Source organism: Tinamus guttatus, unplaced genomic scaffold (genome assembly GCF_059628265.1).
Source record: "Tinamus guttatus ecotype Peru unplaced genomic scaffold, ASM5962826v1 Tinamus_guttatus_pri_ptg000208l, whole genome shotgun sequence".
Lineage (NCBI taxonomy): Eukaryota > Metazoa > Chordata > Aves > Tinamiformes > Tinamidae > Tinamus > Tinamus guttatus.
This window is the reverse complement of record NW_028288742.1, coordinates 4,899,938-4,972,026: the sequence shown is the minus strand read 5'-3', so window position 1 is coordinate 4,972,026 and position 72,089 is coordinate 4,899,938. Positions and strand designations below refer to the sequence as shown.

The following is a 72,089-nucleotide window of genomic DNA, read 5'->3' as shown; positions in this document are numbered from 1 at the left end:
TGAGACTAATTTTTGAGAACTGCAAGTTGACATACGCGGTCAGCGTGCAGATTAGGATATGTACTGCATGCTCTGGGAAAAGAAAGACTTTCTTCACAGGTCTATGCTTTCACTTTAAAACACCATTTCTTTCACAAAATCTTTTTACAGCCTTTATATCAAACAAGTTCACAAAACACAATGCAACTGACCTTTGTGATATAAATAATTGCTGTCACCCTAATAAAGTTGCAAATACTTGAAAATGCTTTTATTAAATGTCTGATGTTGCATTTAGATTGCATTATTTTAGCATCAATAGAAAATTAGAAAAGACAAAACACTTTAGTTATATTTGTAGTTTTAGCAAATTTTTCAGGTAGTTATTTAAGCACCAAGTGTAGTAGGCCATCTACTCTCCTTGTTTGGAGTCACAGTGGGAATGAAACTCTACTCTCTTCTGGTTTTAGGTCCGTTTTCTTCTCCTACCTCTAACTGACCCTATCTGATCATACAGCTTTATGCTTTCTGCACTAACGTCTCTTCTGACACATCTCTCTCCATCTAATCCAAAATATGAGCTTATCTCCACACCCTTCCCTCTAGTGTTTCTCAGTTTCCACTAACACAAACTATTTCTTAAACCGAAATGCTGGGCAGGGATTCTTCATGCCATGTAAGAAAACTGGAATAGCACCAATGAAAAGGCCTTGAAGTACTGCATCTGGTGGACAATCTGTTCTACTGCTTAATTATTCTGCAAGTCTTCCCTAGCGTTTAACCTAAATTTCCCTCGCTGCAGGTTAAGCCCATAACATTTTGTCTTGATCTCCAATAAACATGAAGAACAATTTGTTTCTGTCCTTTTCACAGCAGTCTTTATGTACTTAAAAACTGGTCTCATGTCTCCCCTCACTTCTGTCTTCCCTAGACTAAACAAACCTCATCCTTTCATTCTCAAATGTCAGGTTTTCTAGACTTTTGATCATCTTTGCTGCTTCCCTCTGGTTCATAGGTTTCTTAAAATGAGCTGCCCAAACCTGAGCAAGGAGTTTTAGATCAGGTCTTGCCCTAGCTAACCAGAAGAATTATGATGCATACTTTGGAGGTTTATCTTACACATTCCTATGCATCCTGTATTATATTCAATGTGATCTACTAAATCTTCTTACCCTTTTGCCCAGAAGGACCATCTAGCTCTTTGTTCCCCTTTCAACTGTGCGAGTAACTGTTTTAGTAGTATACTAATAGAAGTGTACTACTTTATTTCATTTATTTAGCATTTTAATAATATATTTTTTTCTGTCATCAGAACCACTAGTGAAAATTTCAACACTAATCCAGTAAAAGACCTTTTCAAAAACTCGCTTGATACATTCATCTATTTTGACGGAGCAACATTAAAAGCTATTCTGTGGGTACAATTTTCCCACCAATTTTGTATTCATCATATATTATATTTACTTTATTATTGACACCCAGGTTGCTTATATCATCTGAGATCAGATTAAGACAGGCCATTTACTATTACTTCACAAGACGAATTACCCTGTGACAGAGCAAAATTTGATTACTGTGACACGTTCTTCCTAGGTTCTTCCTGGCATTTACTTATTATCTTGCTGTCTACTAATAATTACAAATACATTCTTTAAATACTTCTTTTGATAGTTTTCCAAGAATTTAAGTTTGGTCAAACTACCCTCTTTTTAAAGTGGGCCAAGATGTTTCTATCTCTTTTGAACTGTAGAGATGTAGATACAGCTGCCTTCAGAGAATCTCCCTTGCTCCCCCCGTTACAAGCCATGGCAAGACCAGCACTGGAGATGGTGGCAGACGGGCACAGAAGGACTGAAGTGCTGTCAGATGACTCTGCAACCTGTGTCGAGAACCAAGTGATGCTCCAATAACCTCTTTAGCTCCTGGAGGAGCTTGCAGACCTAAGACTGGGAAAGTAGCATAAACTCTGCATGCTCCACTACACTCCATGCTCTGTGCTACGCTGTACGGTGGTACAAGGCCTGCTGCCCTTGTCTTCACAGAAAATACACTTCACACTCCTGGCATTTCCAGCCACAGCCAAACTTGTATTAATAACCTGGGGGTTCTTCAACTATTCCCCCTTCCCCTCCACTTAGGCAATATCCAAATGCAAGTCATTCTTCCCTGTGTAGCTGCTCAATGTCTCATTTTACGAAGCCCCAGTCAACCTCATGGCACATGGTTGCTCCTTCTCATCACCTCAAAGCACAGGTGCTAAGTTCTTAATGTCTCATCTACCCACCTTTCCTCACCACTCTGATAACATCACTTTGCTTCTTCACATTATTCCCCACAGGAAACGATGCCAGTGAAAAACTGAAAAATGGTTGCAATTAATCAGACCTAGCAGCAATATTCACAAATTCTTTAAAAAGTCTTGACCTGCACATCTCTTATTGATATGGGGAACTTGTGGAAACCTGCAGGCAGCCTGCCTGGACATGCTAGGAATCTGCATGCTCCATGAGATACCTCCCCATTATCCCTGGGCCCATGTTTTCAGGTTCACTATCTGTGTAGACAGTGAATCTGATCTTGCTTCGGTGCTCAGCTTTGGGGCTCTGCCCCACGGCCAGTGTGGAGAGGAGTAATGGGTTCCTGGTGTGGAATTTGAAGGTGCTGCTGTAACCAGTTCTGAAATCTGTGTCTGCAACGATTCAGGCTCGGTTCACTTCAAGTTATTGATGTGAAGGATTGAGTAACTGCTGCAACAAAAAGTCATATAGATTAAGTAAAGAAAAAGACTAGCTATATGTTATGACTTAAAAGGAAACTTTAATGATCACTTTATTTTGTCTCCTTCCCAAATACTTTTCTGCTTTCATGTTTTCCAAATAATAATCCTCTCTTTGATGCAAGAATGTGCTGAATCTCCAAAGATCTTTTTAAAGAGCGTGAGAGAGCAGTTCTTTATTTTTAAATAGGATGCATATATTAAACATCTACACTGTCATCCCCACAGATAGATTAAAGTGAGTTATGCTGGGCAGATAGGTGGGCAATAACATAAGATCTGATATTGACAAAAGAAAAAAAAAAAAGTAAAATCCCCTTTACCACACCCAATCAATTCTAGAAATGCCAACAAAAGAAAAAAGTTGTGGGGAACATTTTGCTTATTTATTGAGTCTCTGGGCACCATAGAAATTTGAGTGACTAATGCAACTTCATTACATACCCACCAAGACCATATACCAAAGTATATGTTTTCAAAGTATCTTTTAGACTTGTCAGTGTAACCTAGGAGAACTTGCTTAGAAACTTGCTGTAAAGATCTAACATTAAATATGGTGTGTATTGCTTTTCTCCAAATCTAACAAAAATTGCTCAGCCACATATTTCCTAATGAACACACTAGAATTCACCTTTCAATGACTTTGTGCCTACAGAGGGATGCACATTTCAATATAAATATAACCCAGAGAGAGTATACTAGAGCTGACTAAGGCCTCTAAGGCCTCGTTCAAACCTTCATAAATCCTTGCAGAGAACAGAATGTTTGTTCTCTGCCTGAAATTATAATCTTGCTTTTCAGTTTTACATCATGTCATAGGGTTTTTCCAGTTCTTTGTGTGTGTGTGTGTGTGTGTTTTGTCTTTGCTTCCAGGCTTTTTAAATTGAAGGCTATGGAAGCCTTCAGCAAGAAACTCAAAATTTTAAATATACGAGAAGGATATTCTTAGTGCATCTAAGCTCTTTGTTGCAAGTATAATATGTTCCCATTGGACTTATTCTTTCATATTTGTGTTGACAGGAAAAAGAAACTGCATCTCCTCATTTGCAGTCTTAGAAGTGCCCAGAAATGCCAGTATTGATACTGAGGGTCCAAAAAGGCTAACAAGGATCTGATGGTTTGCTTGCAAAAGCAAGAAGATCTTTTAGAGTCTCCACTGTTCCACATTAGAAAGCATCTTTACCTGCTGAAAGACTGGAGGACAAGATGTATGGTATACGTGAGTTTACCTCTTGCCGAAATAACTCAACATACCACACTATAAAATCTATTAGGGAATCCTTAGAATGAGGAAAAAAAATCAAATCCAATGGGAAGCTTGTTTATAAACCTCTAAGATTGGAGGAACAGACGAACATAACCTTATTTCAGCCTTTCACGTCAATATGAAATTGCACTCATAAGTAGAGCCTGTGAATGAGCAAGGTTCCTTCAAGAATTTCTCTTCCCATGACTTTGAGAAGAAATCTACACCAACAACTGTTTAATAATAGTAGTTTCATTTTTTAACCTTTTAATCACTTCTGTTGCTCCTTTGTGTTTTAGCAACCTAAAGGAGCAACTAGATAACAGGAATTACAAAGCTAAAAAAAAACACAAATGATTGCAGGGACCCTTCAATTGCTGGTCATCTCAGTTTTAAAATAAGTAGCAAAATTGATTTTGTATCTACTCTTGCCCTTCCCAGGGAAGATCTCTGTCTCAGGCAGTCTTGTGGGTCATGACTCTAATCAGCTCTAACACAACCTGCACCAGAGTATGAACAGCACATATATGTGAATAGGAAAGAAAGGATCTGCAGTAACTTCTGGAAGAGAAAAAGAACCAAGGTCAGGCAAATTGCAGGAAGAGAGACAATACACATGGCAAAGGGGAAGAGAATAAAGGTGAGAGGAAGGAGAAGAAGGGCAAGGAAACCAGATCTGTGAGGGAAAGGTCAGACAAAGACTGCACCTAAAGACATTTGTTTAAGGAACTCAAGTTCTGTGGTTAAGCACTGCAAAATCATGCCTGCATCTTTTATCTACTCACTAAGCCTGTCGAATTGGCAAGAATGGTGGACATGGGAAAAAAAATGGTGAAAAATGCAGAAAAAGGAAAGAGGAGGGAGCAGTGAACAAAGTCAGGAATTTCACGTGACTGTAGCAAAGGACTTGGATCTATTGAAAGCTTTCCTAAGGACTGACCTCAACTCTCTCCACTTGTACTGGTGCAAATAGGATTATACAATCTACCTGTATTACAGGCATGCAGAAGAGCTTAAAATAGTTGGAAGGAAAGTGCTGATGTGTGCCAAATATTATTATTATTAGAGGATATGAGACATTACAGAGAAAACTTATCCTTCTCCATCAGATAGTGTTCCTGGAAATGCTCTGCAGTGGTGTCAAACTCACCAAAAGACTTGCTCTATGCTTCAGCATCTCAATCAATCTATAGAGACTTTATGGTTAAGACACTCCAGTCATTTCTTATCTCTCTGACACTGACTTCTCCTGACAAATTATCAATTTCTCTATGTCTTTGCTCCAGATGCATAGATTAGAAATATTTCTGTTGGGTTCCTATTGTTGCATATTGGGAAGATCAGCCCATTTGGGATGTGCTCGTGCAATTCATGTGAGCAAATGGATCATTAGGTTCTGCAACGTCATCCAAGAAATTAGTGGCACTCAGCGCATCTAGTCTCACACAGTGCTGTACTTGGGAAAAAAAAAATCCCAAGCAACATGTTTGTAAAATAGATAAAATAGACTCTGAACCCTCTGCTCCTGTCCAGCACCTACATTCCCCATTACTGAGACGGATGATATCTACATCTAAAATTTCATGAAAGTGCATTAGAAGTAACCCGGACAGGATTAACACATACCAGAGACTGAAGTAATATGTACAATTATCTGGTTGGAAAAGAAAAAATAAACATAATTATCTGAATAAAACCAGAACCTGCAATACTCAGATAGGAGACATACCAATTTTCATTTGAATGAGTTACCAGTCCAGTGCTTGTATATCTACTTAAGCTGTCAAAACATTACATGCCGTGGAATATATTATATATAGTAGATGGGTCAGACGTAGGCCACTTTCTTCCCACATACAAAATAGGAGATGGCTAAACAGGGCCAGATTTTAAGCTTGTTCATGGCCTCCTATAATCTTATTCTCAACAAGTCATGCAGTAGGATCCAAAAGGGGAACAGAAGGAATCAGGAGGAGTAATTTTTTTTTGTTGTTGTTATTACTGCCTATCAGTCTGATGTTCTCAATGCTTTCCCCTGACAGCAGAGGAAAGCTGCTCTTTAACAGCCTGGCATGAAACTGAGCATATGGCTTAATCATTTGACCATGTCTCACACGCTCCAGATGTTGCCTGAGATTCTCATGCATTTGCTGCACGTTGCTGCAGTCTCCCTGCCCCTCTGCGACTCCCCACGCCAGACGCAGTATATTGGCCTGATCCACAGTGGGCAGATCAGCTGGCTTTTGTACGTGAGGCTACGGAGCAGAGACTAGGACGCCGCCAGGCAGATGCCGACCATGTCTTTTAGCAGATCCCAGCACTGAAAGCAAGAATACAAGATGTACCCCTCTGCTGGACCAGCGGTCCATGCAGACCAGCTCTCTGGTCTCCAAAAGGAGTCCTAGGAAATGCTGTTCAGGGAGGGCATGCACTCTTGGCCAGTCTTCCCTTAGTACTCCTCCCACATCCACAGTCACTGAACAGGCAGTTCCTGCCTATTCTTTTTAGCTTATTGAGCCTGTTTTCCAGGAATTTTTAATTCCTTTCGGAAACTGAATTTTGGAATCCTTCTCTCTGCCTCCAGAAAGTATGGCAATGATTTTCAGAACTTGATTGGCTGCTGTGTAAAGCAGTATATACTTTTACCTATTTTAAGCTCATCTTCTACTGGTTTTAATGAATGATACCTAGTTTTACTACTAAAGGCTTTGGTGAGTTAACAGCTCTGCACTCACTTCCTTGAGGGCCTTCATGATTTTGTACAAACCCACCAGATTCCCTCTGAGCCTTCTGCACTCAAAGCGGAAGATTAAGCCTTTTAAGTCTCTCCTTGTAAGGCAGTAGTGCCATACTCTTGATCATTTTTACTGCCCTCCTCTGCACCCTTCCTAATCTTTTCTAACTATGATCTCCTTGTAACGCAAGGACTAAATTGCACACTGTGCCCAAGATATGAGTTCAAGATTTTGCACATCAGCAAAATGATGCTTTCAGCTTATGCTCTCAGTGCCCCTTCTGGTATTTGACCTTTTTTTTTTTCTTTCTGACAACTGTTGCACCTTAAGCTGATGACTTCAGAGAACTGCGGTGATGACTGCAAGATCTCTTCCCTGAGCTGTAACTATCAATTTCAAGTTCAGCATCCTGTAAGCACAGTTTAGATTATTTTTCCCCAGGCTAAATTACCTCATATTTATTTACACTGCAGCTAATTTGCTACTTTTCTGCCTGCTCGCTCAATTTTCTGAGACTTTTACAGTCTACTGAAGAGGTCACATACCTTCTGCACAGCGACAGCTGGACTGTCAGCTTCTCGGACAATTCTGTTTGTTTATTCAGTTCTTTGGGATCTATCTTTCATGTCAGACTATTCATATCTACAGGGACTTCAGAAACACCAGCCTCCAACCACGTTCATCAGAAGCCCGAACACTGAAAGGTGAAGGAAGTATAATCCACCTCATACTGTACATATAAATAATATGGTGATACAGTAGCAGATAGAAAAATAAATCTCATCCCTAATGCACTCTTTTCAGTATTTCCCCAATACAAGACAAATTAGGCAAAAAAAAAAAAGTAGCAAATAAAGATCTGCAACATGGCAGGGAAGACCTAAAATCTGAATGTAGAGGGAATTTCAGAGACGGGAGATCTATGATGCAGTCTCTAAAAATTGTGTGAGGAACAAGTTAAGGAACTCTTGAATCTAGGAGATAAGAGCCAGTTATTTTGATGGGCTGTGCTTTATCTGCTGCATGAAACTTGGTTTCCCTTTAACTGTGCGCCAGAGTTTTTAGTGAAATGAAAATGCTTCAGAGTAGCAGAACCAGCAGTCCAGAAACAGATGTATTATTGCAAACAATCCTTCAGTTTTCAGTAATGTATTTGAATGACAATTTGGTTTTCTAGTGCTTCTGAATCACCTCAGTAATTCTGACATTATCGGTGCTCACAAAGAATAAAAGCAGACAGCATTTCCTGTCTGCTAAATACTGCCCTTCCAATGTGGAAATTATGAGTTCAGCATCTTAATTGTGTTTGCCTTTAATTAAAAAAAAAATGGCTATACCATAAAAATCAGATCATACATTCTGCCTCGGGTGGCCACTCCTAGCATCCCTCTTCCAGGATAATTTAGTCCATATTCTAAATGAGCAATGCCTACGAAAAATGAGCCAATTCCCCACAGAGCCTGTCTCTGCATGTCAGCAACTTTCCCTTAATCCTTTCTCAGCAGGACTGCCACCTGTTTCCAGGGTGGGGACCTTGAGGCAAGCACTGTCAGATTTTTACAAGGTAACAGTAGCCTAATATTAATTCTTGACAACATATGTGAAGAAGCTGAGGGAGCTGTGATGGATCAGGCTAGGGAACAAAAGATGGATCTTACCAATATGTTTAAACATGTGATGGCAGGCGGAAAAGAAGACAGAGGCAGATTCTTCTTGGTAGTGCCCAGTGAAAGGACAAGAGGCAACATGCACAAACTGAAATGCAGGAAATTCCTTTTAAATGTTTTTTAGGATGCCCAGGCAGGTTGTTTAGTGTTCATCCTTGGAGCTATTCAGAACCTGACTGGGAAAAGCCTTGAGCAACCTGCTTTTGTTGGCCAGAAGGCTGGACCACGCGACATCCAGAGGTCCCTTCCGACCCCAACTACCCGTGTGAACATCCACCCGTTTGAAAATGTTATTATTTTCTTCCTGGCTTTCTTGCGTATCTGCCACAAGGTACACGGGCTCATATGCAACCCCGAAGCACGTGTGTTTGAGCCAGGAGAGGCTTACTCTGAGCCAGCCCAAGAGGAGAGGAGCAAGAAGCTTGAAAGATAATCAGGCACAATTTACATTCGGACACCTGGTACTGTCACATGCTCTAAGTGTCGCTCTCTGCTGAGAAAGGAAAGGCAAAGCCCATACGAACTGGTAGCATAACAATTACAGACCACGATTTAGAAAAGAATTTGCATATGTATTTCCTTATTGATTTTAGTAGACCTTGCTTTAGCCCTCTGCTGAACCGGAGCGAAAATCCACTGGTACGAACAAGCACTTCACCTCTATGGGGTGACTTACTTCATTACACTAATACATTTTAAGAGATTTATTCCTCTCCTGAAGTATGCATTTTTCCCTGGTGTTTTAGGAGAGTCAGTGACAGACATTATGATGTGTTAAGTGAACTGCTAAAGTTTCAAAATAGCTCCAGATAACAAAGAACACTTTTTCTTTAATGTGCTTCAGAGGACTAAAGTAAATATATCTGGAAATTTAAGAGGACCAGCTGAAGTGTTTATGAAGTTGTACATGAGCTATTTGGCTGTAACAACATTTAACTGTAATTTGGTGGCCTTATTCACAACCTTTTTGTCTTTTTTATGACTTGCCTTTTATGGGACTAGGCAATTTACTGTGCTGGACTACTATGGTTTAGATCATCATGCTACAGACTGGAACCCACTTTTGGTTGTTTCACGTGTCAGAGCAATTTCTAAGATACTTCTAGGAATCTTTTCGCACCTGTAGGAGCACAGGAAAGTATCACCCTCATTTACCCGTTTTGAATAACACAAAGATTTTAGGCCAGAAGAAGTTTCTCAGAAGACCCTACTGACTTACAGAGTAACGCAGAGATGTAACCACGGTGCAAAGATTGCTAATAAACATACCAGAGCTTCCTCCTCCCGTAAGATAGTGCTCAAAACAGTTGTCTTTCAGTGTGAGCAAGGTCAGATGGGTTCAGCACCTGTTGTAGCAAAGCGTGGTAACTGCTGAGCGTGTTTTTTTAAAGCAGGTGGTGAACTCCCTCGACACTATTCATATCAGCCGGACAACTGGACAACTGTTTCTCCTCAACAAAAAGCACATGTGATCTTGACACACAGTAGTTCCTGGGGTCTTAAGAAAGCCTGAGGGCGCACTCTGACATGGGCATTTGAAAGCTTGCGCTTTTCAATAGAGTGAGAAGCAGCCCTGAATTCAACTCCTTATTCAAGCTAAACCTGAGCTTTTCAAGGTTTGAAGGTGATTAATTTAAAGGATGCCTCTTGTAGGGATACCCCCTCTGCTTTTCTCTATTTGCCTGTTTTTTTCATCTATCTGGAAACTTAGAGGTGACCTCTCACTTAAACATCTCCAGATGCCCTTGGTCTTCAACATCAGCTACTTCTGAAATCTTTGGCACGCTGACCTCTGTAACACCACTTGGCACATAGCTGTTGTTTTACATAAGATTGTGTCTTGGACATATACATGAGGCTTTTCTGATTTTACACCAGTTCCTCTAAGAAGCAAAAGTGAATTTGTGCCACTTTATGTCTATGATGATTATCTGTGACAGTTGTGTACTAAGTAAGAAGATGTATCTGTTTTCCTTCTGATTTAGGTCTTCTTTCCTCCCAAATTCTAATCATGTTCCCCTTTTCTAGAGAGAAAAAATGCCACTGTGATGTCTCTCAGTGGAAGCTAGTAGTTCACAAGGCTACTTTTTGGGTGATTTTCAGCTACTTGGTTCAATGGACCAAATTCTCACCCTTTCCATTTACAGAGTACCAAATAGTATTGGGAAAAAATGATGGAAAAATCCATGGTATGTTATCATGAAACAACCATATTTTAACTTGCTTTCGAATCATCAAAATACTTAGCATATGTTCACAAGTATGAAATTATAAGAAGTGTGAAGTGCACACCAGTGCATAATAATGTTCACATGTAGGCATGATAAAAATTATAGCTGATAAACTAAAAAAACTAATAAAATAATGGATAAAATTTTAATTTTCTCAGATTTATAAATACAACAAAATATTTCCTATAAACTTTTTTAAATCTTGGTTTTCTTTTGTTAGTCAAGGTATTTTTAGTATTACTGCTACGCTGTTGTATCAAGCTGAGGTGAGGTATGCTTAGGTTTACACCACTGATGATTAATTATCTATTTTTGTAAGAATGATGAAGAATGAAGATGAAGAACAGGGAAATTCTCAAGAAGCTTTTGCTGGGCAAGAACAACAAAGCAGTTGCTCTTGATAGCGCTCACAGCAATGTGGGCTATGCAACCACCGAGGGAAGGCTTTGATTTACTGGACAATTTTCCTTGCCCTCTCACTTTGTACCAGCTGGCACAGACAACTGGCAGATGCAGAAACAACTTGTCTGACTTTGGCCAGAGCTCTCCAAGTTCTGCAAGTGGTGAATCTAATATATTTCATGTGCAAAATAAATGTCTGCTTGCCTTCAGTATTAACACTTGCAGGCTGGAAAAGGTTATTATGCTGCCTGGAAAAAGATATATATATATATATTTATATATGTATATATGTAAAATTTATCTCTCTGTATATATTTTTCTCGGGGCACCATAACAACCTTTTCATAGGTTATACTTGTATATAATATATAAAATATACATACACACACATGCACGCATATATATCTTATATTCTTGCCTATCCTCTTGATTTTTGACATCAGAAAGGGATGTTTTGGAAGGGAGGTAACTTCCCCTTCATGGTATAAATCTAATTATGAATTACTAAGATGTAACAATAGAGGTGAACTGCAAAAGAAAAGTAACGTAGTAGTTGATGTGGTGGACACTGGTAACTTGTCATGCGAGTTATCTTGCTTTGTTTTCCTAGGAAGGTGTTCTCTCAAGCTCTTGGTGCTTTTCACACTCACACTGTGGGTCCCAAACTCATCCTTCTTTTCCTCCATACTGGAGCATGACTGTCGCCCCACCTCCAAAATTTACAGTCAGAACATTCAGCCTCTGGACCCTCTCCTAGTACATGGGCAATTCCCCAGAGTCCTGTCCTGGCTACCAGAGCTCCTCCGTTCAGGTCCACCACCTGCACTCCAGACCTACAGCACCCCATACATAACGGCATCGACGCCAGCAAGAACTCAGGTGCAGAGCACACGTGGGCACCCTCCCTGTGTAGCAAATGCTTTACTTGACTGTAGAAAGGATTACCCTTATATATTACACACAGCATCACACAGGATGGTTGAGGTTGGAAGGGCCCTCTAGAGATCATCTGAAGCAACCCCCCTGCTCCAGCAGGGACACATAGAGTCTGTGGCACAGGGTGGCATCCAGGCAGGTTTTGAAGACCTCCAGAGAAGGTCTTCAAACACAACCTCTCTGGGCAGCCTGTTCCAGGGCTCTGTCACCCTATATATTTCTATAAAGCTAAGTTGACCTAATTTTTTGGGCAGCATTTCTGCCATGAAAATACCTTGGCTGTGGTTGAGTGGGACGGAGCGGCAGAACCATCAGCCCAGACATATGGTCAGTGGATCTTTCTCATGAGAAAAGAAATACCCTCAGTAACAGGCTGTTCTCGTTCTGTCTTTGGTTTTGTTCCATTATAGTGGAATTCGCTGAAGTGCTCCTGAGGGTCTCTGCCAGAGAGCAATCCTAGTTCTCTGAGGAGCTGGACTTGGTCCTTACTCCCATGATAGCTCTGTGCTCCCTCCTTTCTCTCAGAGAAAATATCAATATTTTTCTGATAAGGCCATATTTAGCACTCCTGGGCTTCCTTCTGAGATGAAGTCCAGCTTCCCTCCAAGTCAGAAGATTAATCTTCCCTTTTTTTCTGCTTAAACTATTTTGCATGTTCTATGTCCTTTTTTTTTTTTTTGGTCAATCTTGACAGGATAAAATGCAGGCAAAAACTTTCCTCTCTTTTGAAATTAGTGGCTGAAGGCTCATGAGGGTCAGTTATCTACACACAGAGACTGCTGGTGTGTCACAGATCATGCTAAAACCTGTGAGGCATCCACAAGGCAGGACAGTACAGTGTATCTGAAGCTCCATTACAGCTCAGGTGGTACAAGACACCTCTCTGTAAAATGTTTTCATCCCCGAAAACTGAGCTGCCATCTGGACTCCATCCATCCTCTTTGCAATTGTACTACACAAATGCAGATACTTTTAGGCATGAGATTGCCTTGTCCTGAAAAAATGGGTCCCTCTGTCTTGATTCATGTAAGGGACACTGGGACACTTCTCCAGCTACACATGGGTATGTTGGAGGCACTGCCCTGTGTAAACGTGGGTAGAGATAAGCTCTCAAAACCGCCAGGTTGCTGGTCACTGGGATTTATTCAAGCTGGGTTGTCTAAAGGTACGTTCACAATGTTCCCTCCAACTGCTCTCCCTGGGGTGTCTGAAAATGTGGAGGATTTACAAAGTTGAGAAGAAGTCAGGTCCGCAGCACTGCTTATTTATGAAGCATTGCGTCTGACAAGGGCAGATGAGGGGGTGGAGGAGCTGCGTGCAGTGCTACAGGTGCTGCCCAAAAAACAGCTCTGCTCTGCTGAGACGGCTCTCTCAGCAACTCTCTGTGCCGAGAGCAGCGTAGCCACAGCGTATGTGGAAGAAGCCCAGTTATGGGCGAGCATCTTCCCGCCTCTGGAAAGAGAGCTCCGTGCCAGGAGGCTGCTGCTGCAGACACCACGGCTCTGCTCCCCGGGGTGCTCCGCTCCTGCCAGCGGTGGGGAACGAGTAAAAGAGGCGACCGGGCTCCCTGTGAGGAGAGCTGTCGACCCGAGAGGAAATCACTCCTCTGCTTGCCAGCCTCCTTCCAGCTCCGCAGTCTGAAATTACCCAGCCTGGACTACGTGAAGCCTCCGCTCACTTTCGTCTTGTAATATAACAATTCCACTGCAGCAGTGTTACCCAGTCACAGGTCTCGTGGTTGGCTGGCATTACATATTTCATAGAGTAGTACACTTAGTAGTAGTACACATCACATCAACTGCCCTTAAGCTAAACATTTATGTAAATAGGAGGTACAAAAGCACTTTTGAAAATACCAGGAAAATAATTATTTTGAAAGAAACAGGGAGAATTCTGTCCAAAAACAAAATAACGGGGAAATTAAATACTTGAAACTGAGATCTTTTGCAAATATACAATATCAAGTATTTGTTTTATTATAGTTACATACAAGGTAAATAAAGTAAGCCTCAGTCAGAACCTCAGCCAGTACAAACGTTGAGCGGCAGCAACTGAAGTTCTGGACCAGGCGTATGAGCTCAGGGAAGGCAGAAAACATTTTCCATCTACCAACCTCCCACACAAGTCCTGCTACTCTAACAAGCTAAACCAACAGAGCACCTGGCTCCTCCTGTGTCTCCATCTTATGAGAAACACATTGACTCCAATGGCTGCCTGGAGAGCCAAGAACCACAGTCACCACTGGGGTATCTTCTCTGACATCAGTGAGATCAGAATTTGGCTTTAATTCTCCAAACCACACACAATTTTTACATAGGAACCATGTGAACATTAATCTTGAGTATTAGACTAGTTCTACTGTATTCGGGGAAAATCATGGGCTGATTCTCTTTGTTCAAAGGTTCTCTCAGTGATATCTCAGATGTCTTCGAGTAGAATGCCTTTGCCCACTGATATGAAAGAAAGTGTAATTAGTGTTGCTTCTTTTTCAGAAGACCTTTTGGATGAAGGTCAACCCTTATGACAGTGAATGTCCACAAAAAGAAGAAATGAACCAGACAAGAAGCAAGCTTTGCAAGGCCAAAGTTTCAGGAGATACGCCCGAGATCTTTTTCTCCCCAAATATCTAAATAGGACTCTGGAAAGAGTCAGTATTTCCTAGTGACAGATGAACTCTATTTTGCAGCAGCTCTTAGGGCTGGACATTGGCACCATGTGCTATTATATCCTGGAGAATAACCTAGCCTCTTCTCACTAAAGAACGGAAAATTATTATATACTATTCATTTTGTATATTCTGATTTTGTTTTGATTTTGTCTGCTGAATAGAAACGGGAAGAAAGAGAAAGCTTTTTTTAGTGCACAGAAAGTATAAGTAACGAGGAGATGATGGAAGAGACAATCATATAGGTGCTGACTAGTTAAAGCTTTTTGTTTTTTTCTGTAATCTCAAGTTATTTTTGGCAGACTTTTATTATTTTTGTGAACTGTCTCCTGCACTGTGTCACAATTCTAGTCCACAGTCCAGTTCCTGAATTGATTATTTGACACTTTGTGAGTCTAACAGAGATATTGTCTTCTAAAAGTCAAAATCTTCTTAGTGCCTTGGATTAAGTTGCTACTTCCTTTCAAAAATTCAGGCTAGTTCTCCCAATAAATTAAATTTGAGATGTTCAGCTTAAGAACAGGATGAAAATATGTCTGCTGGATGCCCACGTTTGTACATGTTTGTGCTTGCCTGTGCAAAAGTTGCTAGGTAAAGAAAAAAGAGAAACAAGGCATGTATTACTTTAAAGACTTTCAAGCTCATACAGCCTTCTAGATTGTATTCAATGCTTTAGTTAGATTTCTGTGTTTTTGTTGGAATTCTTCCAGTTTACCCTTAAAGAAATTAGAAACTGGGAAACTTGTAGCATCTCAGAGCCTATCTTCAGTAGCTACTTCCCTAAAGTAACTGGGGTAGGAGCAAGTTTCGCAGTGGGGTGAAGGGAGAAGTTGTAGTTATATAAGATGGATATGAGTTAAGTGTCTGTTCAGCTTTGAGTTCCAGTTCAAGCTAGGGCTATCCTTAATCTCATCACATTCTTACTAGTCGTCACAGCCCTGCAGGGGTGTATGTTGGTCCTTGTCTAGGCACACACTGCATGGAAAGGACATATATATATATATATATGTATGCATATATTTCCTGTAAGTGGCCACAGAGGATCATCCTTCATAACTGATCCCTACTTGCAATACAGCTGTGAGGGCCTGTGCTGTTCCAGAAGTTTGGCCTCTATGTATCTATTGCTGTATTCACTCTTTTTTTAAAAATATATATTTAGTTTTATCTTATTCCTAACCTAGTTCTTTTTATCTCTGCTACATATGCCTCCCTTTTCCTTGCTCATTATAGCCTTCAAATATGTGAGCTTGCTTGTCATCTTCCTCTCTTGTGGCTGAATGGTGAAGCTCTACTTTGTTTTTTTTTTAACTTTCTTTTCATAAGAAAGTTTCTTTAGCCATTAATCATTTTTGTTGTTCCATAGATTGGGAGAGATAATTGCAGGGAGTGCTGAACAAGTTGATTTTTACATAATTACCAAAAAAACAGCTTTCTGGAATATTTCTTGTGCGATAAGCATTGTTTGGAGAGTAGTTTTATATCTTATAAATAATAGACTTTGAATTAACCTTTCTTTTCACTAGTATTTTTAGAGGAAAAAAAAAACAAGAACACTAGTAAAACTGCTAGAAATATTAATGTCATGTTATTTATTTTAGAGCTTTTAAAAACATTTTCATAAATGGCTGACTAATGACAAAAAGATTTAGATCCTGCACTCTGACTTCAGCTTACTCGAACAATCTTATCTAGATTAGCTAATTGATGATTAGCAGGTTTATGAAGTAGGAAAACGTGGATTTTTTTTTCTCATTTTCGGGACAAATCATGCCCAGAACATGTCCTTAGGCATCCCGAAAACTAAAATAGAACAAGAATGTGCTTCTTAATACAAAATATTAATCTAAGTTGGAGTATGCTCACTCTCTGGGGGTTCTGTTCTGATTTCCAGTGATTGCCAAATATCTTTATAGATGACTGATTTGGTGAATGCTCTACCCAGCATTCAGCAGTATGAGCACGAACGCAACGTTGTGCAACATCAGAGAGATGGGATATTGCTGATGAGACATGGACATTAATTGCAAATAAGAAAAAAGATTTTTACCTTGCCATCTGAAGAAAAGAGCATAACTTATCAAAACTGCTGTCCTAAACATGGAGAAACTTCACAAACAAGAGCTCTGATTTTGCTTACATCTGGAACAATCCCCGTTGATGCTTTCTTCAGGTATTTCTTTAAAATTTCAGAAATGGAAAACTGAGAGATTTGAATCATTGAAAATTGTCTATAGAGCGTGGGGCCTGGAGCTCACTAAGGTTCTGCTACACTGGCCACACCACACAAGGCAGTCATTGGAAGAAGACATCGCTAGGTATAGAGCCAAATGTGTTTAAGAGCAGCAGAACCAAAGGCATTTTTTGTGCCTAGCTCAAGAAAATGGTAATATTAAAGAAAGATAGATTACTTTATACTTCAATATTAAGAGACTGCTGGTGGTATCAACAGTTCTAGATTACAGCCAATAAGAAGCAGTATAATTAATGTCTATTTTACAGATCTCCTCTCTGGAATTTATGCAAAATATTAGAAGGTTCTTCACAGATCTGAGATGACATGCTGTTGGGGGCTATATGCAAAAGCCTCTCTTTATGCTTTTGAAACATTAGATAAGATCCTCTGTTACGGTACTGAGAAAGGGAATAGTTTCCATACTTTGCAAATACTATTACAAGACACTGTGACACTGCTTTGCATAGTATTAGATATTAAAAACAAAGCCTCTTTTTTAGCTGAGACAAAGTATATGTTAATTGAAAAAAATATAGATGGCAATTACTGCAACTATAAATTGAACATAAAGGAATCAGAGCTTGCTTTGAATAAACTCAGTGGCAGAAGTCTCAGCAGGAGCTAAGTTATTTCAGCTTAGTAAAATTAGGAGATATAGAAATGTTAAGAAGGTAATATAAAACAACAAAAAGAATTAGTGCTTTATTAAGTTTTAATCTGAAAAAACATTAGACACCTTCAGTTTACATCTCCCATTTTTATTGTTCCAAAGCGTAATGGAAAGGATTTTTTAAAAGATAGTGCAGAAAATGTTACTTCTGCTTAGAAATAATAAAAGTCAACCCTGATAGGGTACGTATGCAAATGAGAACACAGATGCCTTTAACTTTGCTAAATTGTATGGGGAAAAGTTCAAATGAAGAGTGACATAATTTTGGCAATTCTGTGCAAGCTTGCATTACACAGATAAATCTGTCAGACCGGCCGTACCTTCATCAGAAATAATCCTGATAGATAACTGATAAGAAATGGCTATCCAAGGAAAGCTGGAAGAGACCAGATACTGTCATACTGCAGCAAACAAAGAACTGCCTTAGATGTATCACTATCTGAATTCAATAAACTTGGCACCACATTTCTACATGCTGCAGAGGAGCACAGACTACTTTATATGCATGTTATCAGTATATTCCCATTTTAATTTACTCAAAATACCCACGAGGATACCATTTCAGTAAGTGTACAATAAAATACTAATGGCAGGACATTACGGAGTCCCGCAGATTACGGGCTCCATTAATTTCTTTGTGGGATGACAAATGAGAGTCATATGAAGAAACTTCTAAGAACACAAGAGTCGCTCAGACTTCATCCTACTGCTCCTCTTATCAAATATTCAGTGGCTTTTATTATTGTTATATATTTGTAATTCCAATTGTGATTTTAATATTAAACAAAGCACACATTTGTTTGTGGAGCCACTCCCTGTTGACAGAGGAAAAACCTTTCCCCTTTCTGTTGGCAAGACCTGGAATGTCATTTCACAGTTCTGCTATGTTTCTCAGGGGTAAAGAAAAAAAGGTTTAATTTTGGAGCCACATGTATTCCTGGTGCTACCCCAATTGTATGGAAATAGCCATGAGAAAAGAATACAAAAATTAACCTTTACCAACAGCTGTAATATTATACATATGGCAGGTGGTGATTATTTCCAGTTTCTCAGTAAAAGGTCATCTTTTCCTCTTGCCATGCCTTTTTATTCCCCTTATACTCTAAGAGATTTCAATTGCCTGAGGTATACAGAAACCTTGCAGATATGCAGTCAAAGCAGAACAAACCTTCCCAAGTGAATGCACGGCCCTGCACATAGGGCAGTAAATAAGACTGCAGAAAATTTCTCTTGAACACAGCCAGGCTTTCACAGCTCATGCTTTTGTTAAGAAACGTGTTGCTCTTTGTGGACTGAGTCTTTTCAACTCGCTTTGCTGCATGAAAAAAAGCAAACGAACCAAAACAAAACTGGGAAGAGAATTTTCTTACTTGGAAAAAAAACTGGCTGAATTAAAAAAAAAATACTAGAAAGGAATTTGCTCCAACTTTCTCCTCTCACAGTGTATATACAAAGTATTAATCTTCAGACAGGCAAGGGATGATAACTGGTGTGAGTAGGTATGCACTATAATCAACAACGATATAATTCCATTCCGGTTCTAACATTCAAAACTTTGTCCCTTCCAACCATAATCAATCACATCCACGGTTAGAAGATACCATGTTTTTTGTTTTTACTAAAAGGCTATTGACAGATCTTTATATTTGGGGGAAATATTCCACTTTTTTTTTTTTGCTCAGATGTGGTTGTTGACTATTATCTTTTCAATAAGAATGCTACAAAAGGCTTGTTCAGCACATCTCTATCTTCAGACTTGAGACAGAAGGGAACCATCTGCAGAACATAAAGCATCCTTGGCATGACTGTGATCTTACAGGCAGCTGCTCTCCCATCCATGAGACAGGGAGCTGTTTCATTGCCTGTGATTTCCTTTTAAATGATTTGAAGTTACCGAGGTTCATACCAGTGACTGAGGTCAATTTAATATGTAAATAATCTAATTTAGCTTTGATCAGTGTCTGGGTAACTCTGTGGTTTACTAAATAGTCCAGTGGGAAACAAAAACAAACAAACAAACGAAAAGCTGGTTTCATACTTATAAAGAATGAATAACAGTAAGAGATGATTCTCCAAATAATGACTAGATACAAATCCAAATTTAGATGATTTAAATCTACCTTCCTAGTAATGTCAATGCCATTAGTGTAACACAATATGGAGAAGAAAGAGGAGATATGAGCCTGTCTTTTCTTGTAACCCAAATTACAGTTTGGATATTCACACTCAGTTGAGAATCGTTTTCTTTTGTTTGCCATTTTACCGCTTATTTTTTATACATATTATTACTGTGCTTGCACAGCATATGAATTAAGTTCCTTATGACTTAGTTGCAAATGTTGTGACCTCTTACACCTTAAGTACCACATAACGAGTATCACAGGTTTGCACATTTGAAGGATAAATGGGCTAAACACAAGCAAAGCATGAGCATTTGAAAGTGTGGTTCTGCATAACAACAGCAGAAAAGTCTCTGAATGTTTGAACAATCTGTTCATAAGAATGAAATAGGTATGTGTGGGCAGCTGGTTAACAGCTTCATGAAATGGCTACCACATTAAACTGACATGAAATAGTAAAGATTTCCTCCGATAACGTCTGGCTCATGTTGCAACCCACAATTTTTGTGGCCTTATACATTTGTGAATCTGGTGGTCCAGCGATTACTTTCGTATTTTTCTAGCTAAATGCTTTAGTCAGATTTTACACGTTCAGTCTAGCTCAGTGCCTCTTCAAGTCAATGGAGATAGCTGAATATGTGGTGAATATACAGAACCCTTGTAGAGTGCACAAAGTGACAGTCAACAGAATTACAGATCTAAAGCTGATTGCGATGAATGGAAAATTTCTAATATATCTGGTGATGCATTTAAATTGATTCTTAAATGTATTAATGCATGCCAAGGGTCATCTTTGGAGGAACTAACACGGGCATCCAGAATATTAGCTTGGCAGCGGCATGTGTCATGGAAGCAAATGTTACTCTGCTATTTCTGTGATTTACTAATAGTACAGCCTTTTGCAAAAGGGAGACATGAATGAGGAATAACCTTGTCTCTTTCTTCGAGCTTGATGGCTAAAAACAAGAAAGTCTTTTTCTTATTTGCTTTAATTTGGAATTGGTGTTATTTAATGTTGGTTTTTGCCTATGTTCCTCTTCTGTGTTAGAATATCCCTTTTTGTCTAATCTTCTCCCCTTTGTCCCAATGCCTCCATTTCCCTTCTCTTCCTTAGTGTTCACAAACCGTTTTCTTCATTCTCCATTTCTATTTCCTTATGCTTTCAGTGACAACTAATTCAAGTCTCAAGTGAAGAGACTTCCCTTCCTGTTCCTTGTATACAGTGATGTTTGCCTCAGTTTGCCTCCATCTCTACCTCTCAAAAACAGTGGTTATTTTTCCTCAGTTTCCTACTCCTTGCCTGACATCATTTCCATGGCTCTCCTGCTGTTATTTCGTGCTTACCCTTTCCTCTCACCCCATGATCAGACAGTAAGCGTTTTCCCCTATTTTCTATCCTGCCTGCTATTTCTTGCTCTCTCTTCTAGCTCCCCATTCCACCCTTTTTCACAAAGCTGTGTATCTGTCTCATCCTTTTGTCTGTGTGGCTTTTGTTTCCTCTCAGCTCTGGTCCTATCTGCTCTCAAAAGTGGCACATGTGGAGAGCACGATTTTTTTGAAGAGATTATTGCAACTCAATTCTGTGAACAGGCTCCTCTAGTGGGTAAGAAACCTGTTCTAGATGTGGCAGTTTGATTTATTAACTAACAAGAACACAATTATCCTTGTGTTAGAAACCTATTTCCCTGTCCTGAGCAGTAATGTTCCTATGTAATGTTCCACCAACCTAACTTCAATCCTGCAAAGTTTCAGCAACAGAATCTGAACTATATGCAGACTGAAACACTGCAGTAGGTACCCTCACATTTCCTAGCCCTGAATTAAGTTTTTTAATCATTTCCCTTTGATGTGCTACATTTTTGTAACAGATTTCTATGATGAGACCAACTATTATACTCTTAATTATTCTTAATTCAGACAAATATTTTTTCTACCTTTATGGCTGTCATAAACTAAAGAAATTCAAGGAATAATCATCTCTTGGTAAAGAGATTGGCATCTATGTCCAATCCTTAAGAGCAATGACACTCTCAAGGCAGAGTACCTTTGCGTTTTATATTAAAGACTACAACATACTAACTCATATAACTGCACTTTGATAAAATAGCATGTTGATAAACCAGCTTTAGCCGGTGTTGCTTCTTGTCTTCTCTTGGAAGCCTTAGCCTGCAGAAGCAGATGTATTTATACAGGATATACCTAATTCAGAATTGCTGCAATTAAAGAACCATTCTGTTTTGCTCCTTTCAGGAACATATTTCCCTGGTAACACATCTGGGGAGTCTCCACAAAGAGAAATACAAAAGCATGCATGGATTAAACTAGAGATTTCCTTGCATTCATTAATAAGAACAACACATCCTGCCCATCTTTTACACACCTGGATTTCCCAGCAGACAGTTGGAAATGCCATGCAGAGGCTGTCATCACTGATGTTCTCACCACTGGATATAATCAGCCAGGTTCTGCTGTAAGTGAAACTATCTTTGTTTTTTTCATGTCTTCAAAATATATTTAACAACCTACCACTTACTAGAGCAGATTTCAGTTATCCTAGACAGGGAGGGGGTTCTCAGCTGAAGGGTGCTTCAGCAGGTGAGCTTTTTTCCTGCTGCTCATGACTGCCAGGTCTGTTCTTCCCTGAAGCCACTCGCTGGCTGAAGTTCCTGCTGTAACAGATGTGTGAGTAGAAAGGTCAGATAAGCACAAATACATTTTTGTAAAATGCTTGAATATATCAGTAATAACTACGAGATTATAACCTGGTAAGCTGGGCTTTGTGCAGGCTTTGCCAAATACAGGAAGGTTTGTTCTGTGTAATTTTTGTTTCATTTAACTATTCTCTCTAGTTTCTAATATAATCAACATTGCTTTCTTTAACATAATCTCGTTCCACATACTGTTACTGAGGCAGGCTGTTTCAAAGAGATGTAAATAAACTTCTGACCCCCGGAAGGGAAAGAGGGAGGCGAAAGGAGGGAGGTAGAAAGTCCATGGCCTGGAGCACTCAGCAAAAGATGTGAAGTGGAAACATTGCCAAGATGTTGGCTAGAGTTCGTTGGCACATAAAGCAAGACAAAAGAGTGGACAGCATAGCAGCCGCAGGATCAAATGCTGACAGGTGTCAGGGAGAATTCTCTATTACAGTATCAATATTTTTGTTTTACTTTGTAAAAATATTTGCACTCCACTGCCCTGCAAACAGCATTATTAGAAACACATTTTCAAATGATATAAAGAACCACAGCTGGAGGTGGTTATTTCAATATAAGGTATTTCACTTAATTTGGACACACTTAATTGAGACAGATGCTCCATTGAAACAGCTTCTAGAGAACCAGTTCACAATAGTGCACAGAAATGTCTGGGGCTTGGGACAGTAGTCCCATGTTTTCCTTACTGAGGTGTGCTTAGCCACTGCCATAGGTTTACAGGGTGTTTGGCCAGGTGTTAAATACATGTGAAACACAACTTCAGTCTTTTTGTGGAAATGTTGTCAAATAAAGATTTACAGAAGAACAATAAATAAAATTCAAGATTATTATTCTTAGTTTTTTGAGCACTTTATTCTGAGCCTGCTACTCCTTTTTCCGTGGGTTTCAGCAGCAGCTTTAGGAAACACTGTAGATTACCATTTGTGTAAGTGAATGTCAACGTGATAAAAAAGATAATTTCCTGAAAAAGCTGAGGACTGGGAGAGTAGCAGGTTTCCAGACTTTGGAAGGTCACATGTGTCCTTGTCATTCATGCTAATTTAGCTGTAATATCCCCGTTCCAACCCTTGAAGCACTCTGGAGGCTAGGGGAATGTGCATTATTCAAAACTGCTGAAACACTATTTGTGTGGCTTTTCTAGCTGTAGATGATTTGGAGTGAGGCTTGGTAGCACAGCTGTGTATCAGGGAAAGTCAGCCAATAAATACCCCCTTTTTATCCTAAGGATGGGAACCCATTTGTTCCCTTCCAAGGGATTTCCTCCAGAATCCTTGGAGAAGTCTTTTCAAAATTCAAGACCTTTAGATATCATCAGTGAGATTTCCCTATGCTGTGAGCTTTTAGAAACAAAATATGCTCTTCAATTATGCTTCACTTTAACATTCAGAGATGTCCTTACCATATAACCTGAGATGTGAGCTCAAACTTATATAAGGTTAAATTATCCTTTCCAAGCAATTTCTTTTAAGTGGTTATTCGATTTGGTTCATACATTTTTATAAGAACTAACTGAAAAGTGGTTCTGAAACTTCAGGTCCATGAGACAAGTCCACTGTTGTGACTATTTTTCACTGGTGTGAAAAAAATCCTATGTTTTCAGCCTCAAAAGTCAAAATTGGAATTTTTCCTTATCCTGTGCTGAGTAGGGTCAAGGGTGTAGTTAGGGAGGATTTGAGAAAGTAGAAGATTTTTGACTGGGTGATGATTCTGCTGTTTTATGCTAAGGCACATAAAATTTAAATCTTTTTCTCTTCAATACCAGTTCTTTTCATGGTATTCAGATGACTGAGTATAGGAGTTGTTTCTGATAGCATTTCCCCTAGCACTTTGAACTCACTCCCACTGAAACCAGTTCTCAGAAATTATGAGAGACATCAAGACAAAATCTTCTAAAAAAGACGCTATGCTGCAGTGTGATCACATTTACTAATTAGACACCGAGCTTCTCCCTTCCTGCTTACCTTGGGGACAAGACAGAACTTCAAAGGTAATGTACTCCTTCTCCTCACCTTGACATTCTCAGTACCACAGAAGCTGCTGAGTCTGCCGTACCGATTCAGAAGAGTGTTGGGGAGAGGAATTCCAGAAAATTCCTTTGCCGAGTCTGAGAATAAACACGTTCCTAATTTGTCTGTGAGCTGGACTCAGGAAGCTGGAGGAAAGAGCCTTCAGTCATGGACTGCTTTGAAATTCATCCTGTTTTACAGTCTGGGAACTCTTCCACTTGCAATAGGGCAGAGAGGAAGATGGAGCAAGGTTGTACGAGTTACTATGGAGTGGGGTTCCCTTCAGTTGCACTCGGCTTTCCCAGGGACTGAAAGGGACACTTGCATTATTCTGGCCTGCTTTGTCCCCTCTAGAGCTGAATTGTTTTTAGAGATAACTAGGGCAAACTCGGAGGGCAACACACTGTGGAAGAACAGTGGGAAGTAGCTCAAGACATGAGCAGAAAAGAGAGACCTGCTTCAGCCAAAGCCAACTCTTTCCTACAGACATCACCGTATAACCACAGAACAGCTTTCCCTATAGAGAATTAGGGAGCCTATTCTTGATCCCTCTCATCTTTTGTACTTGTGGAAGCTTAGATCTGGAGCCCTCACCTCAGCTCATGTATTGAAAATATGGCTCTTACTGCCTTTTCAAACTAATACACAAAGAGTTATATTTAGAGAGCAGCATAACCGGAGAATAGTCCAACAAAATGTGTCAGAAGATCTCTAGCATGTTTCCTATTTTAACAGTCTGTAATTTGAGTGTTTGTTCCCTTGAATGCCTTCAAATTATGCCAATTTCTAGTCTAGTACTCTCCACAAAGAGATACACAGTGGATCTCTGTGTTAGTTGGAGCAGAGTATTTATTGGGTCTGATTGCTTATGGCCTGAAAGAGCTGTTCAGTTAGCTATAAAAAATTGTGTTTTTGACATGTGGATGTTTCTGTGGCATAGTTTCACATAGCAGTGGTTGAATCTGAAACTTTAGATTCTCTTTGGACACTTCAGCTGTGATGTGGTTTGAACTAGAGTACCCAAGATTCGCTTTGATTCCATACTGAGGGAGAAGTGAAATATTCTTGCCTGTTTCTCATGTCCAGGGATGTTTATGTCACTTGCTCTGCAGGATTTCCCTCTTACATTGCAGGTACATTACCTTCTTGGTAGGTAAGGAGGACTAATACATCTTTTGTTTTTTGGTGTAGAAACTTCAATTCAAGCTTACAAAGTTGAACTTGGTCTAAGTCATTTGCAGCGAAACATATTTGTTTATAGACAGTGCTGTGACTAAGGCTTAGTAAAAGTCTTTTATAAGTTCTGTTTCATACACAGACTCAAAATGTAAGCATGGGCATATCCCAGGACCTCATTTGCCTCCAGCAATACAGCTAACCATTTAGGTAAAAAAAATAAGCCATGTGGAATGCTGTGTTCCACATCCAGCCTGAGTGTTCTCTGAATAAATTAATTTCTTCAAAAATGTATTTAAAGGAAGGATGTATTACCAAAAGAAGTGTACGTGCATGGGGGGATTACTGCACCCTTACAAGGCAATGCTGTTCTCTGGACAGAAGAGAGAAACTGGAACAACCAGTATATCAAGAACATGGAAAACCTACTGAATCACTTATAAAGCAAAAGACATTGGATTTTATGTTTTGTCTCTCTGTTCCAGGCAATAAAACTGATTCATGATTTAATTCTTCTATTGCAGAGAAGTGCTGCTGATTCTGTAAGACTGTTACGGTGCGATTGCGGCTATGGATTAAGCTCCCAAGTCAGTGAGCCATTTTTTCAGACCATCTTACTCAATTCATTGTTATTACAAATTAGCTTATTTACAGTTGATATGTTTTCTATTTCCAAGGTTACACCTCACATTTAACTGGAACTTTGTATTGAAGGCATTTTTGATGTATATTTTTAGCTAAGCTTTCACATCAGCATTACATTTGAATTTTAAACCATGCATGAGCAGCAAGTGAAAAAGGGACGAGCTAGGATTTTTAAAGCACACTGTTTAAAGAAAAAAAAAAAAAAAAGTGTTAAACTCCATTTCTGACTGTTCTTATATTCCTTTAGGCAAAGTTTCTTTTGGAGTTTTGCTTAAGTAATTTCTGTAGAATTTGGCCTAGCTTTGTCTGCCTTCAGCCACAACAACAAGGTAACTCTGCTCAGTTCAAGAGGCCACATCTCAAATGGCCTCTTTAAACAAAGACTTGCAATGTCCAATGCAGCACACTGTATAAAGACTGACTTCAACTTTTCTTAGGCAAGAACTTTACAAAAACAAGACCGCAGATAGATGGAAAAAAGGCAGAGACTTTAGAATGAAAAGGGTCAGTTGTTTTAAAATCAGTTGCATCCTATGTGACCATTTTAAAAAAAATAGTTATAACAGTCATATTTTAAAAAGGAAAATAGCTCTACTGTGCAACTTTTGCTTTCTTCCAGCAGAATGGTGTTGTGTTGAATTTCAAGACTGACCCTGGAAAACATCTTAGGTGGCAAAGCAAAGATCAAGGCCAATGTCAAATTTTTCTAATTTATATTTCTCTAAAGCTTTCAGAGTCTGGAGGCAAGATGAAGTCTGACTGGATTTAGGGTATTATATTCCTACATATTTTTTCCTGCAGAAATTTCCTGGGACTAAGAAAATCATAGAAAGAAAAATCCCTTATGCTTTTTGGCTTACTATAAGATACGCATATGTGAAGTGTAACTCAAGTGAGACTTTTCAACATCTCTTGTCTCAGACTGATATCCATGACAGTGGCGGGTGTGCCTGAATAATGAAATTGCTATCAGCAATTCACCCTCTTTTCCAGGATCATGTGAGTGCCACCATGCTGTGCTGAAAGAACAGAAGGTCGTATTTCATATAAGGAGAGAAGGAAAGCTGGAACTGGCTTCATATTTTTCCCTGTGTTTTCTTTTCTTCTCTCTCAGTAATATCTGCATGGCTGATGGTTAGCAGGGTACTTTGCTTCTATGTGAGGAAGCATTTGTTATTGCTTGTTCACTATTTTCCATAGCAACACAATGTCTCTGTTTAAGATCCAGCGGAGATGAGCAAACAGAAAAGCCTTTAAGCAGCAGTTTGTCAAAGAAGCAACATTAAACTTAACTCTTTCATGTTAATGGTGCAGTCAGCATTTATCCTGGTACAGTGAAGAGTGTAGTCGAGGGCCGGCAGGCCCTCAGTCTTTAGGAACAATAATGGACTTACTAAGCTACATCTACTGTCCATTTAGCGCAGAAAGCTGTCTCTATCAGGGCTGGGTCGTGGTTACGTAGAAAAATATACAAAAGCAGAGCAGGCATGACAAGTTCCCTACTATATCCTCTCCTTCTCCCCCTCCATGAGTTCCTACAAGTTGCAGTTGAAAAACTTCTCTGGTGGAGGAGAGGTTTGTGCTTGTAAATGTAGGTGCAGATGAAAGTGGTTAGACTACAAATAATTTTATCTTTTATTTATGCCACCCAAGGCAAGGGACAACTCATGGACTTTGTGTTTGGTCACATACTGCATTCATGGGATACGCAAGGAAAACCAAACACAAATTTGAGGGAGAAGCAGAGACAACTTCAAAGGTCCAGATCTTTTGCTGAACTCAGTTTTTAGGTCTCATGGTTACCAAGCCAACCTCAGGTCATATGAACCTCATTCAGGTGCACCTGTCAAGGCCTCAAAGAGTTGCTCAACTTGCTGCATCAGCGCTGACTCAACATATTTCCCCAAAAGGTTGCATTCGAAGGAATTCAACCAAATATTCTTAACTAAATCTTGAACTAGAGGAAAAAACGCAAAATTGGCAAAAAAGAAAATTCATCTGCATTGGTCACTCTGGCCTTTTTCTTCAGTACCTATTCAGGCAAAGATATTGTCATTACTTTTGACAACAGAAAACATCCTCAAGTTATCACAAGTTATCACATACTTAGTCTTCACTTTAGTCAATGACGAATAGCCAGTGCTTTGAAAATGAAGTTTAGAACGAATGTTAGCTAATCGCTGGCTGCTCACCAGCTGCTCTTGTGTTTACAATACACATTTTCTATTTCACAGAGATAAATCTGGACATAAATCATCATGCTCCAGTATTTCTACTTGCAAACCTGCTAGAAACCATACGGCGGTAGTTTGCAAACGCTACCAATGGCTGTGTCTGCTAGAGCAGCAGCAGTCTGGTGAACGGGGACACTGAGCACAACAGGATCAAGGTAAGGTAAAGACTTTTGCTCACAAGCAAAAAGCCCATATTTCTGTTAGCCTAAATTAAACTGACCTGAGGATGCAATTCCCTCTCACGTGTTTTGGTGTTGGCTTTATTTCCATGTTTTGTTTCTCCACCGGATCCACACAGCTTAATAGCAGCTGCTCTACGCACAGTCCAGCGCTATTGTACGGTGTCAAAGCTCTCCTGTAGGATGCTGTAATTAAGGTTTACCTTCTGATACAACACAGTTGTGTCTCATAGACATTTTTCAATGCGATCAATTAATTTTAATAAGCCTAGTTAAGGAATTATGAAGATTTCAAGCAACTGTGAACGATATATATATTTCTCATGTCAAAACCATTAAGTTAATGGAAAGAACAGACTGACACAAAATGAAGAACAGAAGCACAGAAGAGAGGACAAAGAAGGCAGAAAAAAAAGGCCTAGGAATACAGATCTGTATTTTAACAGACCATGCTACAGTTTGTGTAACCATTTCCTATTTTCTCAATCTAATCAACAGTCTTTCTGCATGGCCACATATACCCCACAGGATGCTTTTTAGAAACATTTTGAGACACACAATGGCATTTATGAGACACACAACATGTTTCGTGCTGTAATGACCATTTTCTTACCCTGTGCTTCTCCCAGGCCTAGGGCCGCCAGGCCCAGCCACCCCACAGCTCCCGAGGTGTTTCTGAGCTGCTTCCACCGCGCCTCGGCCTGCCCAGGGTGGGTGAATGAAGCACAGGGCGCTGGAGAAGCCACGCGAGGGGCAGAGCCGCTGCTCCGCGTCCCCTCACACCAGCCCCCTGTCCTCTCCTGCCACCTTGCTGCTCTCGGTATCCCAAGGGGGTTTCCCACCCCCTTTATTTCCAAGATATCCCTGTATCTATCACCCCTGCATTAAGGGTATGGTTTGAGGGGACTGTGCATGTGTACTCCCCGCCACACCGCCGTGCTTGCTTCAAGCCTTCACTGATGCTTGCCAGCCCCCTTCTGTGTGCCAACCTGATTAGCTGAAACGGCAAGAAAGGAAACACAATGAAATTTGGCCTAGCTCTCTGCCATATTACTGAGGGAAACTGGATCACCAACAGATCCAAAGGGTGCCAGAACAGGCGCGAAAGTGGGGTGGGCAGAGAGGAGCAGCAGGGGAGGGCACAGAGATTAAATGTCTCCTCTGCTGGCTTGGCCCAGCTGAGCAGGATCAGATAGTTGAACTGCAGGCCTTGCTTTATTCTAACATGAAACCCAAGCACGTGAGAACCGTGGAGGAGGCCTGGCACTGGACTTCCAGGACTTAAAACTTCCTGGGACAGGAGTTCCTGACAGAATATTTAGGGCCTGATTTTGCCACGATGCCGCAATGCTGCTGAAACGCAGCCTTGAGCTCCTCTCGTACATGAGGAGTGTGTGATAATGCCAAGGTGCCCGTAGCCGCAGGCTTTCCCTCATGGAAACCGCTGCCAGGGCCTAAGGCCGGCTCCTCTGTGCGGGCCAAGGCACTAGCACTAATGCCCATGCCTCTTCTAAAGGGGGATGCAGGGATTTTTCTTAAAACTTGCACAACAAAGCGACAGGAAAGATGCTGTGCCAAAAGAAAAATCATTATGATCAGAGTTTGGAGTGATCTAATAACATGTTCCTGTTGGCACAATCTTGGAAAGCTCTCTTGGATGTGATGAAATTTAGAAAGTAATGAAACATACATTTTTATGCCTTTCTTGAAAAACTGGAGACAGCCAATGTACTGCGTTTAGCCTCTTCGCATCCTTCCTCCCACCACAAAGATAGAATAGTTTTCATCAACGCTGAAGGTAGTTGCAGGAGTTTCTAGTATTCAGACACAGATATAACAAAATGCAACAGGCCGAAGTTTAAGTCAGCAAATTTTAAACAGGAAATAAAACATATTTTTAACACTGCGGGAAATAACTACTGGAACAGTTAACCACAGGCATGGAAAGCTAGGCATGTTTTGCACTTCTTAAATTAGAATGGGTTGTCTTTATAAAAAGATACTTTTTAGTAAAGTTTTGGGGTAACCATGGAAATTACAGGATAGGACAGGCAGGAGGTCAGGTCATGCCATACCATAAAGATCTCTTTTTATTACCAATCATGATTTTCATCCTCAATCCCCATCACTCCATAGGCTGATCGCTTCTCAGACAAGCAGTATGATTCCAAACAAAACTGACCTCAAAGCCAGAGCTGGAGCTTTCCTTCCCCGACTCCACTGATCAGCCAGTGCCCCAAGCGGTCTGCCTGGAACCATGTTTGTGGAGGATGCTCTACAATTAAGTTAAGGTTAAGTTAGTTCACCTTACATAACCACTAATTTCAGACAAGCTAAACAGCTCGGAATAATGCAAGTGTATGGAAGTGGTATATAATCTTTATAGTATCTTTTATAGCATCTTTGTTTTCCTATTTCGGTTACTACCAGGCACTTACAAAAGAGCATGTGGAAAATCTTTCATGCCAACACTGGCAGATTCCCCAATGAGAATGGCCAAGCAGTGAAACAGATATCATTGATTTTAATTACACTAAGAGCATCCATTGGAATCATCTGTAAGAAGAACTGAAAACCAAATTCAGAAAAAAATGACAAGCCTCTAATCCTATTACCAGGTGATTTGGAAAAGCTGGATCTGATATGGGATATTTCTTTTGTCTGATGTCCGGGTAGAATTAATTGTTCATATAGAAAATTTGATAGAAAAGAAACAGAAAAAAATAATAAGCTGTAAATGGCAATATATATTGTGAAACCATACAGGATTACTTAGCAAGACTAATGCAGTTAAATCAATATTGTGGCATCAGTGCTATGCATTTCTTGATGACAAGACCTGCTATTTTCCAGACTCTTTCACCTTATAGCTGCACATTAATTACCTTCATTTGTCAGCTGGTAGTACAAACAGGCTACAAATGTTTAGTCTGCTGCTTGTGTTAATATCTAGGAGTTGCAGTAGACAGAAGGTTTCCAGAGCTCTGCTATATAATCACCCTATGCAATTGCTTAGTTCTGAAGTTTGTTAGTACTACCAGCATGTTTTCTTTTTCTTACAAATAACATAACAGATGAAAATGTCTTAAGCTAACACTACCTTGTTTGCATTCATAACAAAACCACTTTATAGCAAGGCAGTAATTCAACCTCAGTAACAGTTTTCAATGTGCTTACTCACAAGTTACACTTCAATATTTAGTTTTAGGGCCAAATTGATTTACATAGTGGCACATTTGCATACGCTGCTTTCTTGTGTCCCTCATGAATAACATCATAGGAAGAAAGACAGGTAAAATGGGGTCCATAAAGCTAGCAAGTCCTCTAGGTCTTCTCAGGCAGAGAAGCAACAGATAAATGAGATGAGAAGCATGTCGAGTGTTACTGATGTGCTGTGTGAATCGCCCTACAAGGCAGCAGCAGCAACTGCTCTTAGTGCCACCACTTCTGGAGCTTTTTTCTTGCTAGCTGGGAGGTAACTGAATAGATGCAAGCAGGATTCAGCCCTGTTCCTTAAAAGGTGTTCCCTGAGCATGGAAGTTTGATATATTTTTATAATTTGCACTTGTTTGCTCAAGCCTTTTTTGCATTGCAGCTGCAGAAATGCTATAATTCAATGGCATGCTACTTTTTTCCATATAAAAGCCTGCAGTAGAAAATATGCACACTTTAGAGTATACTGCCTCATACTGCAGTAGGCTGGCATGAGTGTAACAGACAGATACGATAAATATCCTGATCTTGCAATGTTTTACCAATGTGCTTATTTTGACCTAGCATCAACAGGTTTCTCATATTTTCAAAGTTAAACATAAGTTAATGCTTGCAGAACTAGTGTTGAAGTCAAGTTGCAGTCAGCTGAACAAAGCAATAGCATCTGCACAACAGAGCAAGTGTGAATGGCTTCTGCTGTCCTTGCAAAAATGCATAGTTTGTCTCATATGTAAGAACTATCAAAGACACCAATAATTCCAGCTTATTTGGCTCTAAATTTTAGCAGAATGTGTTGAAGATCTCTATTTTCAAGGTTGTGGCTTCCAGTTCCTGCTGATGCTTCCTGCAGGTTTATACAGCTGAATTTCCCTCATTCATTTTATACTCACTATTTTTGTCAATGCAAACACAGATCAAAGCTGAAATGTTTTTAAAGTGAAGCTAAAGACAAAAGACAGCAGCTGGTACCCAGAGGGAGGGCTCCAGCCTCCAGGTCAGAGAGACTGGGAAGTTTCCTCCTTGTCCTGTCTCCCGAAAGCTGTTGCTAGAAGGACCTCTTTAGTCCAGCAGGACGGTGGGATGTGCTTGTTGCTGTATATGCAGTGCTCCTGCCATTAAGACCAAAATGAAGTGCAAGCTGTGGAGTCTTTGAGAGGACAGAGCACAGAACCCCACCTTTCAACTCTCATACTTGATCCTAGAGACAGCAGTTAGTAACCTCACCACTGTTTTCCTTTCCTCTGCAGTCAACTCCATTTCACACGGGGAGGAAAATGTTACTGTGAATGACAAGGAGATGGCACCTTCCTAGGAGCAGAAATCCAGGCAGAGCAGAGGCTTTTCATAAGAATGACTCTCCAGCTAGGCATAGTCCTTCCAGTACCATTTCAGCAGGTCATCATTCTAAATATGGCATCCTCTGTATGTTCACAAACAGGGACAATAACAGGAGGTGGGACACATGAATCCGAGCTCGTGTTACCCAGGACAATGCTATTTGCGTCACTAAATGGTTTCAATTGGGCTTCCAAGTAACACAAACTCTTGGCTTGTTTTAATGCTTAAATTTACTCTTTTCACATCTAGCCTTCCATCATTCTCAGCTTTGATAGTTTTGAGTTTCTTCACATGGACCTAAGTTCCAGTAGGTCTGACATTCAAATGGGCCACGTGACATCAAAAGCAAAACTCAGGCCCAAAGCCCTCCATTGTCCGATCTATTGTTTCCCTGTGATGATCTTTTTGCAAGATAAATTAATCGTGGAAGACATTTCCTAAAAAGGAAGGGAGAGAAGTTTCCACTGCCGAGTTACCAAGAATCAAAAGGTCATTCAAATCTAAACTTTAAAAAAGGTTTTGCTCTTATTACTGTTTTGATTAGAGGTGTAATGTTTTAAGAAAATAGTTATATGCAGGAAAGGCTGTTGGGTGGACCCCGTATATAAATGCTCTGCACTGAAATAGCTAGTTACAGCTTCTAGAATGAGCTATATTTGCATGAGCACGTTCATCTGCTCTAAATAAATTTTGTAAAACCATGTAAGAGTAAAATTGTTATGGCTAAGGTCCTGTAGTGATCCGTGATTCATCTGGGAATTAGGAGCAACGAGCCCTTCCCCTGTTCCCTGAACTTTCCAAAGCTCTCGTACCGTCCAGAGGAAAGGCATAAGAGTGGTCATCACTGATCTTCATTCCCATACCATGTGATTCCCTTTCCCAATGACAATGGGATGTTACATTTTTTGCTCGGCACCTACTTCTTTAAATTCGAACTTGCTTTTTGCTCGTTAACCTTTAAAATGTTTTCCCTATTGAGGATATAAAGTGATACTTATTTGAGTTTGTCATAGATCTTTCTAATTTAAGGAATATTTAGATTAAATGTGTTAAGAGATTATATGACAGAAGAGAATCCAAGAAATCTTGTTGAGTTGTGTTGAGTTCAGCTCCACTAAAGAGGCACCTGACACACAATTGTCCCTTAACACTCAACCCACAGGGGAGTGAAAGTAAAAAATGGAGTAGAGCAAGGCCATAGAGGGCCGACATATGTCATTTCAATCATCACCTATTTAGAATTCTTTGAAGAGAGATGTAAATAAATTCATATCAATTATTTTAACAAAACAAATACATGTATTTACATGTAGCACATCTATTTACTGTTTTGTAAAAGGAACATGAACATTATTAATTATGGTGGAAACAGCATGTGTCAGCTGTTTGACTGATATATGGTCTCTTACTTTGCACTATTGTGCTTTGATGGGGAAAACCAAAATGTTAAAGGTGGGGTGCCAAACTGTGAAAAATATATCTCCTCATTACCAGCTACTATTTGTACTGCTGAGAGGGAGCAGATTCCAAGGCAGCCAAGGTGAGAGAGAGCTGGTGACAGCTGAAGAAAAGTAAGTCTCATTCAGTGTGGGGGTAAGTGGTTTCCCAGGCTCCAAAATTCCTGTAGCTGCACCAGGAAAAGCCCTTGAAATGACCAAACATGTTTGCAAAAATCTGCCTGTCTTTTTCTATCTTTTGTAAATAAGGAGGTAATTTTCATCTTTATTGTTTGTTGTTATTTTTTGTTTTGGGGGAAGGTATAATCATGTCCTGCAGTATATTGTATTTTTATGGAGCATTGTTTCATAAAATCATCACCTCCTGCATGCTGAGCTAGGAGGAAAGAATGAAATTTCATTGTAATGTCACTTAGAAAACTATCACCAAGCAACCCTTGTTTCTTCTCACTTAATTATTCATCTCATCTCATCCTAAACTATTTATATCTTAGAAATTCTTGTTTTATTTTTCCCACTCAGAAGGAATGCAGCTAGAACAAATTGAAAACAAAGGGAAAAAAATGAAGTTGCTTATAAATGACTGAGCATGGAGTCATTCTTCTGAACATCCTTGAGCTTCCTGATAAATTAACACTTAACAAAAAAAGGTAAAAATTATTAGAGATTTAACTGCAGATTTTTTGTGCAGAATGTTTTCCCTTTTGAAAGGTTTAGAGTGAAAGCACGGTTTGTTCACAACTCATTAATTTTTACTGCTTTTTGAAGTTTTCATATTTTAATATGAGTTTCCATTAGTTTTTACACACTACTTTGCTTGTGGGTCAATGATTGCAGCCAGTGACATACAACACTGTCTCCACTTAACTCAAATTTGATATGTTTTACATTTTGAATATCTTACTGAATTATAGTCCAGAGAACTTTTGCCACAACACATGATATAAGGGGCTCTCAGCCACTAACACAAAGTGAATCACTAAGTCGCTTCCCAGAGATTTAAAGTTTTAAAGATCTTAGTTATTCTTGTATTTTAAATCTCTGAGGCACAACTGGGTTTCAGCTAAGCTGTGAGCATGTGATTTCAGCTAAGCTTTTGCAGGAGCTGAAGATTCTTTGCTCAATTATCACATTGCTATAATTCACCTCCTCTGTAATATCTGCATTGCAGTGGCTATTAAAATGTACTAAAATATAAGCCATATGGAGAATTTCTGGCTTTATCAAAGAAGAGAGCAAACAGAAGCTGTGATACTGTACCTCAGGATTAACATCCAGGCTATTTGGCCCCAGCAAAGTCAATGGGAGATTTGTCATTGCTTTCTGTGACACCAAAATTTCACCTCACTTCTTTGAGACTTGATTCATCTCAATAAGCTCGAGAGTGAATTTTTTTCTCATCACAGTGACATGAAAAAATGAGAAATTTTCTCAGAAAACTGGTATTGGCACAGAAGAACGTTTCCAAACAATGCGCTCACATAGTCACCACTTCTTGGAGGGACGAGGACTAGCTCTCAGGTAGAAATAAAAACACATACTATAAAGGAACCTCAAAGTGATTTGCTGCACGGCAGGCTTTTTACCTGGTGACAAAGGTCAGCACGAGCTGGCTCACTTTGCTGCTTTACTTTCTACACCAGCTGCCTGCTCTCTGCAGGATTTAGGGAATCAGTAATTCTAACCAAGGCCCAAGGCAATGTCAAGGCAAGGTAGCTCTAGTACAAACTAGGAAGTCCGGGCACTGGTGAAATCACTTTTGGGAAACTGCATAATCATCCCTGTGCAGGCAAGACGCACTTAAACTGTGAATTTTGTAGAAAAGAGCTGGAAGGGTCATTACGGAATGAATGGTATTTATCAAGATTTAAATAGCTCATCTTGTTTAGTCTAGCAAAATGAAGATGGAGAGTGAATACGACAAATATACAGTAAATGCTGGGAAGAAGAGCTATTTTGAGTAAAAGACAAGACTGGCACAAGGGTATAATGACCCTTAATGATTTCGGACTGGAAAAAGAAGGAAAAGGTTTCTCTGTTGCAAAATGCTGAAGTAATGTCAGCAACAGTGGAAACAGAGAGGTTTAGGATGGAGTTAGACATAGCCATGAAAGGGCTGTATAATGTGCCTAGCTATAACGTGGGAAATTGGCCGTGATAGTTTGTGATATTGAGTGCAGTTTTATCTTTCTAGCACTCAGCCTGCAAACAAACACGCACTGGAAGAGCCGCATCCGTCGCCTCCCTGGCCGGGAGCAGGACCTTCCCGCAGCCGCTGCATTCCGTGGGATCGGCGCGGGGAGCCCAGGCGTCCTCACGAGTGAGCGGCAGACACATGGGCCTGGCTTTCCTCCACTGGGAATATGCTGCTTGTAGGGCTAAGGAGGAACTCGAGAACTCACTGCATTCATAACTAAACATGAAACGAATCTGCCTGATTCCTTATAGCAAGCATTATAGTCATGCAAACACATGCAGATTCTACCGATTTTTTAGTTATTTTTACGACTGGAGAGAAAGTGAGAGAGAAAGAGGGACAAAGTGCATGTGAGATTTTCATAATTGCTAGAAAATGTTCTTTTCTCTTGTTTTTGTTTATTTGTTTTTGTGATACATATTCAGGTGTTTGACTTTAATGAAGGGTTCTTCACCATTTCTGTAGAGCAGTATCTTGCAGAATTTGCCCTGTTAGAGACCTATGTAGAGTGACACCAATATGCCACGGGGGAAAACAACTTCAGAGCTATTTTAAGTTTTATGGTGCTGTATTAATAAATTACGAGCTAACAGGCTTTGTCTTTACCTCATATGAAAAGGTTTGCCTTTACATATGAGCAGGCTAGTGACTGCTTCTAGAGCTCTTCACAGTCTTGTATTCTCGTGTTGTTGATGAATTTCATTCCAACCCTGTGGTCAGAATGGATGAAAAGGATCTCCAAAGACACTCTGTCTTTTTCCTGTCCTAGTGCTGAGGAGAGAGCCTGAGATGCCCGCTGGGCTGCAGAGTTTCTGGGGAAAGCAGAGAGGCCCTGCTTGGGTGTATGGCTTGGCTTGCTCTGTAATGCCTGTCTCCACAGCTCTTACACAGGCATTTAAGAGGAATATATTAAACCCAAGTCTCTTTATGATCAGGTTTAGAATTGCCGTTTTTTGCTCTTAGTATATTTTGATCAGAAGAAATTGTTCATCTACTGCAGTGAGTGCTTGCACACAGAACTAGTTATTCTGTCACTCAGCGTATTCGGCTAAAGGCTAATCTTGCCCAAAGATCTGAACTATTTATTTATGAAACACAATTAAAAATGATCTCTGGTGCAAAGCAGTTACTGTGGGGAGGTTTGGGGCCAGCTGGATCTAGCGCTGCAAATCAGAGAAGGAGAAAACATTCCTATAAATGGATGAGATGGGAAAGATTTATGAGCTCATCTTGAAATTCCCCCAAGATAAACATCAGGAGTAAGTTATCAGAGAAAACAATTCAAGTGGTGATTATCTACAAGTTCAAGAGATACCTGAGTGTTTCTGATGAACCCTGAGCCATGTTATTCCAGAGTAGAAGGCTATAATGGTTACATTTCAGATCCATAGTCTAAACTGGGCTGAATGGGAAGCTTTCAAGGCCACTGATGCACTGCTGAAAACATAACTGGTGATTCTGCAGAGGGTTTCCCAACTCAGTTTTCATTTTTGCATACTTCCATTATAGTCTACAGTGATCAAGGGGTGATGACAAAAAAAAGGCCCTGTCAGTGCCTTACTGTGGTGATCTTAGCAGGGACTCAGAGGAAACCACTCAGAACCACTGGGGCATTACAAACTCATATAGCTTTGTATAGACAGCCCTGTTTTGGGGCTGTTCCCTGACAGCCACTTGGATGACATATTTTAAAGTTGTAATTCTCCCTTAATTCCACAGGAGCTAAACACTGCTCCAGCCTAAAAAATGATGTGAAGGATATTTTACAAAGAAAACTTGATAGAGCACCAGAGATTTAACTTATCATCGGGTCACATCTAGAACTTTCAGTTTGCTGGAGGCCTTTACAGTGTTTAAGTCCCAAATTCATAAAGCCACAGTGTGGATCCCTCAGCTCTGTCAGTCGTTACAGCTTCTTGCATGGATTTATTGCATTTCTTTTTGTTTATTTTACTCCTTCTCTTTATCTAGTCAAGATATTTTATTGAGTTTTATGATATAAATATGAAATCCTAATTAAAGCAATTACATTGTAGGAAAAAAGGAAAATGATCCAAACTATCACATTTCTTTTCGAAGTATTCTTTTTTTTGCAGCTGAAGTGATGGCCAGGGACTCCTAGTTTATTTATTGGGGATATCTAAGGATATTTTCCCAATGGCATTGTTTTCTAACTGAGAACAAAAAAACTTCCTGTGTTTTTGAACTCTCCAACATCATATGCACATTTAACATATGCACTTTAACTAGGTTGGAAAACAAATTCAAAGAAATGTGATTGAATAGATTATTCCATGAGTTTGTGAAGAAAAATGTTGAAGTTCAGTGCTTCAGGTTAATGTCTGTCCTCTCCACTTTGAAATCCATTACATGCAGACCCCTTACATATGTAAGTGAAAAGATCTGGATGATCTGAAAAGCTGGTGTGTGTCAGGTGACAATTTTAACAAAAATTTAATGTTGGTAGAAAGTATGATGAATATGAAGAGGCAGGTAAAGAATGAAACAAAACAAAACAAAACAGGATATACCTTCCTTGAATCAAGACTAATGGAAGTTTGCTCTGTCGATAGATTTTCCCCTAAAAGGAAACAGTTTACAGAATCCCAAAAAATAGCCATGCACTAGCCCAGTTGTGCATATCTCTGCCTGACAGTGATGAACTTTTTACAAGATAGTTTAAATTATATTTTTAAGACATTTCCTAAAAAGGAAGACTGAGACTTGTCTACAGCAGTTAAAGGATGTTTTAAGAAATCATGAACAAACAGTTCAAAATTGAACTGTATATCATTTAAATGTATTTGCACTTACTATCACACATCTGAATCTCAAAATGCTAACTCATATTCTCCATCTATTTACACTTTGCCTGACTCCACAGACTTCAGTGTGGGCTACAGAATAAAACACAGTCAGCCTGGCTTTCCAAAGCCAGTTTCCGTTTGTAAATCTCAATACGGGTTTTATGGGCAGATGAATAGGTGAGGTCCCAATTTATTTACAAAACTCTTGGTCATTTTCAGTCGATAGACAGGTAAACATCTCAGCTATGCTACGTTGCTGCAAACTTGAAAATAAGCAACTAGGCAGCCGATAAACATACCTCTGCCTCTCCAGGGCTGAAAAGGCAGTATTGTGAAAGAAGCCTTTGTTAGACATGTAAGTATCCATGCAAAAAGACTTCCCCCTGCTCCCAAAGACATTAAAAACCCATGGAACCACAATGTTTTAGCAGGACTGGTTTATTTGCGCAAGCGTGAGTGCTTATGTCTTAATACACACACTGTGTATTACAAATGGACTTTTATTCTGTATCAGAAAGAAGCCGGCTCAGCCACTGTCTAACATTTTTAACTCGTGTAGTTTTCTCAAGATTTGCCCACTCACTAATTTGGGATGATATGTCTTCCAGCATGTCAAGGGCCAGATTGTATGATTTAATGTAGGAAGGAAGCTTTGAGAAAACCTCTTGCAAATGCAAGTTACTAGTGGAGAGGTGGAGTTATTAGGACTTTATTTTACCCATATCCGTGTTTCAGAATGGAATGAGAGGCACTGCCATTGGGGAAGTCTGTTTTGTTTGCAGACACGTGCACAGAAAGCAAGGCAGAGCGGTCCCGCTTGCCTCTGGATGGCGCTTGGCTAGGCGCACAGTGAGGGGGCAAACCCCGTGCCTGCCGCAGGGAAAGGCTCTCGGACTGCGTGTAAACCGGTGAGCTGGGGGAGCTCCCGGCTGTGGGCGACATCTTGCCTGAGATCACAGCAAGACCCAAGTACACAGCAAGGCCCAAGTACACAGCAAGGCCCAAGTATACAGCAAGGCCCAAGTATACAGCAAGGCCCAAGTACACAGCAAGGCCCAAGTACACAGCAAGGCCCAAGTATACAGCAAGGCCCAAGTACATCAGCTTTCTACTCTTATACTAAGTTTCCAGGTGAAAGAAACCTGGACATATGGGCTAGAGGGGAACTGAGGTGTATGCTTTAGCTTGGCCCAGGAGCTAGTCCCCTGCTGGATCTTGGCCTCAATGTGCACTCTATCCCCATGGCTCACTGCCGACACAGCCTGAGCAAACAACCTTCTAAGCTAAGAGGGAAAGCCTAGAGGCTTTCTAAGTTGGCGTGAAGGCAGTAGGCCGCAGTGAGGAAGGGCACGGCCTCCTGCAGATAGCTCTGTGCAGGCCTCATGGCTGTTCCTTGTCACGTGAGGTGCGCAGTAATTCTCTTGCTCTGACCCTCTCCCATGAGGAGGGATATGATCTGGTGAAAGGATACCACTACATATGTTACCCACTTACAGTTTCCCTCCTTTCCATGAATAGCTATAGGAAAGGAAATGATCTTACGATTACTCCCACATCCAGAAACAATCCGGAATACTGACAAGTTAAAATGTTTTTCAAGATGCAGCAGCAGTGTAAGGATGTCCACTTCTCGTGCTTGCTTGCTCTGGGAATGCTGTTAGATACTCTGTGGCCACAGGGCAGTTAGTTAGAGATTACAAATATCATGAGGGTAGAGTGTCTCATGCCTCATTTAGCGTGGCCTAACCAAGTAGTTATTTCATGGTGGTCTGGTAGCACCTGTTCACACTTAACTGAATGTGCCCAAATCTGACCTCTGCCTGACATCTCTGCTAACATGTCATGGCACAGTGAATATCGCTTTGTTGCTGGCCATGTGTTATATTATTTGTTGAACTGTGGTGACAGCCAAATTATTCTAACTGCTTTCCAGATGTGGGACAAGACAATCCTTTTTCATCAATGAAGTTCCAAAAAAAAACAAACAATAATAGTCAAACAAGTTAGATACCTTTTTGGTAATCCCCAAATACAATATTTCCTCTAACTGTCACTCTCCCATCTTGTTCTTCTCTCCGAGTCATGCAATCAGATTGTATCACACTCTATCATATTTCAAAATAAGAATAAAGCTTCATGTTTTTTTCTTCAAATGATAGTTTCTGATATGGAAGTTCTACATGGGAATTTATAGAAAGTATGGTTATAAGGCATCTGCCATTAAACCTTCTACAGTCTGTTAAACATATGTATACATGATCCTATTTTGTTTATAGTATTGCAAAACTTAGCAATTCCACATAATAATACCTCTTAGATACCATACCTTATCCTGCTTCAACTAAACGCTGTGTTCAGAACAATTTACCTGCAATTCTTTCATCTAATTTGACAGAATGGACTAAAGTTGAGAGAAGCATAAAGCCATCTTTCTTACACTAGAAATGACCATCTCCGCTGTGGAGCGGTTTAAGTGATTTGCCCAAGTTCATGTAGAAAGTTTGTGCCAGAGGCCAGACCACTCAAAACCTTAGGGTAATACTGCAATTACAGAGCAATCTTTCCCTTTCCTCTTGCCTTTCTTATTAGCTTGGTTGTCTGCATTGGCAATGCCAGGGAAGACTTTCTTACCTACCCAATGCAAGCACAGATACCAGTCTTAGAAAGCGTGGCACTTCTAGAACGAGAAATGGCATTCCTCAATATCCACATCCTTGGCACAGTTAGGATTTCCCCAACACTGTCACAGGACACAGGGCTCACTATGGAACATTTAGTATATTTGTAGTTTAAATTCAAAACTAATTTCATATGCTGAATACAGAGAAAGCTCTTTCAGCCCTGTGAATGCTGAAGGCCAACATTTACATTCAACTTGTGACTTGCTGTTGCCATCTGCATTTTTCTAGTGAGAGTAGTTCAGATAAAATAACAAGTGATGGGAAGCTTTTCCGAATTTAGAAAATGCTTGATGATTAAACATAAATATATAAAACATGAAGTGCAGATATGTGTGAGTATCTGCCAGGAGAGGAAATACAAATATCATGAGTAAGGCTATTCTCGCAATTTTTCCATCTTACCAGATAACATCATATACTGAAAACTAAGGTGGAAAAAAAAGGAATTTGTCCTCAAAAAATTTTCCAGTCTGCTTCCAGTGCAGCAGACTGCCTTGTCAAGAAGGTGTAGGTAGAAGCCCTGAGAGACAGGCTGAATGTTCCACAGTAACAGTGAGAAACAAAAAGTATTGGCTTGAATTCTCTTTTCCAAGAAGAGAATAAATACTAGAAAACAAAGAAACCATCAATTTATCATATGTTAACTTGTGATCTAAAAATAGATGGCAAATATAGTTGTTTGGGGACTCAGTGTTTTAAATCTTCTCTCCTAAACTTGGTGCTGCCATTAGACACATGTCTAAGGAGTCTGCAGCGAATGTTTATGTTAAGGTATTTTTTTCTTCCTGTTGCCTAAACAAAGGGCAGTCCAGATTTGCTTCTCAATTATGATTCTTGCTGGTTTTTCTTCTTTGTAAGTCTGTACTATATCTGTAGACTGCTAATGAAGTTAGGGCTCATCCTTTGGTTTAAGACATAATGAATTTCAAATCTGCATGGATCACAATTGGTCAGGGATGTGATGGTTGGGGCAGCCTTGGTCGCAGTGACCATGAGATGATGGAGTTCAGGATTCTGAGAGAGAGAACAAGGCAAATAGCAAGAGCACAACCCTACATTTTAGGAGAGCAAACTCTGGCCTGCTCAGGAAAGTGTGCTTGGAAGAATATGGTCTTGGAGAAGAGGGGTCCAGGGGAGGTCATTGATTTTCAAGGATTACGTCCTCTTAAGCTCAAGACATCAAGCAAAGGTAGCAGGAGACCTGCATGGAGAATGAAGAGTTTCTGACAAAACCAAATATAGAAAGGAAGAGTACAAGAGGTAGAAGCAAGATGCATCTGGAGTTGAATCTAGCAAAGGATGTGAAGGGCAGTGGAAAGGGCTTCTGCCAGCACAGCAGCAGCAACAGACAAACTGAGGAAAACATGGGCCCTCTGCTGAATGAGGCAAGGGACCTGGTTACCATGGATGTGGCAAAGGCTGAGCTACTCAATGCCTTCTTCACTGTGGTCTTTACTGGTAGGACTTGTCTTCAGGAATCCCAGGTGCTTGACAACGGGAAAAGGAATAAGCTTTACCACAGGAGAGGAGGATGATGTTAGGGAGTATTTAAACAAACTGGGCATTCACAAGACCATGGGAACTGATAATATGTACCCATGGGTATTGAGGGAGTTAGCCAATGTCATTGCAAGGTCATTCTTGATAACCCTTGAAAGGCCATGATGACTGGGGGAGGTGTATAGTCAGACTATCATAAACAAAACTAGCCAATATATAGCCAAAGGCAGAGCCCAAAGAGACAGAGCACCGTACTTCCCTTTGGGTAAAGCCTGTGGAAGCATGCCCAGAGGGAGGAAAAAAAAAAAAAAAAGGAAACTCTGGGAGTTTTCTTTGCATGGTTGTTCCATACTATGCAGGAAATAGGGAGAGAACCAACCCTCCTTCCTTTGTATCCTATAGCGTGTTAGGTGGCTTCAGCACTTTCTGAGTTACTGAAGGCAAAACCGAGGTCCATCACTCTTTCAGGTCAAAACTACTACCCGCAAAAATCTGTTAGGGCCTGGGTGCGCTGATATCCCTCTCCCAGGACCTTCCCCAGCCCTTCCCAGAACCAGGCCCCCACTGCGGCCCAGCCCAGGCCTGTTGGTGCCTGCCCCATGACACTGCAGCACTGCTGGTGTCCAGCCCCTCCACAGCTCTGGGCTCCGCCAGTGCCAACCCTGACCCACAGCCAACTGCCCATCCCTGTCCCTGTGGCAGAGCCCCAGGTGCCCTGCTCCCTTGGTGGGGGGACGTGGTGTGGGGGTTAGGCCTGGCCTTGCTGCCACCAGGAACGCGTTGACACTGGGGAGCTGCCAGGGAGTCCCCTGACGAGAGGTTCTAATGGAAGGAAGGTTCCCAAACACATCAGCTCCTCAAGAAAGAAAGAAAATAGAGTGCAAGTTCAGAATAATTCACCCACAAAACTGAAGTTATTGTTTCCCCAAGCACAAGCTAAGAGAGAGTGTTCCTAGACACTCAAGAAGGGCCTGGATGTTAAGGGCCACCTTAATGCACCTATGAAAAAAAAGGGAAAGTTTGTCCCTGGTGTAAGTCAGAATTCCTGATTTTATTTTGGAGTGAAGCTAACTTATACTAGCAGAAAAACAGTCCTTTTATAATTGTTGAGAGAAAAATAAGCTTACAATATTAAAAATATAAACAGAAATTATTAAGTACTTCCTTGATTTTCTAGCACTTGTAAAAATGTAACTAGAGAGAAGCAGTGAGTGATAGATCCAGCCTTACCTTTGGACTCAGGAAACCCCCTAGAAACACATATAATGAAAGCATTTATAGGAAACAGATGTACTAAAATACTTCATGTTCATATGAAAGTAAATGAATGCAAGCAGAGCAGAGCTAGGTCACTGCTAATTTAATTAATTTGCTTAGAGCAACTCTTAACTGCTTTCCTTGGAATCAAGTCCAGGGCCTATCTGTCTTAGCTGCCCCTTGCGCAATGCTGACTTCAGTTGGCCTCGACACACAAGGTCCAACAGTTTCCTTGCTGGGCTTGCATCTCTATATTTGCCACTTCAAACAACTACTGCTGATTCTGGTCATGACTGACCTTCTCAGAAAGGCAGCCGTCCCAACTGTCCCTTCTCGCTGTGATTCTAGCAGGAATTAAAAATTGTTGAGCTGATATGCCTTAAGAAGTCAAGTCCTCCTGTGTTTTTTTTTTTCCTGAAAGTTGGCATTAGCCTATTCTTGTCACTTGCTGAGAATTTCTTGCACCAATTAGGGACTATCCTTCAGCTCTAATTCCTGATAAGAAGCTTCCCCATTAACACTAATAATGCAAAAAGGGAAAAGGACTGTGAAATAAACTTATCCTTAAACAGGGTATCATTTATCAATGTCTTGAGACATTTATATTGGATTCAAGGCCCACTTCTTCCATGTCCACATACTAAAGGATTCTTCATACCCATTTGTCAGCATATCCAATTCTGTCCTATATCCACTTAGTACTGCTGTGGGTAAACCAGGCAGAGGTGAAGTAAAGGAAAGGCCTTCTGGAAAACACTTGCTGTCCTGGAAGACAGTGATTTTCATTTATCAAATACTTCTAGTGTTCTAATCATTATGACACTTCAGGCTGGTCTGCACAGAAAATGTGTAATTTCCTATTTCATTCATATTTCCCCTATGCCAACAACTGATAGATTTTTCCCTGAATATTTTGGCACCAAAATTCTCATTGGGCTTTAAATCCCTAGATCCTGCAAGAGATATTTGTCCAAGGAGAGCCTTGAGGCTGCTTTCCAAAATATTATTAAGCACTATCGTCAGAGAGCCACATTCTTCTAGCATGAATTCACTGGAAATTTGATCTAAGCTTATACACAGAAAATATGAAACTAAAGTCAATTAAGCATTATCTTAAAAATAAACACAGCTTTTGGCCATCTACATCTTAATTCCTCACTTACGGGAATAATATGGGAGACAGTATCCACATGTCTCATTAATTCACGATAATGTAACTGCTGGACTAGAAAAAGGGGTAGCAACTGTGATGGGCAGAACTGCCTCTAAAACAGGTTGCAGAAATGAATTTAGTTGGCATTGACTCCATAGAAATTTTTGAGGATAGAAATAAAACCATTTTGTATCATCCATGACTTACACATTCTGATAAGAAGATACAGACGTACTGTGGTTACCTAATGAAGATCTGTTCACAAACTCTGGGAGGATTTACCTAAAGACTTCACCAAAAGCTACAGTAATTTTATCAACTTTACCACGACCAAAATATCATTTTGTCTCCTATTATATAACAAAATTAGCACATGTTCCAGAGGATCCTACCTGCTTGCTTACTACCTCAGGAAGTAAATAGTAAAAAGTAAAGTTAATGGGATTAAGTTAGTGGAATTGATCTGCCCCCTCCATCTCTCATTTCTGCAACTCTCCTGCAATCCATCTCATTACAGCAGGAAAGAGCATTCCGGATATTGATGAAGGAATGTAGTGAATCACGAAGACATAGCAATTTAAATATTTTTATTGTATTGCACAAAGTCTCTATGCAATCCATGTAGGTACTGTATTAAACGATCCACGCTTCCCAAAACATTGGCTGTTGCAGCACGCATCAAGCATTGTGATTAACCAGTGCCTTCTTCAAAAATTGAAATAATCAGTTGCAAGTATAAGCATGTGTGGCAATAAATGAAGAACAAAGCTAGGAGTATCAATACATATTTCTTTTCAAACACACAATTATACAACTTTCAGAAGACCACCAATATTTTCAAGCAACTATTTTGATGAGATATTGTATGTGTAGGCTCTGCAGTAAAAAGCCAAGATGCACACAAAAATATATTTCAACTTTTAAAATAATTTAACCATAATATCTTGCATGTGTTAGCTGTTTACAACATACGATTTCATATACAATATCAAGCCCAAAGCCTCAATTTGTTTAAATTTGTGCATGCTCGTTTGAAGCAGCTGAGACTCTGGACCACATGTTCAAGCCAAAAGAGCCTTCAAATTGTTCACATCTGAACACAGAGCAGTAGAAAACAGAGGAAATAGTTACAGAGAAGGTGTAACAGAAACGATCCTATGAAAAATGAAGAAAACCACAATGAAACTCCCACACATAAGGTTCGAGAAATAATGTTCGCCTACATGTAAAGTGATGTTGCAATAATTTATAAAGGTGACGAATTAATACCAGTCTCCTTACTGACACAGATTCTCAAATATTCAGAAGCCCGTAAGAGTGAACTAACCAAACGTCATAATCAGTATCATCCTCAAACTGTATTTCTTAAGTTTCTGATTGTTAATACTGGTACTTAAAACATTTTATGTTTGCTGAAAACTGTTATTAAAATTTACCCTCCTGCTACGAGAATTTACTGTAATAAAACTCATGAAAAAACAATAGATAAAAAAATATTTTTTAAGAACACTTTTAGAAAACCCGTCGAACAACTGCAAATAACAGCTGATTTTTAAGTGTCTTTACTTGTGAGTTGTGTTTTTTTTAAATTGAATGACTTATAAAGAAGCAAGAGGTACCAGTTCTAAGATTTATTTTTGTCCATTACATTAAGGACCTCATCCAAAAGTGAAGGTCCCAAGTCAAGCTGTAACGAAAGAAGAGAGTCTGCAAGATCTGAAAGGGATTCTTCTGACTTAGTCTCTGTCTTGGTTAGTTCACATGAAAGTCGACTGTCATCAAATAAATCAACTGTTTGCCAATCAGAGCACCGTTCGGAAAGGCTGGAGGAGTGACTGTCTCTGCCATTGGCTAAGTGTGACGAAGAACCATTTTGCTCCCATATGTCATCTCTGTATATTTCTCCATCCTTCAGCTGTTTACCTTTCTCCGGCAATTTTTCTTCCATTACTGGCTCACAGCTAAGCCTAGGATTTCTAGATGGCCTGACGGATTCTTGCTTTGAATTAAATGTCACTGGTGACAATAAGGGCAACATAAGGGCTTGAGAACCCCCGATGGCCGGAAGGGAAATGGCATTTTTGAGCACTGGCGATGGAGTTTCTGTAAACATGGATTCGGAAGTGCTGTTTGCCCTTAGGAATTCATTGTGGCCGTCAGCTTGGCTTATTCTGGTTTCTCCTTCATTTCCAGGCAAGAGCTCGTAGTTTCCCTGCAAAAAGGAGATGTCCCCAAAAACATCATGCTGCCCTTCTTTTCCAATGTGTATGGTGTGGCGGAAGTCTCCAAGAGGTGGACTGATCATATCAGGAGACAGGATATCCCTTAGTTTGAACTTCTTCCCTTTTTTATTGTTGGCAGCTTTCAAATAGATGGGTGTCTTGGCTGGCATCTTGTTTGTAGATTCTGAGAGGATGAGTTATCAAAAAAAATGGAAAAGCGTCCTACAAAGTTAGTTATTCTCCGGAGACCTTGAGTGCTATCTGAGTTACATCATCATCTCACTCTCATAGATGAGGTTCCTTTCATCTGGAACGGAAAACTCTCAGATACGCGAAGGGGAAAGTCTCTCACTGTCGATCTTTCAAGGGTGAAGTTAGCAATTACGTGTCCTACTACGTCCAGGACCTGAGGAAACCTGCATGGGATACAAAACCAGGTTTTCATTAACTTATTTTTCATGTTTTTTTTTTTTTAAAGGAAAAAAATAATGACAATTTCAGCTGGCAGATCAGCTTTACAATGCTGCTTCCCTTCATTAGGCAAGATAAAAGGGTAGAGATGAACAGATTAATAGATTAACAAGGGCTAGATAACCTGACTTCATAGGTTTGGTGTCTTGGGTTTTTGATGTCAGAGTTTTTTAGACACAGTTGCTGAGCCCGGTTTGTTTGATAAACATCACGATCTCACACCTTCCTATTCTGGCATTGCAACTGCCGGCCTTCCAGAGCACACGCAGACACACTTATAACACGAGGGCTCAACCACATTAAGCCTTTGGATAGACCCAGAAGGCCTCACACAGACCAAGGTTTTTGAAATAGAGAAGATCACCTTGGATTGGAGAACTTACAATATCCCCCTTTAGTGCTGGAGTTCTCGCAAGCTGAAAGCACCAATGATGCTTCTGGAAAACGTGCCCATTTAATTTCAGGCACTTACCATTCTGCTTATCCTATCTCTACACTTAGTTGGAATAGTCCAAATGTGGGTCTTTTGGAGAGGACTGATCCTTTTGACTATCATCTGTAGCCTATGGGAATCTTACATGGGGATTCTGTGGGAATCACAGCAGTAACTCACACACACGAGCTCAAATACTTGCTAGGCCATGAGGCCACGGCGACTCAAAGCTGGTCTGTGCAAACAAATGGGACTGTATTTTCCAATGAGCTAAGCCCAGCAAGGATCGCTGGTTTCAGAAGTGCGTGCAGTATGGCTACACAGCCAGATTGTCCAAGAGGATTCAGGCATTTTCGCCACTCCATTCACTTCAGGGCACTATCGGTTCCTGGAGGGGGTGCCTAAGTGAGTGTCGCGAGGGCGGCTGGGAAGCCAGGGGGGCCAGTCTTCCCTTGGGATCCCCACGGGATACCTACTGAACGCCAGATACCCCTGAAAACCCCTCCCCCAAGCACCCGGCAAAAAGGAAAACAGATGGAAACAGATGAGAGCTGCCGTGCAAAATACGCTCCATTTATCCTTTCCAGCTCAATTTTGATAATGCAATCGCTTACATTAATCAGTTACGAGCACTTCAAAGATTGCTCCTCCATAGGAAAATTCTAATTCATTAGGAGCTACAGAAAACTAGGAGACTCCCATTCCGTCCCAGAGCTCCCTTGCCTGAACTCCATCTTAGCACTGTAAGACCCCAAGGGATGTTCTGAATGAAATCTCTGCTTGGGCCCCAGATCATGGGAACAGAGCTAACTAGTCCATTTCAGTTACCTTTTGATTCAAACTGAAAAATTCACTACATTGTTTTAACTTCCTCTCCCCCCCATTTTCCACAGCTTATCACTTTAACCTTGTAACCCATTTAACTAAGCAAAATGTTCTCAATTCTAGAGAGATTTCTATTCTTAGGGAACAAAGCTGAACCGTGAGGCTGGTTGTTGTTTATCTAGCAAATTCCTCTCTATCCCAATTCCCAGCAGAATTCCCTCTGCTTCTAATTCTTCAATCTCTCAGATTTTTTGATCTGTGGCATGAATGGCAATGCAGTGCCAATTCAGTCAAGCTGACTGGCTACTAGCTTAAAAATAAAAGACAAACCCTAGTTCATTCAAACTCTCATGGGTCCCACCAGGTTGGATCTTCCAAGGCCACTAGCACCAAGAGATTGCAAACAAACCTAATGGTATGCAGTGAAACACATCCGAAGATCAAGAAGTACTAAAAATTAACCACCGACTGACTTGCTTTCTAAAATCCTGCAGGTCGAAATGCAGAAGAGGACTGCATCTTATTAAACTCATTGCTTGGGAAGGCAAAATGAACAAACAAACCCCAAACGATCAGAAAAGCAGAACGGAGCGAGGAGCTTGGAGGCGCCCGGAGCTCCTTCAGCTCCTGCGCTGCGAGGGAGCCCCAGCAAGGGGCAGTGTCAAACCGCGCCGCTCGGCCTGCGCACGGCCGGGCACGGGCTGCCGCTGCCTCCCGCTCCGCCAGCGCACCGAAAGGCTTCACCTCCCTCGAGAACATCCCAAATTACACGTGCACTGCAAGCCTCACCTGCTCAGTTAAGTCGAAGGCAACCCTTTGCGGCATGTTTCAGTAACCCCTCTGCTGGAAAGGGATACGGAAGGGATAAGGATTCCCTCTTCCACAGGCAGGCTTTTAATGCACAGCCTAACACGGATGTCAGGGCAAGTGCACTTCATTTCTGCATACCTGTCCTCCCTGGCAACTGTGACCCAAAGGAGTACAGATTTTAAACCATTCTGAACAGATGGAATGTAATATCACCCTGGAAATAGTCACTCACTAAATACTGTTATTACATTTAATTTATAATTAAATGAGGACAAACGTATGCTAATATATAAAGTAATTTTAAAAAACAAGACTTTGGCCAATGAACACGGCTTAACAAGATCATGTTTCCCATTTGACTCCTCCCAAAACCCCCCAGATTTCTCCAGAAGCTCTTGCACCCTGCCTGCATCCCGTAATATGGGATGGAAGAGCAGTGCATCCTGGTTAAGGGACTACTCTCCAGCCTTGAAACCCTGCTCTACAGTGGTGTTCACCCGGTCTGAAACTTAGGCCCTTTTCTCATCTTTCCATTGAAAGAATCTCTGTTTTGACCAAGTTCAGTTCACTATAACTAAGAGAATGCATTGCCAAACTGAAAAGCTGAATGAGAAATCATTAGCAAATCAAATGCATAGCCAAAAAATCCGCAGTCCAAGACTGCCAAGCCAGAGAAGTTTCAGCCCAATGAAGAAATAAAGAATTGGTTTGCATGTAACTCCTGATCGTTTTTACTTCTATCGCTTTGCAATCTCTGTTATGTGTTCTGCTAACCCAGGTAACCTGGAAACCTTGAATAATATTTTGAGAGGCACTTTTCCATCTGGCTTGTGAACCCTCAGTCCACTTGGCAATCGTTCCCCTCCACGCAGCTCCAAGTTTTCAGTGGGTGCCTCAGTTTATTCCAGTCAGTTTTAAAAAGACGGACAGCGAATATGTCAACAGCTGAGCTTACAAGGCCAGACACAAGTAAGGGTCAAGGTGCAAACCTGTAACTGCGAATAGCTCCCAAGAGGTGCAGATCCTACGCCACGTTCTGGGCAAGCACACGAAAGGAATGAAAGGCCATTTCCAATGGAGTGCAAACCAGAAGCAATTTGTACACTTTGGGAAGCTGATGGGCTTTCTACAGGACAATCTCTTGCAATGGTTCCATCTTGAATATTATTGGCCGAGTACATTGAAACTTTACATCCCAAAATATTAATTAAATAAATAAAAATTCTAAAAGCAGTGAATGACCTTGTAGAACAGGTCCTTAAATGAAGATGGAGACTCTATAACCCTCATACTATGCAAAGCAGAAGAGAATACCCACCAAAAGGCAGAAGCAGGCTCCTCAGTAAGCTTTTTGCTGGATGAAACATCTGCACACACAGGCAAATGAGGAGGGCTCATTTTGCTTTTTAGCTACCAGTAGCTTTTCCCAGCCCTAGCAGTTAAGAATCACTATGTTTGAAACACCCGTGCAAACCTGGCCTTGCAGTTTCCAGAGCAAGGGCTAAGACAAGACAAACTCTAACTGTTCAGGTCCAAGGTAAGCACGAGAGCCCGTGCCACGGAGCCCAGCTCCTGCGCTCCCGCCACGCGGGTGTCCCTGGCAGCGAGGGGGAACCGCAGCTCTCCCGCTTCACGGCCAGCGGAGACTCCGCTTGGGCAACCACCAGCGTCGCGGCAGCTTTAGCCAAATCAGGTGGCAACTGTTCTCCTACCCGCTTCTTCATCTAAACTTGCCTTGTTTATAAAAGGCCCAGCCTTTTAATTTGCCTGTATTAAAGTCAGTCTTTCTGATTGGATTAAAACTCTTTGCCCTTTTTTTTCCTCCCTCCTTGAAAGAATTTGCATCTTTCTGATAAAGCTACTGATTTAATTACTTTATAAAATCATCAGGCTAATTCACACTTAAGTTCAGCTGGTCTTCACACACTGCACTCAGCCTGGTGTCCTAGATCAAATCTAACAGGTCACTTTCTTGCACACAGGTCCATTCCCCACGGCCACCCTTTCTAGTCACCCTCCTCTTGGCTCACATTTACCATAAGTGTGCCCAGAATCAGCCACTGCTCGAGCTGAGACCTCAACATCTCTCTTAGCAGCATATCTGCATTTTTCTCCTAGCAGAAGAGCACAGGGGGCTTTGTGGTCCTCTAAAAAACTTGTCTTTTTTTCAGAGGAGCTGCCATCTATCCAGTTATTCTGCCTCTTGCTCTTGACTACTGCCACTTCAGAGAAGCTCTGGCACTCGCTGCACTGCCTTCTGCTTCTTACAAGCTTTTCAATTTGTTAGCATCATTTCAAGTTTTAATCTTGTTCTCTATAGCATATGGATATAGGATCACTTTTAGATGTAGGGGCGCGCATTCAAATCATTCATGAAAATATTGCATGACAACAGAGGTCGAAAATGCCACTTGATCCATCTTTCCAGACTGACACTGATTAAATACTCCAAGCTACTGCTCAAAGTATTTGAGTTCTCGAGAACGACTGCTCATGGGTAAGGAATGGGGGGAGAAAGGGAACACAAATATGCTCCATAATACAGATCTACTAATGAGTGACGAGGGAGACTTCAGAGATATCAGCTATAGGAGCACTAGCTGGGGAGAAAAAAAAAAGAAATATGCCTGATAATGAATCAGTTCTGTTATCCTTTCACTTTCCCTTCCAAAGAAATTATATGAGGATACATTTTCATTTCCCTTATTGAAAAACACTTTTTCCCTCCTTGCACACATAAAACACAAAAATACAAATACCAGCTATGAGCAGTCCATCTGAAGAAGTGCTAATTTTCATTAAATGCAAGCACATATAGGGTCAGGCTGCATTTAGTGTCTTTCCCTCCAAGTGTCTTCCACTTCAACACCCTTTTTTTTTTTTTCTCCAAAAATCTTAGTTTTATGGATGAGAAAAACACAAGTTGCTAAAATAATTTTCAATTATTTCCTGCTTTAAATCTTGCAACCTTTCCCTCCCAATATTCTTTCAAGTGGATCAAAATAGAGTAAGCAATGTTAACCAGATAATACCTTCAACATCACACCATTAAACTACATAAACATTTCATTGATATGAATGAGGTATTTCACACATTTAGGAGCTTTTATTTTAGGCTCTAAGAAGAAGAAATGATGGAAAACCAACCTGATTTGAAATAACTGTTTTCTTGGTTCATGATGCCCTGCAAACTGCTGAACCAACACAGTTGGAAGGGGCTGCTGAAGGTGTGACTGCCAAAACTGGGTAAATGGCACCACCCTCGAGTTAATTTTTTCTGTGTCCTTCTGTGAGATTAGAAATGTCCTTTATATCCCAGTATCCTCCTATCACTCTCCTGAATAGCATATACAAACATAAAAAAATCACTTCTTTGCTGCCTTGTCTATAAAGATCCTTTTCCCCACCATCATCTCACGGCAGGAATTTTCCTGGACTTACAGCATTTGCTCCTAGTGTTGTTTCACAAGCCCTTCAAAAGTTCTTGCCAGGTGCAATACAGAGCAGTTCATTAAGCAGAAGAAGCCAAATTGGCAAAACTAGATATTAGCAACACACTGGCTCACAGTGAATGTCTCCCCCGCTCTCTCTAGGACGGAGACACTCACTCTACCCCCTGCCTCAAGCACATCACCAGCACAGCAAACACGGGTACTCACTGCCCTGCTGCTCCAGCAAGATGCTATTCCCTAGAAAACACTGCGGCTTTCCAAGCCATCGTTCTCCAGTGCACGAGGATGGTTTGTTTTCTCTATAGCAACATACTGGGCTATACCTCAGAAAGAGGAACCATTTTCTTTGAGTGTGTTCACACTACCAATCTGTTAATTATTTTAGATTTCTCCATCTTGCTCCTCAAAAATCTACCTCAGCAATTTCCATCTCTTGAGGATTTGTACTGCAATGTTTACTCTTAGGTGCAGGTTGCTTATCAAAATACAACGCTGCCCTGGGCTGACAAAAAGATCCCTGCCTTATTTCACTGAAATTTGTCCCTCTTTGATGCTGACTTCCCTCTAACATTTTCTTTAAGATTCTTAATCTGTTTAATGGGGGCCTTGTTGACACTGCAAAGGAGTAATATTTTAAAAATTTGGCTGGCAGCCACTATTAAGCCAAATGCCTTATGGAGTCATTTCTTATAGTTGTGCTTTTGACGGTTAATCAGAATATCTTAATTGCCAGATTTTTCATTAGGCATTTTTTTTCCACCTTCCAACAGGCCTGCGTCACAGCTTGCTTTCTGCTTTGAGGAGTTAGCATCTTTTCTAGAACATTAGAATACCAGAACTCTTCCCCCTTTTTTTTCCTTTCCTAGAAGCAGGCATTTAATGGAGTGTTACAGGAGTTCACTGTATTCAACCTCATGGTCCGAAACAGGCTCTTCTTCGCTTTGGTGGCTCGTCCATTCATGCACATGGATTTAACAGCCCATAGCTCAGTTTTATCATTGGTTTTCAACAACGGCACAAGCACAAGGCAGTGCAGACACGGGCAGAGGAAGGGGCGCTTCTGCCACGCCGGCGCAATGGAAACCCAGTGTGAAACGGGACTAAAACCAGCACAAGGCAGGCCCACGTGCCACCCAAAGGACTGGGTGAGCACTATGGCTGAAATCTCGCCTGCGGAAGGAGAGGAAAGGATTCCTTTCAGCCAGAGCAGCTTCCCGATGCAGCTCGGGACTTGCCTGCCCAAGTGCTGGTGCCGGCACGGGGAGGGACTGGCCAGCGTGTGGATCGGGCAGGCAGCGCTGCCCCCCTGGATGCCGGGCAGCCCTGCTAGCTGCTGGGGGACTGGGGAGCTGCCCCCTGCACCGTGGGTCGCAGGGACGGCTGCAGCCGGCGCGCAGCGCCCTGCCACACGCTGTCACCCACCTCGTCTGGGGGAGAGGGAGCAGGACCGGGCCCGGGGCCACCTCGCTAGGAGCGGGGCCATCAGTTCAGTTCAGCTCTGCTGCCTCGTGAGACATGCGCTCTCGCAGGGGCACAGGCCACTCTCAAAGCAACTCTTTGGCGAGATAAAATGTCCGTGGAATTACATCTGGATTTCATTTGCTTCTGATTCAAAACTGGCTTGACACCTCCACAGTTTCTGCTTTAGGGTTCCACAGGCTGCTGTCACATCAAAATGAAGTTGTTTTTTTTTTTCAGCTGTCATTAAAAGCTTTTTTTTAAAAAAAAAAAAAAAAAAAAAAAAAAGATCCGGAACTAGTGAGAAATAAAAGCATCTTGCAAGACCTCACCTTCCCCATCTCTACGCTCCTCCAATTCGCAAATACCCTGCATCTTTAAGTCGAGTATTTTTTATCGCCTCCTTGAAACACACAAGTGACACAGACATCCTGTAACCTCCAGTGCTGCCATTATTCACTTCTCAGAGAGCTTCACTTCAAACAAGTGTTTGCCATCTTGAAATGCCTGATAAAATGCTTCAAACCAAACTTGAAGGCCAGAGAGTCCTCTGTGTGCAAATGCTAACAGTGAAGCAGAAGTATAAAGCTACAGAAAAACACAAATTTGCACCAGACTGATGTATTACATAGGAAAGGATGAATCCTCTGCTCTGTTCCAGTTCTGCTTCATTCAACGAGCTGAATAGTCATCAAGATGAGATCGAAGAGCAAGGGGCTGGGGGAGCTGAAAGGCACAAAGTCTGCAGTGGGTTACAAGCTCTTCACTGAATTTCTTTTTGGCCCAGCTCATGCCATTAAGCAATGGGGATGAAACTGTGGGGTTCATAAGACTTTTAAAAATTGGTTATTCATGCTTAACTCAAGGTAAGTTGTTAATACAATTAAAAGTAATGGTTTCTGTTTCGACATCTTGTTATGAAATAGAGAGGAATCAAATCCAAATCACATCTTCAGTGTGAGTTCTTTCTGTACTCCTAGCGAAGCAGCTCCAGCACGCGAGGGCACCACACCATCACAGGGAAGACTCTGGAAGCCCAAGTGACGACGAGAAGACGGGCCGTGTCCCAGCCCTGCTCTGCAGCTCGTCAACAACATCCGCGTCTCGCCCCTGGCGGACGGGGACGCCTCGTGCTGGGCAGTTCAGCCGTCGCCGCGTCGGCCTCCCCACACCTCTCTGCGGCAGCAGAGCCCTCCTGTGCACTTGCAGTTGCCTCTACTAAACTAATCCTTTTTTTTTTTTTTTTTTCTCTCCCCCATCAAACGGCATCGAGCAGCTGCGTTCTGCATGCAAACTGCCATTATTTCACACACTGCTTTCAGAACCAGGCAGAGTTTGACCAGTCTAATTTGAAAGGAATACGCTGAGCACTTCTAATTTTATTTTCAATGTCTGGAAGCGCTGCAGAGCTGCACTGTCAGGATACTCAACAGTGGCACAGAGGCAGTTAAGTGCTAAAGCTAGTTTACAGAATAGCAGCTGGCATTTCTTTCAAAAAACAAGTACTTAAACTGTCCAAAGTAACTGCTGTTGCAGGTTGCACGGAAGCTACCTTCTCTGTACACAGGGGTTTACCTCAGCCAGGACTCAGCACCTATCTTCCCATTCCCATGGCCACCTTTCTTTAGGGAAGTACAGCTCTACCATAGGGCTTAGGCCAAAATGGCAAAGAAGATGACAACAGCTGTACATGGAGAGGGCTGCGCTTGCAGCGTACATGTGCAGGCGCTAGGACAGACTAATTAAATGGGTCAGGGAAACAAGCTGTATCCAGCGAACCCAAGCAGACCTAATGTACTGCAAGTCAGGTCCTGTCCGCTGGCGCTTTCTGGAAAAGCATTTTGCACACGTTGCTTGTTCTCTCTGTGCTCTGCGGGGGCTCCTGCTCAGGGTTTGGCTTTGACACTGCAAGAGAACATAAATCCTCGCGTTTAAAGGTCAGTATTTCAAAGGGCTCCAAAATGCACATTTTGTTTTTAAAGCAACGTCCGGGGAAGGAGTATTGGCGGCAAAATGAAAACTGCTAGTAGGCAGCCCCATTAGGGTAATGTAATGGTGACTCATGCTCCTCACCCATTTCCTGACCAGAGCAGTGCATGATCAAAGGGAGAGGCGCCGCAGTAACGCTGCGGCTCGTCCATGGCAGCCAGCCCCAGAGGGCTGCGCGCTCCCCAAAAACAAACTCACAGCACAGTATCCTATTTAAGGCCAGTGTAAACTGACACTGGCAAATGCAGAGCTGTAATACCAGGTCAACCCAAACAGCAACTCGCCTTTGTTGCAAGAAGCAAATGACAACACCTTACAATGGGCTCCCCTGTCTAAACAAAGCGGAGGATTCGTATGGCCTGTGCACCTGAAAGCACGGAAAATCCTTGCTTAGTCCCTGAGGAAATACAAGCTACGGGGCCCTTCTGGACAGGATCGTAGCAAACAGACTGCTAGAAAGCAAGCACCACCTCCCCAGAAAGGCTGTAAATGAACACACACAGATGCAGAGGCCCAAGGCACGAGCAGGGTGTAAGCAGCTTTCACCCTTTGAGGAGGACGCTGCAAGGAGCAGTGTCTGTCAGCGTGCAGCTGAGCAGCGGGAAGGGGCAGCACGCGTTCAACGATGCAAACTGGAGCTGCATAGAGTGATCTTCAGTGGAAAACAGATGTCGGATCCTTGGCACCTTGATCATGTTTACTCCGTTCTAAAACCCACATTAATGAAAACCCCCAATTAATCAGATATTTCTACAGAAACTAGGTTAGTTTTGAGGTAACACAGAAGACAACACCCAGCTGCACCCTCTGCAGCCCTCCTAGGTCAAGTGGGGATGAAGCGACTCTCCTGCCTTCCTCCCTCCGTCCCAGGAGCAGAGCCCTGCACTTGCAGCCTCCCTCCACTCCTCTTCCAAACGGCAACTGCTGAACGCCCTTCCCAGCGCCAGTCGCTGCCTCCCCGACGTCACCTCAGACAAGTGGTATCAATGGGGAGAAACAGCCTCAAGTTGAGCATTACGTATACAACCCATGGCCAAAACACTGCTCGTAGCCTAAGGATTTATCAGCAGTGGCACTCCACTTACAGAATGATGAAGAGACCTTTACCAGGTGTCTGACAGCCAAATCCCACCTGAATTATACAGCAAGCACCTGGCTTTTTAGCAATGTCCCGGCCTGCCTATTACAAGTATCAGACAAACAGCAGACTCCACGAACACTCCACAAGTATCAGACTCCTACAAATATCAGGCTCCAGAAGAGTACTGCGGGGAGAGGCAGGGAAAGCAATCAAGACAGAAGTTATTTTAGGGCTGGCCAAATGAAAACCAGCTGAATACACTAAGCTTATACTTTATTTAGGTTGCACTACAGAGTTGGGACAGGCTAGTTCTGCAACGCAGCACACACAGCCAGGCCTTGCAAGGCATTTTGAGGCTTGTTGCTAGACTGTTACAAGTCTGCTGGGTCCTCGCAAGCCTCATTTATCCCCGTGGCAGCACAGAAACAAGGTGCCGCGGTCCCTTTGGGCACGGGTGCACTTCTCTCTCCACACTAGCATGAGCTGTTCCCACGTGCTGCGAGTAACCCATGGACCATGTCCCAGCTCGTGTGCCCGGCACGGCAGGCAGGGCCGTGCAGACCAACAGCGTCACCCTGAGACTTCTCTCCTATGTAAAGGACATGTTTGGTTAGTTCATAACTGTAATAAGTTGGAAAGATGAGCTTCTGCCTCTACGGAAAGCTATTTAAAGGAGAGTTTTAATTGTCATTAAAAAGCTCTTGCCCTTAGAAAGTCAGAATTTGGAGTTAAAATTCAAATTGTGGGAGAAGAGCAACATGCTGCTTAGTACGGTTTACTGCTCATGAGAAATATAAGCAAATATTGACACGCTGTAGGGCCCAGGACATCCGTGCGCAGCACTGACAAAAACCTGTGCTAAAACACTGCAGGAAACAAAACTAACGGTGAAGATGGTCGGAATCCAAGCCATAGCAGTGAATGGCCAGATGGGCCCTATCTCCTCAGTGGGGCCAAATGATTTTGAGTGGGAGTCAAGGTCAGCTTCTCTGCCCTGAGTGCAAACACAAACCCTCTCCAGGCAAAATAACTCGCATTTAACACTGTAACAGTGCTACAGGATTGTATTAATGAAAAGCACAGTGTGGCACTCCCTTTGCCTTTGCAAAAGTCCATCTCGTTTCCCTTGCCAGACATAGGCTCTGCAGAAACACAGGGAACCTACAGGCTTCACCCCCTCAGCTGCAAAAGAGCAGGGGCTAGCCTGCTGAAAGGGACAGCATGCTGGAGAAATTCAAGAGGGAACTTGCACAGGAGAGGAGCATCGATGTCTCAGTGCTGCTGTTTGAGTGCTGTCAAAGCAGAAATGGAACAACACAACAGGGACCGCTCCACACAGCCGTGCGGAGGAGCAGAAGTATCATCAGGAAAATCCTGTGCGTGTCTATTGCTGGGTCTGTGCTTCAAAGTAGCTCCAAAAAGGAAGGTGATGTTACAAACCTGGTATTCTTCCTTCTCCTGTGTTCTTGGGTACTACTTGAAATTGCCACAAGTATTTTCCTTTTGGCTGCAGAAGCAGTGAGGCAGCATACTTGGGCTCTGATCTATATTGCAGAAAACGTAAATTGTTCATCAACAGCTACACAGATCCATAGCAGAAATAGTTCATCCACACCCCTGTCCTGTGCTTCCTACATTATACCACATTTGTGTTTATTATTGCTTTGTTGGTCTAGGCAACAGTATTCCCCTAAAATAAGAAAACACATATATCCAGTCATCCTCCAACATGGAACTGTTAATCTCAAGAAGGATTTGAACCCCAGAATGAGGGGGAGATGGCAGATCACTATGATTTCTGCTATTCATGTTCTGTTTTGTTTCTTTCCTAATGTCTCCCCTACTATTACTATATGTTTTTTTTTTCTATTCTGTAAAGATAAACTTTGCAAAACACTCCGTAGGCAGTACTTATTTTTAAAGGTAGCTATAAAGATCAATAATTTCTTCATATTAAGAAAAAATATACTTCTACAAGTATATTTATTCAGAGTCTGTCCATTGACTCTGCACGAGTTGATAGTTATACAACTCTCTACATTTTGAACCCACTGAAGCCGTGGGGGAAATGGGATTTTGTTTTTCCTGCTTACATTCTCTCAGAACACACGAAATACAGGTTGTCCTAAAATAATTCCAGTTAAGTAGGTGCTTCCTTGAAACAAAAATCCTGCCGCTGAGGTTGCTGTTGAGCTCTCGCCATTCATGAAAATCCATTCACTTTGGAGAAACAGAAGCAGGAAGGCAGAGACAATTTAGCACGAGAAGAGAATCTATACTGCAAAGGTCTAAACAACAATGAAGAAAACCCACCAAAACATGTTCAATCAGCATGAATTAAGAACTGTTCTAACATCAGATAAACCCTAATCAATAATGAAACTCCCTTCATACCTCTTGCAGGCTACCTCTCAGGCTGGAGAAAATATGAGAAGATTTCCCATGTTTTTCCACACACTTAAATAGTTTGTTGGACTTCCTGTTGAAATCCTGTCATTTACCAGTCACTAGGAAATAGCCATTTGCTCCTTGGTCAAACGTAGGTTCATGCCCTCAGCCAAATGCAAGGAAGAGTTTAACAGGGCAACAAATGTCTTAATGCACACACTGCCTTGGAAAAGGTGCAACTTGCTATGCCAGGAAGTACAATGAACAACTAAGTTCCTTTTTTTTGCTAATACCTTCCACTACTTAAATAGAAAAAAAAAAAGGAATGAAACAATTAATGAATTACTGCAGCCATAGTACATTTACTGATGGATACAACTAAGATTAACCTTGAGCTACTTGGTCCAGTTCTTGTCTCTCGTGGTCATTATATTTATTTAATTATTGCTAACCAAGGGCTATAATGGCTGTAAGTCAAAACAGAATCAGGACTCATGTTTTCCTAAGCAGGGAAGAAAGCAAAATGATACAATTGCAATGAAGAAAGGCTGCCTGAAGATGTTACAAAAGAGTGCACACTCCTAAGCTCTTTGCCTTCCATTCCCCCATTTCAGTTGGGGAATTACTCTAAAATGACCTATACCTGAGCCCTGGTGAGGGGTCAGGGCAGGAAAGGAAAATTGACTGGTAGGGAAACTACAAGAGGAGAGGGATCTTCATCAGCTGACAGCTGAACACCAGCAAGCTATTCATGCATTTAAGATTACAATTTAAAATTAAATAATGTAGGCCATTCCAAGATCAATAACTGTACTTGGGAATTAGTTTTCCAGGTCAGAAGAGATAATCAGTTGAACCTGATCTTGTGCTTTCTCCCAAGAGGCTAAAGGGATCCCCCAGTGCCTAGGAGACGGCTGACAGGGAACAGGGAAATTCCAGCAATCCCACATTTGGCGCTCATCATGCCCGGACCTGGCACCCACAATCCAGGGAGGATGCTACTACACGGAAGAGGGTTCAGGAAGAGCCGTGAGGCTGATGGATGCACTAAATAATTCACAGCAACAGACTCGCAGAGAGTTCAGTCTGTTCAGTTACCTAGAGGGTAAAGTGATGAGTTGATCGCAGGCTGCAAGTTCCTCACATGGAGTAATAATTTAATAGCAGAGGGCATTTCGCTTCCAGCCACCACATCTGCTACAACTTCCTTGCACTGGCTAGAATGAAGCTTGACAAAGCAAAGCAGGACAGAAAATATACCTGTGTAGCAGCTAGAAAAACTTACAATGGATTGCTGTGGATTCTCTATTACTTTTGTTTGGTTTTAGTACAGTTTTTAAAAAAGGTCTAATGCAGGCATATATCTGATTCTGCTACTTCACATCTTTAATGGATAACTGAATAAATAATCTTCTGTTTAATTGCCATGAACAGTTTGAGAACTACAAGATTTAAAAGCTAGTTCTCCTCTGATACTGTGCAGGCAGAGGTAGCGCACATTTCACAACCATTTAGCCTATTCAAAATGAACAAGAAAAACAAGAATATTTTAAGATACAACTTTGAAACTGGCATCTCAAATCCATAACCAAATTGAACTCAATGTCCAACTTCAGATACCAAATTTTTGAGAAAAGAATGAAAATTAATACATGGTTTTCCTCACTCTCTACTCAAAAGAAAATAGCTCTTGCATTTCGATGACACTCCAGAACTATCAATTATTTTCAAGCCAATTCTCCTATACATTAGGAAAACTTAGATTTGGTACCACAGTTGTACTTTTAGGTCATTAACTCAAGAACTGCAAACTTTGGAATTCAGAAAGCCCAGTAACTACTGACCTTGTCTGATGGGCTGAACGAGCACACTGAATCAAAGCATCTGAAAAATTATCTTTTGCCATTTCAGACAATGAGCTTTCACCCACGTGCACATGCAAAGCTGTCCCCAGTTCTACAGATAACACAATGTTTTATTACACACAGCATAAGCAGCATTTCTTAGATGTGGCATTTTTAACATTGCCACCTACTCTCCAGGTCTCTCAGCCTCTTCCATTTCAAGGAGTATCTTAAGAGTTGTTTATAGCTACCAGACTTTGCCATTCAAGCCAAAAACTTGTGTCCTCTGTCTACATCTGTATATATTTGTTGGGAGAATTAGAAACAGGCAGGAAATTTTAGCCAATGTCATTAATCTGTTTCTCTAACAAAGCAAAAACAAAATGATGCATTACTCTTCCCTTCATTCCTACACATACACCACACACCAAAATCCACAGCCTTGCAATGGTGTTTCTAAGAAGTTGTCACTTCTGTGCTTTTAAACAGAGCAGTGAAATTCAGATTTATGTCTGGGATGCATCTTTCCCTGTTCCTATGAGTTACCAGGATAGCCAGTCTTTAAGGTCTTTCAGTTGTGTTGTGTTTGCAAGAATCAGTAACTGCCAGCTGAAGTCTTTCAAGATTCCTCCTCTGTTAAATATCCTGCCTCCTCTTGCAGCTCTCTATTCTCCATCTCTGCAAACAGCTTTGCAAGAAGAGAGCACCATGAGCCCAAACTTAGAAAGAACAGCATCTGTGCACAAGGATTAATGGAGGGGAAGGGGGAGATGGAGGAAAGCGGGAAGGGATCAAGCCAGTGCACACAAGGATGAGGGGGCTCTAAGAAAAACCTAGTCTAAGTAAACACTACACGTTTATGTGTAGGTACAAAGGAGAAAGACACATAGGTAGGCTTGACTAAGGCACTTGCTAATATTTTGGGACTTACTTTGCCATTTAACAACTTGCTTCGGTATTTTACACACTCATAAACACGAAGACATTACCAAACCATTCCAGCTCTTATTACATAAATTCTTCTCTTAACAGTGCTATAAACTATTTTGTACACACCTACAAATACAGGTTTCCACAGTTTTTTCACTCCTCCTGAAAAGCTGAATATACTGTATTTACTAACAAAGAGGATATTTTAGGACCAAGCTTACTTACATACGGAAATTAGCTGGAATATAGCAGTAGAAGTTAATTCCATGTTTCGATTGCACCTTTGAATATTGAAATCTGCTTCTTACTCCATACATTTTTCATCTTCATGCATATTATCTCTTATTTTCACTGATTGCTCAAAATCACTTACAGATTTGCACTTTAATGGTGACACTGCATTTAGCAAAGCTACTGCCAAAAAAAGGCAACTCCTGTGTTGTTGCTTCACTCAGTGCTACTCCTGTTTCTTGGCTTTTAAGGTCATTTTTTTGCCTTTAAGGGCATTAGATTACATCTCAGCAATTCAGCTGTCATACCATTCCACAAAATACTTCATAAAAAGCATATTTGCTTCTGCCAAAGTAGGAGCACTGCGGTAGTTTCAAGGCAACATAGCTACTGCAACTAAGAGTGAAGTTAATTCTCAAAGGAAAATACAAAAGCTGTCTGCACTATAAACTACTTGATAGCTCATCACTTTATTTTGGAGAGGATTTTTTTTTGGTGGTGGTGGTGTTGTCCTTCTCACAGATTCCTTCAGGAACTCCTACAGATTCCTAACCTGCCTGAGTTCTTGCTATTGTAACTAACTTCTCCTCTTTGTGACGAGAAATACATATTTTTTTAGAGAACTGTACAGCCTCATGTGCCATGAAATGGATGGATGCCTTTGTTGTTTTTGCTGGTGACGTTAGTGGATCTTATCTAAAAGATTCTGGAAAGTGAGATAGATATTTGTCATGCCTGAGGGTGCACTGCTTACCAGTTGTAGACAAAAAAGCAGAAGGAAAACAAAAGGAAAAATAAAGAGAGTTTTCCTCTCCCACTGTGATCATAGTGTGAGTGGAGAGGATCACACGGGGACATAGACGGTCCCATACATATTACTGGCCTGTTCAGACCATTAGCTTGTTTCTAACAGTGTATTTTCTGTTCAGCCTACATGCCTTCTCCATATCACTAATTATTTTGCCTGTCATTAAAAAGAAACTAGGATGACCAGATATGGTAACATTAGCAGTTCAGTCTTTTCATTTACAGTTTTCTCTTCAAAGAGGCTGGATGTCTGAATCCTCCTTCTTCATACCACTTACTTGGCAAGATGACCCAACTGACCACTGCATTATTCCCTGCTTCTGTTATTGCAGTATCGGGAGCCCTAATCAGCAGATAGGGATCTGCTGCTATTAGCTCTGCATAGACACAAAATGACAACAACAGCCTCAGAGAGCACAGCTACTCAGTTGTGGCATCTTTTGAGGCAGGGAAGACTGACAGCTTTGTAAAGTCACAATAATTCCAATCTTGTTAACACTTTGCATCCTATTCCATCTTTTTACTCCAAGTGCTTGGACTGAATTAAAACAAAATTCCATGCGCCATGCAAACAGCACAAGATGTTGTTTGCAGAACCACTTCCCACCAGAAACACGTATGCTTTATAAGCCGAGGTCATTTTTTCCCCAGCTGACCTGCTAGAGAGCCACGAGCCAGCACAGGGAGGCCCAGCTTAACCTGGTGGAGAGCAGTAACGTGGAGCAGGGCCCGGGAGCTGCGCCGGCCGTGCAGGAGGAGCAGCGACGCTTGGTCTTTCCTTGCCCCGGCTTCACGGGCCAGCCAGCTCTCCTGCCGCTTACATCTTGCAGCACTCTTCCTAAAAGCCAAGCGTGCCAAAGAAAGGGGAGAAAGCAGAGCCTGCCTAGCCATTAACCATGCTGTTCCTCGAAATTGATACAGAAGAGTCAGGCCTTTGCAGCAAACTGCATCCCCAACAGACCTGCCACAAGCGAAAGGCAGAACCCCCATTTTCTTCCTCTTTACCCTCACTGTGAGAGATTCAACTTTTGACATGGGAGACACTTTTTTGTTTTTAATTCTTTGTTATTACAGTAACAGGAACTCTCAGAGAGCCAACCCGAGTTGTATTAGTGCTTCAAATGACAGGGAGTTTGGAAAATTGAAATTGATCACCCTATAATTTGAAATTCGAACTAAGAGAAGATTGGCCTAACCATTCCCTGGGGATAAATTATAAAGCAAATCCAGACGAAGTTTTAGTTCCCCAAAGACAGTTTAGTAAATAAATCTGAAAATAAAAGATAAAAAAGTAAAACTGGTGACCTTTTCCCAACATAATTAACTATTAAAAGTAGTAGCATGAGTGCCTGAGCAAGATACTGTTCCTCAAAATTGGTATGGCACCTTTGTATTTGGGTGTTCATCTTGAGCACAGAAAGGAGAAAAAAAGCAAAGCAAAATATCCACCTTAAGCCACATCACATCTTGGACTAGTCTTTGCCCGAGTTCCAGATCTAATTTATTCAATCTCATGAAGAAAATAGAATTAAAGTCAAACTAAATCCAAGCATACATTGGATCATATTAACTGAAACAAAAAGATAATGTTAGAAGTTTCTAGAAAATATTTAGAGATTTATAAAGGCTTTTATATATATGTGTATATGATTTAGGCATTACTTAACTAATATTGGAGGTATGCGTAATGAAAAAACAAAGAAGACTGGGACAAGTTTCTGATCACAACAGATTCATGAATACAATTTAAAAGATTAGACTTAGCAAGCATAATAATCAAGAGCAACACTTTTTTAAAAGTCATAAATTACTAAGGTTTTGACTTATGCAAAATTTAAAATCTTTCTAAATGACAAGAATCCAGTAGGGTTGACATATATTTTGTAAAAATATTATTGAGATAAGGGAAAATAAATAAAAAAGCGAGAATGTAAAATGGGTGGTGGTGGCAAACCAGCAATATTGGCATTATGTTCCTATCTGTCATTTGGCACTGAAGTAGCTCTTGAGCATTAAGCTCTAGAGGAGCTGACCCTCAAAGGAAATGAGAGAACTGTGTTCTTAAAAGTCAATGAGAAGCTTTGCTTTTCACCAAATCAACAACCATTTGCCTCTTCTTCACTGCAGATCTGAAGTCTAGGCCTGAAGCCTAGCCTAGCGTCTCGTTCCTGTCTTTCCTTTCTCCCAGCTTTGCTTCCTCCTGACGGCTGCAAACAGCATTACTCATATCCTCGCAGGTATCCGAGTTCCTCCCTGAGAAGATCATGACAGAAAGCTCTGCTGGCAGGGAAGTTCGTTTCACAAGAGCTTTGGAAAAACACTTCATGGGTGACGGTGGTGGCAGCAAAGCACCTTTGATCCTCCTTGCAGAGTATCACTGTGAATTCTGTACCCCATAATTAGAAATATCATATGTGAAACACTATGGTTGCAAAGTCAAAGAATGCAAAGTTAAGAAATCCCAAGATTAAACTACTTGTGCAACCATCATTTGCTTCCTTCATGCATCTGCATTAAAACGTTGCCCAACACCACCCCAAAGGACTATGACAGAGCAGGCCCAGGACCTTCAGCCTTGGCCCAGCACTTCAAACAGGGCCTTTCTTTTCTTTTTTTTTTTAACTTCTCACCTCATTTACCCCACATATGTTTGGGGGAAGAGGGCTATGAGAAATGATGTGTGACCATAATGCACTTAAAATCGTGTCTCCACTTTTCACAGACATTTTCCTACTTTTGGATACTTGCTTTTGCCAGGCTTTCACATAGATTTGGAGGCTTCTTTGATTTTTGCATTATACTGTACAGACTTCTTAACATCTTAACTGGAAAAGAAATCCAATTTACAGATTACGGTCTTGGTTTTCTTTACTATTTTTATGCTAGTGTCTAATATTTTTAGAGAAAAAAAACACTTGAAGATTCAACACCTGCTTCCTTTGTTTAAGGCACAATAAAAATATTCAGACACTGAAAAAAATCTAGAGCAAAACAGTGAGAGTCAGACTTGAAACACCTGGTATTTCAAAGGGAGAGAATAAAAAAAGATACAGCAAGCCCTACTCTTTGGATCTTCCTGGCAAAAAGAAGACGAACACGCATTTCTTTTCAGAAAGTTCTCTGTAAGTTGTTCAAAAAGATGAATTGCCATTCGAATACATCTAGGCAGCTCTGCAGAGACCTGCTTAAGCAAGTCACACCTGGTGGCTTCAGCGACCCAGGCTTGTCACCAACAGGACAATCTCTCCCGGAGGCCGGCTGCTATCCGCACAAACCGCAGGTCGCTCCGCAGGAGCCACGGCACAGCGGCCGGCGGAGGCGTTCCACCTCATCCCTCACCTAAGGCGCTCCGTGCCGACCTGCGTGGCAGAATCAAAGCAGCTCTCGGCCCTGCTGAGCTTTGTGCTGCTGCTCAGGGCAAGTAAACAGCAGGAACGCAACACCGACGTTAAGCTGCGCGTTGCTGACCCACAGACAGCGAAGGTTGGAACCCTTAATTCTGCTCCTTGGCGTTCATGAGAGACCAGTCATCAAGTTTTATGAGCGTTGTGCAACTGCATAATTTCAAAGATAAGTATAACAGTATTTTAAATTACTTCAGCTAAGCATGCTGTCAATAAATGCTCTCACATAAAAAGCTATTATGGCCATGAAGAAATGATTTAGTCGGAGCATTCAACTACCACTTTCCCATTTTCAGAACTTTAGGTATGGCATGTTACCCCGACGTAAGCTCAGCCTATAAAAGCCTACCTCCCCCCTTCAGATAAAACAGAAAGTAACTCTGACCCCTCAAAAGAAAAGTGTAACAGATGCTTATACAAATTATTAACTACCTGTGTTCCTGCAAACCTAACTCTTGTCAGAACTGGAAGACGAGCAAATTTTTTCAACACCTGACTGTCTTATTCCATAAACACCAAGGAAATGCAAGTTAGGGCATAAACAGCTGTCACCCTGGCTGGCTCTGTCCATTTGCTGTTTTCTCAATTTATCCTGGCTGTATGTTACATGAAGCTTCTGTGTCTTGATTTACCTCTCACCCCACAAAGATCTACCTTGTAGATTGGCCTTCTCACTAGCTGATTCCTAAGTGATTCCTGTTACACCCCTTTCCCTGGAGTTACCACGCACATTAATAGCTTTGCTCAGCAACATGAGGAATGTAAATTCAGAACGTTGTAAAACACCACCAGTAAAGATGATAGTCAAGAATGTCATTCACAAATATCTCCTATTTAACATAGCACCAGAAAGAGGTCTTCTCTGAGGTCAGCACATCAGTTCATTCCAAGTTTTCCTCCACTACAGACTTGACCTGATCTTGCACTCAGTAGTTGCACCTAATTCTGCCCTTCTGCCCCTGAACCCGCCAAGGTGGGTCCATCAGCACCAGAGAGCTGCTGTCACCAGCTTGTGACGAACATGCCCTGCAGGGAGAATACAGAATAAATCCCATAAAAACTGTCTATCTCTGGAACAAGAGCTGCCAACAGCTCCTTCCCAAAGACCTTCATATGGGGGATTTTTGGATAGTTCACCTTGCTGCTGGATGAAAAAACATTAGGAATGCCCTCAGCCAGCTGCCACCCGTGCCCACGCGAGCCCTGCAGTGCTACCGTGGGGCTGCAGCCCTGCAGCAGTGCTGCTCCCAGCAGGCACCGGCCCCCCAGCTGGCTCCACTACGGTGCTCTCCTGAGAGGCTTCAATCTTGAGAAGAGATAACTGCTGTGCTTTGATCGTGGTAAGAAAAGAAAGGGGGAAAAGAGTAGAGAAGTAACGCGGGCAGTGCAGTGAAAGACTGCGGGGATACAAGGCCACTGAAAAGCGCAGCAGAAGCGACCCCAGTGGCAGGTACCCGGGCAAAGGAAACGCACCCTCAGCGGCTGCGCGGGTCCCTCCCCTGCCCGACGCTCCTTCTCGAGGCCTGGGCAGAGAACCAGCACTTCTTCCGCAAGAAGCCATCCAGCTCAGAAGCCGACAAACCCGAGCGGCGTACCTCGTTACAGACAACAGAGCAAGGTTTGCCAAGAGCGACGGCTTTCTTGGGTTCGCGTAAGGCTGGTGTAAGTGGAACGGTTTTAACGCGCCCCTTTGAAGCCAGCGTGTCGCAGGCGAGCCCTGGGACAGCGTGGCCACGGGCCACTTCCTGGGCCGCCTCCAGCTCCTTCCTTCCCAAAGCCATCGTGGCTGGTGACTCGGGCGGATTTTCCCATCTGTGAGGGCAGGTATCTCCCAAGGAGAACAGTAACTGCAATTATCTTTAATCTAAGCAAGAGATAGGACCCATCCACCAACACCATTTGCTCACAGCGGGGCCGGGAGAAGTGGTTTCCTTTAACACCACCCTACCGATGGAAGGACCTGGTCAGTCCCTCTCGCCTTGCGTGCTTTAATAAAAAACAAATGTTCCGAGCATGGAATGTTATGAAGATAGAAATTTGCTGTTACTTTTCTGAATGCCTCTACTGAAAACCTATTTTTAACATGCCATAGAGCTGAAGTAAATCTTAACGCTAGCCCTAAAATAAGCCAGACCCTCCCCATCCAAAATGCTTTCAAAATAAATCCCTGCGACAGTAATCACCTGCTGATACATGCTTTCATGTGTAGCCAGTTGCTAAGATGCCACATCTGTCACTTCTTGCTTCCAAGAACACGCTTTCCTTTCCTGTAGCGAAGGGGAAATTCTGCTCCTGGAATTGAACGGAGCATCGCGATGCCTTTTTTGGTATCTCTATCCTTCCCCTCACCATCCGAATGAGGGCACACGGGTTTTCAGGGGTCTGGCAGCGCGGCTCTTAAGAATTGCTCAGCTTTGAGATTCCAGTACTGTAAAGCCTCTGATAATATTTCTCAGTGCTTTGCTGCACAATGTCACATATTTACAGCCTGCATTTAACTGAGAAGAATGGTCTGCATGTGAATAATTTCATTCCCGGGCGCTCTCCTCACCTCCCCCAGCTATTAATAAATAAATAAGCAAATAAAAGGCGGGGATCACATCTGTCACACCGAACACCTCGCAATAAGCCCTCTCCCTATTTTTAAGCCAGGGCAGCAACCTCATGACACACGCCTTGCATTAATTACTTCCTCTATTTCTGGCACTTTCTTTTTTTTTTTTTTTTTAAATTTCCAGCCAAAATAAACCGCGTCCCTCCCGGTAGCTCCGCGCGCTCTTTGTGTGCGCGGCCGTCCCGCCGTGTCCTCCCCCCACGGTGCGGCCACAGCGCGGCGCGACCCCCAGGTGTGGCCGAAAAAATATAATAATAATAATAATAATAATAATAATAATAATAATAATAATAATAACGCGGGGGTGAGGGGCAGGGCTGTGTTTCACCCCGAATTTCAGCCGTTCAAAGCACCCCCCGCGCCGGCTCAACCGCCTCCCAACGTCTCCCCCGCGGCCGCGCCCGGGCGCCGCTCCCGGCCCCGCTCCCGGCCCCGCTCCGCACTCACGGCTCGGCGCGGCTCGGCTCGGCTCGGCTCGGCGCGACTCGGGGCCGCCGGAGGAGGACGAGGACGAGGACGAGGAGGAGGAGGAGAAGCCGGGGCCGAGGCCGGGGCCGCCCCTGGGCGCCGCAGCGGCGAGCGCGGCACCTGTGAGCGCCTGTCAGTGCCGGCGGCGCGGGGAGGGGGCGCGGGGCGGGCGGCGCCGGCGGGCGGGCCGGGAAGGGAAGGGAAAGGAAAAGGGAAGGGAAGGCGGCGGCAGGGAAATCCTGGCACCGCGGAGGAGTGCCTGGAAGGCGGGCAGGGAAAGGGGGGGCGGCAGCAGCCTCAATAGCAGTAATCACATTCACAGCATTAACAATATTTTTTCCTTATTTAGCCTTTCCACCCCTCTATTTTTCCCCCCCTTTTTAGCACCCGCCACCCTCCCACCCCCCCAAGCTCCCCCAGCCTGTTGGGGTGCTTAAAAATT

The 72,089-nt window shown here is 41.7% G+C and overlaps 1 protein-coding gene across 1 annotated transcript; it reads right to left on the bottom strand.

Moving 5' to 3' along the window:
- Positions 1–46,831: 46,831 nt before the first annotated feature.
- On the bottom strand, positions 46,832–48,716 carry CDC42EP3 (CDC42 effector protein 3). The gene has a single exon (XM_010214363.2). The coding sequence runs from the start codon at positions 48,610–48,612 to the stop codon at positions 47,845–47,847; it is 768 nt and encodes a 255-aa protein (XP_010212665.1). The 5' UTR covers positions 48,613–48,716; the 3' UTR covers positions 46,832–47,844.
- Positions 48,717–72,089: the final 23,373 nt, after the last annotated feature.

What these genes read in the sequence shown, in the direction of transcription:
- CDC42EP3 (XM_010214363.2), bottom strand. Translation starts at nt 48,612, where the DNA reads ATGCCAGCCAAGACACCCATCTATTTGAAAGCTGCCAACAATAAAAAA.